The following is a 65,213-nucleotide window of genomic DNA, read 5'->3' as shown; positions in this document are numbered from 1 at the left end:
CTACAGATCTTTACCCAGGTAGTTTCCTCTGCCTAGAATCCCCTGTGCCCCATACAAGTCTCCTACTCTTCCTTCCAAAACCAACTCAGACAGAATCCCTTCTTTCTGTTAGACACTTTCCTCACCAACTTCCTCAAACATATGTAACCACCTCCTCCTCTGGGCAACTTCTATTCCCCCCCACACAACTGTTATTAGCCTCTCTTCACTCTAGCACACATTTCCTGTACCACATCGTGAGATTCTCGAGGGAACAGTCTGAGGACCATTCACCATAATCTCCCTAGTCTCCAGCAGAGTAATTTCCACAGAGAGGGCTTGCTGCTGGTTGCTTGAGCTGAGTTGGGTGAGATTGCTGGGTTCTTGCGTGTCATTTTCCTGTGACTGTTTGTGACCACTCCATCTTCCTGTATTATTATACAGCAAGAAGGCTTGGCTGGGCCTCATCTGCCATCGCTGCAAGTTCACAGTGATCTACCAAGATTCTGTTGGCATCAGGGCCCCTCAAAGAGCCACACAACATGCAAGATATGGAGCTGATGGCTGCAGCAACCAGTACAGATTCATGCTGCTTCCTGAACAGTCCCTGAGATGGTCCTGCAGTAGACAGCAATTTAGACAGATTCTTAACAAAAGAATAGCTCCTTCTCTCTGGAAAGACTGCATGTCAAAGAACTGTGGGTGAAAAGAGAAAGAAGGGGACAGTGGCAGCCTGGATGGCCAGATGGATCGGAACCACCTTAGCCACCAATGACGAAGCAGATGTCACTACAGGCAGCACACACAGCACCCATAGCTCCAAAAAGATGATTCGAGCTTTCTCTTTGGGGCCGTGGAGATCAGAGCAGATGGCTTCCTGCTTTACACTGAGTGGGGGATTTTCTAATGGGTGGAGAACCGGCCCCAGGAACCATAAGGAGGAGGACTGTAACAGCAGCCACTGTCACCTGTAAGCCCCCGCTGCACTCCTGATGGCAGAGATCCCATGGCTGAGCATTTGGAAATCACACAGGCTCATTATCACCACTCTGACCCATGTTCCATATAAGCTTGGCCTGAGGAATCATGGATTAATGACAAACAATACCTCAAAGTTCTTAAAACTCAACAGAAAGAGAAGTTTAAGCTGTTCTTGTGTACTTCCTTTTATTGTTATCCTTTCCCACTTTCAGCCCTTCTGCAGAAGCTGACACCCATACCTCACCAACTCTTCCCATCTGTCTTGCTTGTAAGTGCCCAAGGCTGCCCAACACTAGCCTGAGTAGGTGGACACCTCATTGGTAAAATGTATTAAGTCACAACTATCTCACCTGCCTCCCTTTCTTTCCTTGGGAGCTTGTCAAGCAGACTGAAATGTCTACCATCATAATTTGTAACCGTTGTTTTGAGGATTTCTCCTCCAAGCACTGAGTAAAATCCCTCGCTCCTGGCAAGTGTAATGCAACAATACATCTATTCATTCGTGCACTGATTCAAGCCAAGTGGGTGAACATCACATGTAGGTATTGTGCCAGGTGTGGGCTAGAAGCCACAATCTCCCCTTCCTCAGGAACAGCCTCCCAGTGGAGTGACAGACAGAAGCACACAGGAAAGGAAGTGTGCATGTGGAATACTCTGGATTCTCTGGGATAGCAGAGCCCAACAGAGAGGCAATTACAGAAAAAGTGACAGCAAGCTAGAATATCAGCAAAGAACAGACATGGGGAGGTGGGAGACAATCCTCAGGAAAAGTAGGACTGAAAACCCAGGGAATTCTGCCTCCTTCCAATGGCTCCACTGGACACTATTAAATAGGGTCATGCTCCTATTCCTGGTTTACAAATGTAGAAACTGAACTTAGAGACTGCAAGTGTCTTTGCAACAGCTATTGATCACAACAAAATATTTTATATAGCTAATGTGGAGATTGAAAATTCCTCTGCTGCTCTGGCACACCTATCATTCCTGATAAGGGTCACTATGGAAAATAGTGAGACCCAAGACTGCAAAACAAATTGGTTTAGATGCTAGTCGCTATCTCCATAGTTACTCAAATATCTCCCCAATGGATCTTCCAGAGCAAAGGACTCCATCTCATCTCACCACAGACAAAAAAAGTGCAAGGCATGACCATACTAAGGGTAATGTTGTGAAAGATCTCCCTCTCTATGTTCCCAACCTGAGAAGTACACAGAATACATTCAAACAAGGAAGTATAAGACTGTCATCTATTAACTATCAACAATTTAATTAGCTCACCTAAACCCAAGGCCTTATTTGTACTACTTGGAAACAAAACTCCTGTGAAAACTGCATTTTTATCATCCTCCAAAACACATATTTGTCTAAGTTCATGCTATAGTTTAAATGTCTGTCCCCTCTGAAACTCATGCTGACACTTAATCACCATTGGAACATATAAGGAAATATCTAAAAAGGAAGGTGAGAAATCTACCTTTGGTTTTTGAAATTTGAATCATTTAACAGGTGATGTGGTCATGAGAGCTCTGCCCTGATGGATGAATTAACACATTCATGGATCAAAGAAACAATGGTTTAATGTATTAATGGGCGATCAAGAGAGTGGGACTGGTGGCTTTATAAGAAGAGAAGGAGAGACCTGAGTTTGCACATACTAGCCCCCTCACCATGTGATACCTTGCACCATCTTGGGACTCAGCCAAGAGTCCTCACCAGCAAGAAGAGCCTCGCCAAATGAGACCCTCCAACATTGAAATTCCCAACCTCCAGAACTGTGAGAAATAATTGTCTTCTTCATAAATTACCCAGTTTCAGGCATTCTGCTATAAGCAACAAAAAATGGACTAAGACATTTTATAACTAATTCTAATATGACCATCCACCTGCTTTACCTACCTCAGGATCTGATCCAGCTGGTTGCGATCTATATCAACATTAATACGCTGGTCATTGGCTGGGACTGAAATGTAGCCAGCACCACGTACTAAACAAAGCAAGTAGCCTTGCTCTGCAAGGGGAAATAATAGAAGTCATGTTCTTTGTGCCACTTAATTCTACAGAACGTAACACCTACTAAGAGACTTACCTACTAAGAATTGTGCTGAATGTGTGAAGGAAGACACTATGTATTGGAAAAATATGCTGACCACCCCATGTCTCTCATCTACTCACTTGTGTATTAAAGCACTCATCATGTACTTTTAAAGCTATGCTCCAAGAGCTTAGGGTACAAAGATGACTAAGGCCCAGACATTATTCTGGTTGAAGATAGACACAAATATACAGATAATTAAAGCAAAGACAAGTAAAGGTAATTATACAGGTATGAGAGACATAGTGTCCTTATTAACATTGAATGACTTATCTTCTTTCTCGGTCTCCTTAGCAATGGGTGGAAATGATATTATAAATAACCTTCTGAGAAGCATAAGACTGAGTTATCAGCATAGATGGGGAGGTTGTCCAGAGACTCGGTGATACAAAGAGCACCATCAGTCCGATATTTCCGTCCTTTTTTGTTAGCCCAAGTGGTACTTCTTCTGGGAAGCTTGTTGTGACTTCCATGGGCCAAGTGAATTGCTCATGGTATGGGGAGGCAGCATTGTTCCAGAATGATTACTGTTTTAGATTCAAATTTCACAGGTTAAAATTTTTAAATACAAAAAAAAAAAAAAAAAAAGCAAAATTATTTTTCCGTAACTCAGTTCTCAAGTCCTTATTCTTCTCAGTAGGGTGAAACTTGATCTTGCCTGTTGGGGGTAACGAGGTGGTATCTAAGTTTTGGTGGCTGGAGGTGGAGAGTAGCCTCTGGGCCTCATGGTTGGGGGAGGTGGTAGTGAAGAGAGTGGCAGGTCCGTGGACATTCTCTTTCGGCATTGGAGAGGTGGCTGCCTCACCTCAACAGCATTGTATGTTGGTTGTGCTGTATGTCTGATGTGTTCAGACCACGTGGCAAGTGCTAAATATAATAGAATTAGCTCCTTATCCTCATGAAGTTTACACTCTAACAAGGAAAGAGACTCTAAACAAATAATCACACAAATTAATATTGAATTATGAATTGAGATAAATGCGATGAAATACAAGAACCCTTTACTTAAGCTCCCAGCAGTATTTAACACAGTTGACTCTTCTATCTTTCCTGAAATTCTCTCCTCCTTTGAAAGATATAAAGACAACAGAATCAAAAGGACTTCATGGATGGCAGGGTGAGACCTTGGGCAAGCCCAGGCCTGTTTCCTCATCTGTCTGTGAGGGAAATTGACCAGAATTGACCTAAGAAGACCAAGATCATCCTCCTCCCAATCACGGGACCCCTGCAGGACTGCCTACCTTGCTCGGCTTCTGTGTCCCTCTAGGATTTTCTAAGATATCCCTCTCCTTCATTTTCCTTCTCTTTTATATCACTTAGGATCCCCCAGGTCCTCCATCTCCATCAGGAACCAAGACATCCTATGGGCAAGATAAAGAGCAAAGATGGAATAGGATGAACCTGGGAAAAGAAAACAGCCCATGTAGGCCCTGAGCTTTAAATTCTAGAATGACTTGTCTCCCAGGACTGCAGAGAAATGGACACACACACACACACACACACCTACCTTACTTCAGGCAACAACACCTAATGTTTATCATTCTCAGTACTTTACCTGCTTTAACTGATTCAATCTGTCCAACAACCCTATGACACAGGTATTGTTATGATCCCTACTTTACAAATGAGCAAACTGACCCACAAAAGATTAACCGACCCATCAAGGTTACATCACCAATTGCCAGCACAGCCAGGATTCAAATTTAGATTGTCTAGCTTTAGAAGAAAGGTCCTAATCTTTTAACACAGCCTCGGCTTTTCCCAAGGCCAGACAGAATTCATGGGAGAACTAGCAGTACAACCCAGGCCTCCTGAATGGATAGTGACCAGACAGAGGAACACGGTGAGAACCCCTAGCAAGCCTGTTAATGACAGCTAGAATGGGGGTGGCAGGGGGAACATCCTTGCTGCTCCCTTGCCCTAAAGCATAAGCACTTCTGTAGACCTTACAGCAAAAGGAGGAAGAAATCAAGGACTTAATAATGGCTGCTCACATTCTACTCCATCCAAGAGTGTCTTTTTCCTGATAAACTAACCACTAACATCTCTGTGGTACTTTACAGTTTATAAAGTTTTTTCCCATCTCTCTTGATTGATCCTCACAACTCTGTAAGATAACTAGTGCTGGGAAGACGGTAAATCCCACTTTGCAGATGTGGATAAAGACAGAAGGGCAAGAGACTTTCTCAAATGATTATACCATGAAACCAGGGCATGGACACAGGCTTCCAAATTTTGCCAGTGTAATACGTGCTTGGATTCCAAGGGGCCTCCTGAAATAACTCGACAGGGTGTGTCGGCCTCAAATGGGATAAACGTTTCATCCACACTTCCCAGTACACTGCCAGTGTGGCTACAAAATGCTACAGAACTGGTTGTGAATACAAAAACAAAGATCACAAGCACACCCTCTATCCAATACCAAATTGAGTGTTCACTGAACTCGGGGCATCAGCTGGAAGATGGATGTTGCAGCTAGTTCTGACATGTCACAATCAGAATCATATGTGTTGCCAGGAAAGCAGAAAGTAAAAGGTGATTAAACCAATGAGCAAGAGAAATCAGAATGTTAAGCAAAATTCAGAACACATAGAAGGAAATTAATGAAACAAAAAATTAATGAATAAAAAGATAAGCATCATGGGGTGTTTTGCAAAAGAACTTCAAAGCCTGAGCTGTCTCTCATAATTGTTGCAGTTCCATCCTAACATGTTTTGCCTGGCCCCAGGCTGGCCTTATCAAGGGAATCCCCCCTACTCAGCCACCAGAGAGAACCTCATAAAACACAAATCTTATAACATTTCTCCTTTGCTTTAATTGCTCCAATTGCTCCCATCATCACAGTATAAAAGCTAATTGCCTCCAGGTAGCAATGCAAGACTCTTCTTCATCTGGCCTCAGCTGGCTTCCTCAGTCTTGTCGCAGACCATTTCTCCATATGGATGAGATGTTTTAAACAAATTGTATGATTTGCCACTCCCCAAACTCACCAAATTTGACATGTCCACATCTCCTTGTGTCTGCACAGGCTGTTCTTCAGACTGGAGTAGGCCAAACCCATTTTCCATCTGGTAAATTCCTGACCATCCTTCAGGAGTCAACTTAGGCCATCGTCTTCCCCAACAAGGCTCTACTACTGCCTCAGCAGGCAGGTGGTGGGGAGGGTCCCACTACTGCATGCTCCCAGTTCCTACGGAGGAACACACAGTGGCTGTCAACCCAGGATGCACGTTACACTCCAAGTGCACAGCGAGCTTTTAAAAAGTACAGATCACTGGACCCATCAGAACATCAGAAAGGAGAGAGGATTGCACAGGGGCTTAACTACTAGGAGGCATGGACCATTGACAGCCATCTAGAGCTGAAGCTGAGAGAACCCAAAGTGTCAAATCAATGTATAGAACTGAAAATCAGAGCATCATCCCTAACTCATTCTATGAAAGCAAGTCACACCAAAAAACAGGACAACAAAGGAATTATATCCAGTCTCACTCATGAGCAGCAACATAAAAATGTTCAACAAAATAGTAGCAAACCAAATCCAGCAGTGATCAAAAGATGATACACCGTGACCAAGTTGAATTTCACTCTGGAATTCAAGGGTGGTTAGGAGAAAAAATATATAGATACCAATGATCATATCAATAGATTAAAGGAGAAAAGTCGTATTTTCTCGATACCTTCAGAAAAATAATTTGATAATATCCAACTCCCATTTATGATATAAAAAAGTCTTTAATAACTAATATCAAAGAATTCCCTTAATCTCTTAAAAGTGTCTATCAAAAAAGACATCATTCTTAATAATATAAAAATATTATCCTCTTCTACCATTTTAATGCTTTACCACGTGCACACATAAACTTTCAAAAACAATAACATTTTTTAAAACAAAGGAAATCCCACTAATTAACTTACTATTTGCTATAAATGGTAAGGACTTTTTACGTGTTTTTCGTTGTTGTTGTTGTTGTTGTTCTCTGTTTTGCGGAATCCAGCTTGGGGATCCCAGGGTGAAAAGAATGCAAAGTTTGAAAATCACGGAAAATATTTAATATTTTTCTGTTTCATGAGGTAGCTTGTACTGACCCGATTTCATGGGCAGCTAGGGGTAAATGGAAAGGAGAAAGCCAGTGAGTTCATTCAGCTGAGGTCACCTCAGTTCACAAGCTGGAGTTCTCGACCTTTAGTTGGAACATGGGTTCCTTTGATAATCGGATCAAAGTAATGAAGCCTCTCCCCAGAAAATTAGCAAGCACTTCTCATGTCTGCATGCAGTTCTGTGTCCGTGGTAGTGCAAGCAGAGTGTCACTCCTCTGGGAAGCACCCCGCCTGGGATGGCTCCAGATTCCTTTATCTCTGCCTCCCCTAAGCTCCAGAGTCTTTGCAGTCATCTCCGTACAGTGGATTACCCCACCTAGGGTCTTTGGGTATGGCTCCCTTTGTGAGGGTCTTGTTCACACTTTGTCTTATGGTCTGTCCCTCCTTGGTGCATTATATCACTGGGCACAGTGAAGACCCAATTCGGACTGGTACAGAAGGCCCCATGGCCCTGGGGATAACCATGCAACCAATCAGAATCAGGCATCTTCTGCTGGAGGTCAGAGGTGGGCTGAACTTGGCTAGGGACGGCTCGTGGAAAGTCACTGGGCTTGACAGGCACCATAGTCATATGCCTCATACTTGTTAGCACATATTTCTGAGATTTTGGAAAACGTACAGAGGTAAAATTCAAACAACATAAAATTCACCATTTTAAAGTGAACAAATAAGTGGGATTTAGCACATTCACAGTGTTGTGTAACCACAACCTTTCTAGTTCCAAAACATTCCCATCACTCCAAACTACAATCCTGTAACCATTAAGCAGTTTCTCCCTACTCTTCCCTTTCCCCAGCCCCTGGCAACCACCATTGTGCATTCTGTCTCTACGGGTTTACCCATTCTGAATATTTCATGGAAACAGGATCATATAATATGTGGCCTTTTTGACTGACTTCTGTCACTTAGCATGATGTTTTCAAGTATCACCTATGTTGTAGCATGTGTCAGTACTTCATTACTTTTATGGCCAAATATCTCATTGTATGGATATGCCACATTTTTGGCCATTCATCTATTTATCGAAGTTTGAGTCGTTTCCACCTTTTGGCTATTTTGAATTGTGCTGTTATGAATGTATTTGTTTAAGTAACTATTTTCAGTTATCTTAGATATATAACTACAAGTGGAATTGCTGGGTCATATGGTAATTCCCTGTTTGACTTCTTGAGGAACGCCAAACTGTTTCCCATAGCAGCTGCACCACTTTACATTCTCTCCACGAGTGTGAGAGGGTTCCAATTTCTCCACACCCTTGCCAGCACATTTTCCTTTTATTTTTAATGGCCATCCTAGCGGAGGTGAAGTGGTAAAATTTCTGGGATTTTGACTTTGTGCAACCACAAATGGTTAAGAATCTATGAGAATATGCCAGAGACAGATGGGACATGAAAAGGGTGTGGTTGGGAACCCAGCCCAGGTGGTCCCTGGGCTTTCTATGGACTCCTAAAACTCCTATTCTCTCTATTCTGCAGACAGCTAGCTATGCAGGGATCCTCAGAATGCAGCTGATGCACAGGCCCCATATGAATTATTTAAACTTCCTCAGCCTCAGTTGCCTACCCTATAAAATGGGTGTTAATTATTACATCTTTCCCTCCCAAAGAACCCCAGACCAGGCCAGACCCTGTCCTGTGACCAGAAGTGGGCTTGGGGCCTAGATCTGCAAGTCTGGCTCATTCTGGCTTTGATCAGAGAGAACAGGGGACATTGCACAGCCTGGTACCTGACCCTTGGCAGTCCAGCCATAAAATGTTTGCTCAATATTTTAAAAATTCAGCTGGTGGCTGAGAGAGAACAGGAGTTATAGAGTAACCCCAAAGTGCACAATGTATTTTCTTCCATCAAGAAAAGGAGTCATGAGTTCAAATTTTATTTGAAAAAATATAATTAAAAGGCTGGGTGTTTGCTGTGTGTGGACTGTGGACCTTTTTCCTTTATCACTTGTTTCTGAAGAGCTTTTATTGCTGCCTGCTGTGTGAGAAGTCACTGATGTCATATATGTTTGGGAACTTAATTCCCAAGACTCTAATTGGGGCTGGTGGTATCTGCCCAGCTGTGTGAGCACAGGTTCCTGGGTGGGACCACCACTCCCCACCTTTCCCCACCTGCTCAGGGTCTTGAAGTATCCCCTACTCTCCCCCACCCCTTGCCGTGGCTGAAACTCCTCCCACCCACCTCTCCCTCAGCTGGGGCAGAACTTCTCTCTATACATTTCCTAAAGTTAAGCAATCTGTAGGCAGGGAAATGATAAATCCCAAAGTGGCCAAAGGAAGGAGTAGGAGGAGTTCATTCCTTCCTCACCCACACAGTATATTTATAAAATTCAGTCTGGACTTCCCCATGACACAGTGACACAATCCACATGAGCACAAAGTTGTCAAAAATCTCAGTAACCAAGATAAATCATACCGTAATGTGATATCTTTAAAAATCAATATTAACGCAATAAAACTATGATAAACAAAATCTCAAAATTTTTAAAAAACACAGGATCAGAAGGTTACCTTTACTTTACAGGGCTCATCTAGTTAATGACATGCATGCTGTAGTGTTTACGGGTAAAGCGTCCTCATGCTGCAACTTATCCTGAAATGCAGCCAAAAATAAAGCAGATTGTTGGATGGAGGGGTGTATAGACAGGTGATAAAGCAAATAAAGGAAAATGCTAACTACTGAACCTAGCTCATGTGCACATGGATGTTTAAAATTTTTCCATTTTTTTGTTCAAATTTTCTGTACTTGAAAAATCTCACAGCTTTTCCCCTCCCCCACCGTGGCCCAAGCCACCTCGGAGAGGTTAGACCAGCAGACCCATGTGGCACCAGTGACCCCTTCCCATTCCTTGGACCTGGAGGGGAGCACCAGCCCCCACCACCTTGCTGCTTTGCTTCACACCAATTTGTCATCTCTCTTCCCCCGGGTGACAGAGCCCCAAAAGGATTACTCAAAGCCTATTTCTTCTGAGCAGTGAGAGACTCCAAAGGGGTTAATTTCCTGGAACCTTCAAGAGAGAGGCATTCCTTCCTTTGGAAATTAACCACGAACTGGGGTTCTCTTCCCGTATTTATTTTCCAGACCAGGAAGTTATGGGAAGAGAACATAGGCGGGGTTAGAGTTTAACAATATAGGCTTGTAACATCAGTGAAACAAGCAAAGTGACATTCCATAATGAAATTTGCAAAAGGTTAAGTCGATCCACCAACAAAAGCTTGATCTTAGCAAACCCTGTTTTTCCCCACAGCAATTTCCCAAGTGTTTTACATATCAATCAAGTAACTTGTCTGTCCTTGAGCCAGAAACTTTGCTGTGTTACAAAGACTTTAGCCTGAGGAAAGTTTCCTGTCTTTTGCAAAGTTAACATTTCTATATGTAATTCCAAAAGATTAGGCTAAACCTGAGACTACAAGGCTTTGGAAAATAGGCCCTGTGGAATACATTTGCTCCACAAATGCTGGTATACTCCACAGCCATACAGTTGCTTCCTTTGATTATCAACATAGTTGTGTGGTTTTCTCCAACCAGGTTCCACTGTGCAATTGTAGTCATGGAGAGGACTGAAATTTGAATTTAACGAGGTTTTATTGTTTATCCAAGCACAGTAAAGTAAGAGAAAGGCAAGGGAATTCAGAGTATATGCAAGGGAATGGTTTTATCATTTAACCATTAAATACTTTTTACCATGATTTTATCACTTGACCATGTATAATTTAATCTGGTATATTAGTTATCTAGAGCTGCTGTAACAAAATACCACAAACTAGATAGCTAAAAACAACAGAAAATTATTGTCTCACAGTTCTGGAGCCTAGAAGTCTGAAACCAAGGTGTTGGCAGTGCTGTGTTCCCTCTGAAGCTTCTAGGGGAGGATCCTTCATTGCCTCTTCCATTTTCTGGTAGCCAAGGTGTTCCTTGACTTGTGGTAGCATAATTCTAATCCCTACCTCTGTCTTAACATGACTGTCTTCCCTCTGTGTGGGTGTGTCTGTATCCAAATTTCCCTTTTATAGGGACAACAGTCATATTGGATTAGGGTCCACCCTAATGACCTCATCTTAATTTGATTTAATCTGCAAAGCTTGTATATTCAAATAAGATCACATTCACAGGTACCAGGAGTTAAGATTTCGACATATCTTTTGGGGGGACACAATTCAACTCATAACACCTGAGTAGTGAGAGAAGGACAAAAGGGGGATAAAGACAATGAAATGTTCATGATATCAATGGATTGTAGATTCCAATGGTGTTGAAGAATGTTGAATAGTGTTGGAGTTGAGATTCTAGACATGAGGTCAAGACTAGAAGATGGGATGTTTGAAATCCCAGAGCTAAAATCTTCAGGGACCAAGGAGGAGTAAATTGTGGGGTGGGGAATGGAGGATAACTTCAACAAGAATGTGTAGTGGGTGCTATAGTCTAATGGTGCAAAATACTAAGATGACTGTTAAAGTGTGAGAAAGATATCTACACCACATGCAGGTCTTGTGATATGAAGGCTGTGGGAGGAATGCTGCCACTACCTGAGAGGGCTACTGGAGAAGCACAGCCCTTAGGAGAGAGACAGGATTCAGTTAGATAAAGTAGATAAAAGAAAAATTTAAGTAAGACATTAAGGAAATTGTGGATTTGCTGATCACTGATCTTGAGTTCCAGAGGGCTCAGTGGAAAGATTTTGGGTGCTGAAAGATGAGACTAAGAAAGGTGGTGTACAGATCAGTATAGAGATCAATTGTTGGTGAATGAGGGATATGTTAGGTAACTATGACTTTTCACTGAGATCAATGACATAAATGGGGATCAAGGGTTGGATGATATTCATTCTTTTGTTCCCAGAGATGAAGGTACTGGAAAGGCCATGAGTTTTTTATGGAAGGAGAAGTGGGGTCTTGCCAGGGTCACATATGATTTGGAAACTCTCACTTGACTTTTGCTGATGGATAATACTTCGAGGCTTGTAGAGGATAATCTTAATCCAAGCTCATGGATTCTCTCTTCAGTTCTCTATAACAATTATCAATATTCAAAATGATCTTGTATATTTATTAACTTTTTTACATGTTGTCTTCTTTCCATATTAAAGCATACAATCGTTGGGGCTGGCTTTACTGGCTGCCTTCTTCATTTATATAGCACTGGTGCCTAAAACTGGTGCACATAGCCCTCAATAACTGTTTGTAGACTGATGCATACATCGAGATTCCATTCTTTCAAATCCCCTGATAGGTTTAAAGCCTTGTGAAGACATTTCCTTCTTAATCTCTCTCATATCTACAACCACTCACTGTCCATTAGATCATTTAAAAGAAAAATCAGCAAACATATAGTACTAGTATTTCCCATCTTTAAAAAAAAAAAAAAAAAACTTCCCTTTAGCCTTCATCTCTATCCAGGTACTGCTCTAGTCTTCTGCATGGCCAGACTTCTCAGAAGAGTTTTCTAATACATGGTGTTTTAGCAAACACTTCTTCACATTCTCTTCATTTTCAATTTCACCTCAACCTGAGGTTCTGCCCCTGCCACCACCACACAACTGAAATGGCTTTTGTTACATCAACCTCCATGTCGCCAAATCTAATGAAAACTTCCATATCATAGCCTCTTAGCATTTTGCAATTTTTGATATATTCTCATCTTGCTCTTGGCTTTCATGACTCTAACACTCTATTGGTTTGCCTCCTAATTCATGCCTTTTCTTTTTCCATCACCTTTATTTTCTTTTTCTCTGGCCAACCTTTAAATGCCAGGATTTATTTTCTTTTTCTTTCCTGAGGTAATCTCAACCATTTCCTGTAGTTTTAAGTATCAACTATATGCCAAAACTTTCAAAAATTTATCTCCAGTTCAAACTACTATTCTGAATTCCAGCTACCTACTTAACATCTTCACTTGGATGTCTCACATGTGCCTCATATTTAAAATGTTCAAAATAAAGCACTTGGTCCCCCTTCTCCAATCTCCTCTCCCTGGCTGCAACCAATTAATCCTTTGGTCCTTACCATTTTACTAAATGGCACTATGACCCACACAGCCAAAAGTCTGGATTCATGATTCTACAGTCTCCCTCAATTCATCTTCATATACGTGGAGTCCTTCACTTTTCCTATTGAGTCTCTCTACACATATTTCTAAATGTGGAACCAGCTGCTAATTGGCAGAGAAGCGGTGAAGCTTTCAGTACACATATTTTCCCATAATTAGGTTTAGCTGCACTGAGGGCATCTGCTGTTAGAGCAAGCAGCACCTGACCCGCTGAGGTGAGCCAGCTGGGGGCTCATTCTGTGTCCACAGATTCTGGAACAGCACCCAAGATAATTTAACATAACCCATAACCATCACCACACCTACTGTCAAGCAAAGACAATTCACCACCACAGTAGCAGCCAGGGCCACTCCACAGCCAACCTCCCTTTAATAGAAGAAGAAAACCCTCTACCAAATGACCAAATGTCAATGAAAAAATACTAGAACTACATATAAACAAGAAGAAATGACAGCACCAAAAGAATAAAGTAATGCTCCAATGTCAGACTCCATGGAACAGGGAATCCTTGAAATGTCTGAAAAAAAATTCCAAGAAATGATCTTAAGAAAACTTGAAGAAATAAAGGAAGACTCAATTAGAGAACACAATGAAACAAGAAAAATATCCAGAATATGAAGGAGGAAATCTACAAAGAGATTAATACCTTTAAAAAAAGTGTAGCAGAACTTCTAGAAATGAAAGATTCACTCAATGAAATAAAAAGCACAATGGAGAGCTTGAGCAGCAGGGTAGAGCAAACAGAAGAAAGAATTTCAGATCTTGAAGATGGTCTTTTCAAAATAAATCGGGCAGACAAAAAAGGAAAAAAGAATTAAAGGGCTGGCCGTATGGCTCACTAGGGACAGTGCAACACTGGTAGCGCTGAGGCCGTGGGTTCGGATCCTATATAGGGATGGCCCATGTGCTCACTGGCTGAGCGTGGTGCGGACAACACCGTGCAGAGGGCTGCGATCCCCTTACCAGTCAAAAAAAAAAAAAAGAATTAAAAATAACAAGGAAAATCTAAGAGAGATAGCAGACAACCTCAACCACTCTAGCATCCCAATTTTTGGTATTCCAGAAGGGGAGAAGAATGGAAAAGGTATTGAAAATCTATTCAAGGAATAGTAACAGAAAACTTCCCACGTATAGGCAAAATACAGACCTTCTGACCCAGGAAGCTCAAAGGTCCCCAAATAGATTCAATCCAAAAAGATCCTCCCCAAGATACATTATAGTTAAATTTGCAAAGCTCAAAGACTAAGAGAGAAGTCTGAAAGCAACAAGAGAAAAGCATCAGGTCACTTATGGGGTACCCCATCAGACTAACAGCCAGCTTCTCAACTGAAACCCTACAGGCCAGAAGAAAGTGGAATGATATATTCAAGATACTAAAAGAAAAAAATTGCCAGCCAAGAATCCTTTACCCCACAAGGCTCTCCTTCAGAAATGAGGGGGAAATAATGTATTTCCCAGAGAAACAAAAGTTGTGGAAGTTGACCACCACCCGACCAGCCCTGCAAGAAATACTCAAGGGAGTCATTGAACTGGAATGTGAATAATGGTGACTACTATCACAAATACACAAGAAAGAGCAAAACCCACCATTAAAACAAAAATGCCAGCAAGAAAGAAAAAGAAGGTAAATCATCCCACCTTAAATCTAAACTAACATTGAGGAAGAGAAATAAAAGGGGAAATGATGACCAAAAGATATTTAGGCTGGGCACACACACCTTGGGGCACCGGCACCAGAGCAGGTAGGTGCCACTGCATGGCTCCCAGGCAAGACCACCATGCACCACCCATAGAGGCCCCCACAGAGGCCCAAGAGCTGCCGGGCCAATGCAACTTGAGGCACCCATGCCAGAGCAGGTAGGCACTGCTGCAGGACTCCAAGCCCAGGCCAGTGCCTGCCACCCAGAGAGGCTCTAAAGTCACCAGGCCCACAGGGCCCCAAGCCACCTGCACCAGAACAGGTAGGTGCCACTGTGGGACTCCCAGCCCAGGCCAGTCCCCATGGCCCAGAGAAGTCCAAGCCTCCCACCCACTGGCACCAAGGCAGCCATGACAAAATGGCAGTCCCTGCAGGATCCTGCCCAGACATTAGGGTCGAACGAGTGGACCATGAAATTCCCTGCCACAATGACTAAACACCAAAGCAAAGATACTAGAAATATGAAAAATCAACAAAGTACACCATCACCAAAGGGTATTAATAACTCTCAAGCAGTGGATCCCATAGAACAGGATGTCCTTGAAATGACTGACAAGGAATTTCAAGCAACAGTTCCAATGATACTAAATGACACACAAGAAAACTCAGACAACACAGTGAAATGAGAAAAAGTACACAGGACCTGAAAGAAGAAATGAAAAAAAAATCAATGCCCTGTTCACTACCACATGGCCACATTACAAGAAATTCTCAAGGGAGTACTGGGTTTGGTACCTGAAAAATAAGTAACACTGCCATAAAAACTCAAGAAAAATCAAAACCCATTAGTAAAATAAAAATGCCAACAATGAAGAGAAAAACAAAAAGTTTACCTACAACTCAAGAAACCAACACATACAGAAGACAAACACTAAATCAGAAATAAAGGAACAAAAGACACCTAAGACATCCAAACAAAAATCAATAAAATAATAGGAGTAAATCAACACTTTTCAATAACAACTCTCAGTGTAAAAGGATTAAATTCTCCAATCAAAAGACACAGGCTTGCTGACTGGATTAAAAAAGGAGGACCCAACTATATGCTGCCTTCAAGAGACCCACATCACCTATAAAGACTCACACAGACTAAGAGTAAAAGGATAGGAAAATATTTACCATGCAAACAGAAAGGAAAAATGAGCTGGAGTAGCTATCCTTATATCTCATAAAACAGACTTTAAACTAAAAACCATAAAAAGAGATAATGAGGGCCACTACATAATGATTAAAGAATTCATCCATCAAGAAGACATAACAATCATAAACATATACGCACCCAATGTCAGAGCAGCCAGATTTATAAAGCAAACTCTGTTATACCTAAAGAAGGAAATAGACACTAATACCATAATAGCAGGGGACCAGAACACCCCACTATCAATATTGGACAGATCATCTAGGCAAAGAATCAGTAGAGAAACACAAGATCTAAACAAAATACTAGACCAATTGGACTTGGCAGATATCTACAGAACATTCCATCCAATAACCTCAGAATATTCATTCTTCTCATCAGCACATGGATCATTCTCCAGGATAGATCACATGTTAGGTCACAAATCAAGTCTCAACAAATTCAAAAAAATTGGAATTATCCTATGTATTTTTTCAGACCACAATGGATTAAAATTAGAAATCAATAACAAACAAAATTCTGGAAACCATACAAACACATGGAAATTAAACAGCATATGACTTAGTGACATATGGATCCAAAAAGAAATCGAAGAGGAAATCAAAAAATTTATTGAAACTAATGAAAATAATAATACATCATACCAAAACCTGTGGAATACTGCAAAAGCAGTACTACAGGGGAAATTTATCACATTAAATGCTTACTTCAGAAAAATGGAAAGAGGGCAAGTGAACAACCTGATACTTCACCTTAAAGAACTAGAAAAACAAGAACAATCCAAACCCAAAGTTAGCAGACAGAAAGAAATCGTTAAGGTCAGAGCAGAACTTAATGAAATTGAAACACAAAACATGGTACAAAAGATCAGTGAATCAAACAGTTGGTTTTTTGAAAAGAAATAAAATTGACAAACCATTAGCATGGCTAACTAAAAAAGGAAGAGAGAAGTCCCAAATAACAAAAACTAGAAATGAAAAAGGTAATATTACAACTGATACATCTGAAATAAAAGGAATCACAAGAGACTACTATAAACAACTATATGCCAACAAGTTTGAAAAACTGGAAGAAATGGATAAAATTCTGGACATGTACAAACTACCAAAACTGCCTCAAGATGATGTAGAAAATCTGAACAGATCAATAACAATAAAAGAGATTGAAGTTTTTATCAGAAGGCTCCCAACCAAAAAAAGCCCAGGACCAGATGGATTCACAGCAGAATTCTACCAAATATTCAAAGAGAAATTGACACCAACTCTTTACAAACTATTCCAAAAGATTGAAACAGAGGCAGTTCTCCCAAACTCATTCTATGAAGCAAACATCATCCTGATACCAAAACCAGGTAAAGATACAACTAAAAAAGGAAACTGCAGGCCAATATCCTTGATGTAAATGGATGAAAAAATCCTCAATAAAATACTAGCTAACAGAATGAAGCAACACATACACAAAATTATACACCATAAACAAGTGGGATTCATCCCAGGGATGCAAGGTTGGCTCAACATATGCAAATCAATAAATGTGAAACACCATATCAATAAAATCAAAGACAAGGACCATAGGATCATCTCTATAGATGCTGGAAAAGCATTTGATAAATTTCAACACTCATTCATAATAAAGACTCCTACAAGTTATGAACAGATGGAAAGTATCTCAACATAATTAAATCCATATATGATAAACCCACTGCCAATATCATCCTGAATGGGGAAAAGCTGAAAGCTTTTCTTTTAAGAACAGGAACTAGACAACGATACCCACTCTCACCACTCTCACCACTCCTATTCAACATAGGGTTGGAAGTACCAGCGAGAGCAATCAGAGAAGAGAGGGAAATAAATGGCATTCAGATTGGAAAAGATGAAGTCAAGCTGTCCCTGTTTGCAGATGACATGATCCTATATATTAAATAGCCTAAAGCCTCTACAAAACAATCATTTTGATAAATGATTTCAGGAAAACTGCAGGATAAAAAATCAACACAATAAAATCAGTAGCAGTTTTTATTCTCCGATAGTGAACGTGCAGAAAGAGAAATCAAGAAAGCTTGCCCATTTACAATAGCCACCAAAAAAATAAAATTCTTAGTAATAGAGTTACCCATGGATGTGAAAAATCTCTATAATGAGAACTACAAACCACGCTGAGAGAAATTAAAGAGGACACAAGAAGATGGAAAGATATCCCATGCTCTTGGATTGGAAGAATCAACACTATGAAAATGTCCATACTACCCAAAGAAATCTACAGATTCAATGCAATCGCCATCAAAATTCCAGTGATACTTTTCTCCGAAATGGAAAAAACTATCCAGACATTTATATGGAATAACAAAAGACCATGCATATCCAAAGCAATTCTGAGCAAAAAAATTAAAGCTGGAGACATAACACTACCTGACTTTAAACTATACTACAAAGCTATAATAACCAAAACAGCAAGGTACTGGCATAAAAACAGACACACCAAAAAATGTAATAGAATAGAGAATCCAGAAATCAACCCATACAACTACAGCCATCTGATCTTTGACAAAGGCACCAAGTCTACACACAGGGGAAGACACGGCATCTTCAGCAAATGGTGTGGAGAAAACGGGATATCCATATGCAGGAGAATGAAACTAGAACCATACCTCTCACCATATACCAAAATCAACTTAAAATGAAGAATTAAATATACACCCTGAAACAATAAAACTCCTTAAAGGGGTTTTAAGGAGAAACACTACAAGAAGTAGGAGTGGGTACAGATATCATGAAAAGGAACCCCAAAGCAAAGGCAACCGAAGAAAAAATTAAAAAATGGAGTTACATCAAACTTAAAGGCTTCTGCACAGCAAAAGAAACAATCAACAGAGTTAAAAGACAACCAACAGAGTGGGAGAAAATATTTGCAAAATATACAGCTGATAAAGGATTAATATTCAGAATATACAAGGAACTCGAACAACTTTACAGTAAAAAAACAAGTAACCCAATTTAAAAATGAGCAAAGGAGCTGAATAGGCATTTCTCAAAGGAAGACATATGAATGGCCAACAGACACATGAAAAAATGCTCAACATTGCTCAGCATTTGGGAAATACAAATCAAAACCACGCTGAGATGCCATCTCACTCCAGTTAGGATGGCTAATATTCATAAGACTGAGAATGATAAATGCTGGCAAAGTTGCAGAGAAAAAGGAACCCTCCTATACTGTTGGTGGGACTGCAAAATGCTACAGCTTTTACAGAAAATGATTTGGAGGCTCCTCAAACAACTACAGATAGATCTACCATATGACCCAGCTATTCCAATGCTGGAAATATTCCCAGAAGAATGGAAATCATCATGTCAAAGGGATACCTGTACTACGAGGTTTACTGCAGCACTATTTACAATAGCCAAGAGTTGGAACCAGCCCAAATGTCCATCATCAGATGAGCGGATATGGAAAATGTGGTATACCTACAGAATGGAATTCTACTCTGCCATAAAAAAGAATGAAATACTACCATTTGCAGCAACATGGATGGACTTAGAAAAAATTATATTAAGTGAAATAAGTCAGGCACAGAAAGAGAAGGGGTTCTCTTTTATTCGTGGGAGCTATAAATAAATAAATAAGTACATGAACAAATGGGGGAACAGGGAAGAAGATTTGACCATCACAATTCCTTGAACTTGTTATGAGATGTGAACAGATATGATGTTGATGGGTGAGGGGGGGAGAAAGATTGGGGAGGGAGAAATCGGTAAAGGGACACAAAAATCAACTACATTGTATATTGATGAAATAAAAATAAATTAATTAATTAGTTAATTTTTTTAAACATACTTAAAAAATCAAGAAGAAATTAAATGATAGGAATTAAGCAACACTTGTCAATAACTACCCTAAATGTGAATGGATGAAACTCCCCGTTCAAAAGACACAGACTGACTGATTGGATTAAAAAGCTAGACCCAAGTATATGCTGTCTTCAAGAGATCCACCTCACCTGTAGAGACACACATAGACTAAAAGTGAAGGGATGGAAAAAAATATACCATGCATATGCAAACCAAAAACGATCAGGAGTAGCTATTCTTATATTGGGCAAAATAGACTTTAAACCAAAAAACATAAAAAGAGTCAAAGAAGGACACTATATACTGATAAAGGAATCTATCCAGCTAGGAGGCATAACACTCATAAACATGTATGCACCCAATACTGCAGTACCTAGATATATAAAGCAAACACTCTTAGACCTAAGGAAAGAAATAGGCCCTAATATATTAATACTGGGTAATCTGAACACCCCTCTCTCAGAATGGGACAGATCTTCTGGGCAACAAGTCAACAAAGAGACACAGGATTTAATCTACACCTTACACCAACTGGACCAGACAGATATATATAAAACATTTCACACAAAAACTAAATAATATACTTTATCCTCATCAGCTCATGCTACATTCTCCAGGATAGACCACATATTAGGTCACAGATCTAGTCTCAGCAAATTTTTAAAAATTGAAATCATTCCAAGTATCTTTTCTGACCACAATGTACTAAAATTGGAAATAAACAATAAGCAAAACTCTGCAAGCTATACAAATAAAAGGAAACTAAATAATAGGCTCCTGAATGACCTATGGGTCCAAAACAAATTTTAAAAGAAATCAAAATTTTCTAGAAACTAATGAAAATAAACATGCATCATACCACAACCTGTGGGATACCGAAAAAGCAGTACTAGGAGGCAAATTTATTGCAATAAATGCTTATATCAAAACAATGGAAAGACTTAAAATAAAAGACCTAACACTACACCTCAAAGAACTTGAAAAACAACAATCTAAACCTAAAGGTAGTAGATGGAAAGAAATAATTAAGATCAGAGCAGAACTAAATGAAATAGAGACCCAAAAAACAATAGAAAAGATCAACAAAACAGTTGGTTTTTTGAGAAGAAAAATAAAATAGACAAAACATTAGCTAGATTAACAAAAAAAAAGAAGAGAGAAGACCCAAATAACAAAAATCAGAAATGAAAAGGGGGACATTACAACTGATACAACAGAAATACAAAGAATCATTAGAGACTGTTATAAACAACTGTATGACAACAAATATGAAAGTCTGGAAGATATGGATAAGTTTCTCGACACATACAAACTACCAAGACTGAACCAAGAAGAGATAGAAAACCTGAACACACCAATAACAAGCAAGGAGATTGAATCAGTAATTAGCAATCTTCAAACAAAGAAAAGTCCGGGTCCGAAAGGTTTTTCAGCTGAATTCTATCAGACTTTTAAAGAGGAGTTAATACCAATTCTCCTCAAACTGTTCAAAACAATTGAAACAGATGCTACTCTCCCAAACTCATTCTGAGGCCAACATAATTCTGATTCTAAAACCAGATAAAGAAGCAACAAAAAAAAGAAAATTATAGGCCAATATCCTTGATGAACCCAGATGCTGAAATCCTCAACAAAATATTAGCAATCAGAATACAGCAGCATATTTTTTAAATTATACACTATGATCAAGTGGGATTCATCCCAGGGATGCGAGGATGGTTCAACATATGAAAGTGAATAAATGTGATATATCACATCAAAAAACTCAAGGAAAGAACATATCATTATCTCAATAGATGCTGAAAAGCATTTGACAAAATTCCACATCCTTTCATGATAAAGACTCTCAACAAATTAGGCAGAGAAGGAAAATATCTCAACACATCAAAAGCCATTTATGACAAGCCTACTGCCAATATCATTCTGAATGGGGGAAAACTGAAGGCCTTTCCCTTAAGAACAGGAACAAGACAAGGATGCCCATTCTCAACACATCTATTTAACATAGTACTGGAGGTGCTAGCCAGAGCAATCAGGCAAGAGAAAGAAGTAAAGGGAATCCAGATTGGAAAAGATGAAGTCAAACTTCCTCTACTTGCCGATTACATGATAGTATACATAGGAAAACCTAAAGACTCTATCAAAAAATTTCTAGAGCTGGTTAATAACTTCAGTAACATTGCAGGATATGAAATAAATGCCTCAAATCAGTAGCATTTATATACTCAAGTAATGAATTAACAGATAGAGAAATAAAGAAAGTAAGAACATTTACAATTGTCACAAAAAAATAAGATATGAAGGGATCAATATAACCAAAGACGTGAAAGACCTCTACAATGAGAACTACAAACCACCTCTGAAAGAAATTAAAGAAGACACAAAAAGATGGAAAGATATTCCACACTCTTGGATTGGAAGAATGAACGCTGTGAAAATGTCTATCCTACCCAAAGCGATCTACAGATTCAATGCAATCCCCATCAAAAAACCAAAGACATTCTTCACAGAAATGGAAAAAACAATCTGACCTTTCATATGGAAAAACAAAAGACCTCGAATAGCCAAAGCAATCCTGAGTTTAAAAAAAAAAAAGCCAGAGGCATAACACTACCTGACTTCAAACTATACTACAAAGCTACTGTAACCAAAAGAGCATGGTACTGATATAAAAACAGACATTCAGACCAGTGGAGTAGTACTGAGAATCGAAAAATAAACCATCAGGCTTATAACCATCTGATATTGGACAAAGGCAACAAAAATCTACATTGGGGAAAAGACTGTCTCTTCAACAAGTGGTGCTGGGAAAACTGGATATCCATATGCAGAAGAATGAAACTAGATATGCATCTCTCACCATACACTAAAATCAACTCAAAATGGATTAAAGACTTAAGTATAAGACCTGAAACTGTAAAATTACTAAGGGAAAATATAGGTGAAACACTTCAGCAATTAGGACTGGGCACAGGCTTTATGAATATGAGCCCGAAAGCACAAACAACAAAAGAAAAAATGAACAAATGGGACTATATCAAACTAAAAAGCTTCCACACAGCAAAGGAAACAATCAACAGAGTGAAATGACGACTTACAGAGTGGGAGAAAATTTTTGCTAACTATGCATCTGACAAGGGATTAATATCTAGAATGTACATAGAACTCAAGCAATTATACAGTAAAAAAAAAACAAATAACCCAATTAAAAAATAGGCAAAGATGATGAATAAAAAATGCTGGATAGGGTGCGGAGAGAAGGGAACACTCCTACACTGTTGGTGGGACTGTAAATTCGTACAACCACTATGGAAAACAGTATGGAGGTTTCTCAAACAACAACAGATAGATCTTCCATACAATCCAGCAAGCCCTGTTCTGGGTATATACACATAGGAATGGAAATCATCATGTCGAAGGGATACCTGCACTCCCATGTTCATCACAGCTCTGTTTACAATAGCCAAGATAAGGAACCAAAATAACTGTCCATCAATGGATGATTGGATAAGGAAACTGTGGTATATTTACACCATGGAATACTACTCTGCCATAAAAAAGAATGAAATAATCTCATTTGCAAAAACAGGGATGAACCTGGAGAAATTTATGTTGAATGAAATAAGCAAAGCACAGAGGGATAAAGACTGCATGTGCTCACTCATACGTGGGAGCAAAGGGAGAAAGAATGAAGGAAAGAAAGACCACAGTAGTGCGTTGGTCTTACAGAGGGAGGGAACATTCCTAGGGTTACAAAGTGCAGTTGGGGGGAAAGAGGCAGGAGGCAGAGGTTGGAGGATAGCTGGGTGGGGGACACAAGATACAAAAGTAATTTCTGGTAATGGGTATGCTGCCAGTATGAACCTGGCCCTCACATCATGGGCACGAGGGGTGACAATTAGCTTTGTATCTCATGAATATTCATTTAAGAACCTAATAATAATAATAAAAAATTCTCATTCTAAAATTTTGGAAACAATAATCAGCAATAGATTTTAAGAGTTTAAATGTCTTTCTAATGTCATCTTAGCCTCTTCTCATTCCCAGTACCCCTGCCTGTCAGACCCTTGATATCACCACTGCCATCACCCTGGCCCAAGCAACCACCTTTCACCTAAATGAGCTACGATGGCTCCCAACATACCTCCCACTTTCACTCTGGCCCCTACCCCCAAGCCAGTCCAAAGACCTTCCAATAGGTTCCCCTCCCACACTCATTTCCTTTTACTACCTCACCCCACTCTGCATCTTCCAGCCCCATGGGTCCTCTGTCATTAGTCAAACAAACCCAAGCCCCTTCATGCCTCAGGGTCTTTGCACTTGCTGTTTCCACCACCTATAATGCTCTTCCCATGGCTGTTCATGGTGTGGATGCCTGACTTTTCATGTCTCAGCTTGAAATCCCTGCTCCTCAAAGAGGACTTCCCTGACCCTTTGGGCTAACAGGATCCACCCACCCTATTACTTTCACCCTCAGCCCCAGGTTCATTTCCTTCTTGGCACTTGAGCAATATGTAATTACTGAATTTCTTTGCTTTCTTGTTTGCTGTCTCTCTCCCCACTAGGATGTGAGCCCCACGAAGGCAGGAACCCCCGTTGTCCAGTTTACTTCCACATCCTCAACATGGAAACAGTGCCTGGGAAGCAATAGGACTTTGACAGATATTGATTGGATAAAGAAAAGTTCTGGAATGCTATAGAACTTAGGCAAGATACTCCAGCTGGCTCCACTCTCCTTTCACAGAATCTAATGCTTGTAAGAGTGACTGATCCCTAACACTGCCAGTTCAGCAAGCTTTTCTCAGGTGCCTGCTCTTGCCTAACCCTGCCTTGAGAAATTTCAGGAGGAACTATCATAGGGAAAATAGTCTTCCCTTATTCTGGTTAGGAAATATGAGTCAATTAACTTGATTGATGGTAGTTTAGAGCTAGAAAAGATATTAGAAATCAGTTCATTGTCCAGATTCCTTCACTCATCAAAAAGTTTGTATTAAATGCTTATTCTTTGCTATTCTCTTCTTGGCACTTCAAATATAACACAGACAACAGTCTCTACTCTCAAAAACCTTACATTCTAGAGGGAGAAGGTAGGTGATAAACTGAAAAATATACGGTGGTCAGAAGAGCAGTGATGAAGATAAACCAAGGGAAAGTGATGGAGAGTAGTTCAGGTTGGCTGGTTGGCTAAGGTCTTTCTGAGGAGGCCACGTTTGTGCTGAGATGTGAATGACAGGAAAGAGCCACAAGAGTGCACAGCAAAGGGTTCATGCAGCAGGCCTGGGCTGTCCAGACTATGCACATTCTGAAGAAAGGACTGACCCTGACCAGGACATAATCTTTAAGCCATTGGAATATGCTGCCTAATAGGAATATCTTGGTTTATCTGGAGGGTGTGAGGCATGCCAGGTAGTTTTTTCTAACAATATGATTTAAGGTGCAGGTCTCAGGCCATGCTTTATCAGTTTGACCTCTGAATAGGCTAGAGACTAAATAAGAAAGACCAGATACACAGGTGCTCAATGCATGCATAGCTGATAGTGAATAAAAATCCTGGAAACCAAGATTCAGATGACCATCTCTAGTTGGTAATTTTACCAAATTAGGCTCTTGGGTCTCAAAGACATAGAAACAAACAATGCACCAAGCAGTAAAGCAAGCAATGCTTTATTGAAAGAGGAGATAGACTTATTTATAAAGAAAGGAGCTACTGGGAAGTTAACTCCCCAAGGGGAGCTGTCCAGACCACATGTCCAGTCAGCTTTTCCCTCCTAGCCACCCACCTCCCCGACTGTATTTCTCTTGAGAGCTCTGTCTCAAGAAAACATGTGCACCAGAATCCCCATCTCAAGCTCTGCTTTAGGAAACCTGACCTAAGACAGTGGCTAAGCCAGAGCTAATCTGTGCACACTGGCATTCAGCTGAGGGCCTTCTAGGCGCTGAAATTCAATTCAAACTCTGCAGGCCAAACTATGCAAAGGAGGTGCCTTTTTCTCATTTGCCCAAAGCCACTGGTTGGTCTTGACTTAGCCCTAGATTGAGCTGGGATTCAACACCCAGGAACTCCAGCTTCAGAGATCATGCCCTGAAGTGCTGTGTGGTGCTGCTTCCGTCTATTACCTGAAGAACGCCAGCAAGACTGAAGTGAGAGAGCAGGGAAGGCTGTATGAGCAGAAGGTGCCTGTGTGCCCTTTCTCCTCAAACAATCACAAACTTACAGAAAAGTTTGTTGAAAGAATTATATTCCAGAGGTTTTGGTGATGGGGAGCAATAATCAGCCAAAATGTATATCGACAAAATAAAATTTAAAAAAAAAAAAAGAAAAAAAGAAAGAATTATATTCCTGAGAGTAAATGGTTAATCTGATATTTTATAATCCTTTCCTGCAAATAGAGGAGAATATTCCCCTCTGTTACCACAATAGGACCATCATGATCAGTAGGCTACACTGATGCATTTCAGCCATCTGATCCTCAGACCCCATTCGCATTCCCCCTGCTGTCACAATAACGTCTTTAATAGCAGAAGGATCCAGTCCAACTGTGTGTTTAGGCATCTTGTCTCTTCAGTCTCCTTCAGTCTGCAACACTTCTCAGTCTGTCTTTGGTTAGACATTGATTCTTTTCAAGATTACGTGCCATGAACAGGGCAGGAGTACAATATTCCTCAGTCTGGATTTGTCTTGATGTTTTTTCATGATCTTCTTCAGGTTTGCCTCCTTGATGGGAATATCACAGTGGTGACACTCTGTTCTTCTCACTGTGTCCTATCAGGTGGCCCAAGATCGATGTGCCCCACTCCTGATGATATCCACCCGGATCACTTGATTCAGGAGGCATCTGCCATGTTTCTCCACTGTAAAGTTACTCTTTTCCCTTTGTAGTTCATGGGTATTTTTGCAGTAATACTTTGAAACTGTGCAATATCAAAATTTCAATTTATTCATTTGTATATACCTGTCGGTACTCATGTTTTTCTATCTTATTTCATGGACTATAATCTCTGAATATCATTATTTATGAAGACCAAGTTGTCCCTGATTTGGTCAGTGGAAGTGCCTCAAGCTGCTTCTGTGTCCTTTCAATACGTCCCCATCATTTTTGAGCATTTTCTTGCCTTCTGGCACAGCAAGCGGTTTCAGGCTCATCTGCTACTTCCCTGTCACTAACCCTGGAATAAGCCATTTGTCTAAGCGGAGCTGGTTCCTTTCAGTGGAAATTAGTATTCATAAGCCAAGATCTAGGTACTAGGTGTGCTCATTGCTATTAAAATGTCTCTTTCAGCCTTATCAGCAAAGAGAAGTAGGGAATACATTTCTATACACACACATACGTGCACATGCACTTACATCTATCATCCATCTGTGCATCTAGAAAAGCATCAATTTACACTGATACATTCCATTCCAATCTGACTCCACAGGGTTCACTCTGAATCAGTGACTCCCTCCTCAAACAGGGAGAACTCTGGCTTCCATTATCCTTAGTATGTTTACTTATTTGATCAATCCCGCTTTATGTAGCCAACCCCCATCCATCCCTTCCCGCTCTCAGAGGCCCTCCTTACCTCACCTGGGTTCTGCACATCCTATGTGGGCTCTGGCTGCTGTTTCAGGGCCACCCCTCTTGTGCACCCCTTCTCATCTTGCCCACGCATCCAAAGCCATACAAGCTGCCCCTCCCATGGTTGCCTTCCTCACCCTCTGACTTGGAACCACCATGACTCCCTCTTTTGCCCCAGTGTGAGCCTGCCACCTCCTGTGCCTCACCAGGTTGCCTTAGAACTGGATTGTTCAGAAAGGGAAGGAAAGGGCAAGAGCAGAAAAGGAAAAAGAACCGTGTGAAGCTTCTGGTACCACCTAAAACTGACGAGTGTCTTGCTGCCCAAGCAATGGAACAATCAACCGTTCCTTATTCAATGTTCATTATGTTAAGACAGCTGGGAGTTGAAGATGGAATACAAAGCGGTATAGTAAAACATGTCTCCTTCATAAATATCAGGGGAGATGAGGTAAATACATCAAATCAAAACTCATTGTATAATAATCAGTGCCTCGGTTAAGTGTTAGAAAAAGTATGTGCTTCAAAAACAGGCAGAATTCAGCTATGAACACACTTTCTAAGAAATGGGCAGAGACACAACAGATTAACTCTACCTTAATAATCAAATTGAAGTACTGAAAAAGGTCCCTGGTGACCAGTCATTAAAATAATCAAAACTATTTAGTTGCTGGTTCTCACTGATTCAGTTCTATAGATTCCCCCCTGAAGGGCATAAAGGCATTGGATATTACTTTTGCACAGAGGTGTTTATTGACTTGCTCAATTTAATAGGAGAGGTCTTCAAAAAGTTCACAGCAGAATTCGTATTATCTTTCAATTCCATTTTTCTATAAACTTTCTGAAGTACCCTCATACTTACAGAATATAACAAACAAAACGTGGTGTAAATGTTACGACTAGAGTCACCACAATAATTCACATTTTCATTAAACACTGCTGATAAAATTGTTGTGAAATGTTTATTCTCTGATCAGAGAACCAGAAAAGCCAAGTCTACATATCTGGCACTGATTTAGTCACTTCCTTTATATTACACACTGTTCAATACTCTACACAGAAAGCTGAGTGAGTGCACAGAATCCCTAATCATTCATCAACTGCAGTAGGTGAAGCCCATCTCCATTTCTGGGTTTTATTCAAAAAGTGAATTGAGACCTCTGGTGCTCTGGGGTACAGCTTCCTTGAAGAACAAAGCCGAAGTCCTTAGGGAAAGTCAGGCTCCACTTACGCTCTCAATTCTCGATTCAACCGCAAGAACAATGGGTTTTGACGGTTGAATAAGTCCTTGGTTGCTTAATTTCACTGGGATCTGCAGCAATTAAACAAGCAGATTCAGAACCAATAAATGAAATACCACCAACAACAGAAGCAAAGTAGAAAACATACATTAGAAACACTAATACTTTACAACCATATAACTACTTTAAGCATTATATATCTGCATTCTTTATGCTTATTCTATAAGCTGTGTCAAGATTGGACAGGGAATGAATTCATCCAATAAAATATTTAATGTGTACCTATTCAGTATCAGGCCAGAGACAAAGGCACAATGGCTTATGTTATTTGATTTAAATTTGAAATAAAAAGGATGAGTTTAGAAATTTAAGCCAGGTTCTTAGGGATTATGGCAAACTATTTTTGAAAAGCCAATAAAGTTAATCTTATGTATATTGAAACTTGCAAGGTAATCTGGAGTAGGTACTGCACATTTGAATTTTATGGGCAGTCTTTGACTTCCAAAGAATCCAGTAACTCCCCCTCCCCCAACTGAACTATTCAGTTTAAAGATAAAGAGGCCTGTAGGAAACATTAGGCTTCTGTTTTCTAACATCTCATCTCATCTTCCAAGGGTAGTGCAAATAGAGAACTTCTGAAGTCCTACAGGGTTTGACCAGTACTTTTAGCCCATTCTCCCTGAGTCGCTCCTTCAATACTGGGGGAGCCATCAACAGAGTAACTTTCGAACCTCAGTTGAGTGAAGGGCAGGTAAGTTGTCATGGAGATTGAGAAGGACTGGCCTGTAGATGACTGGGAGCTTGCCTGGGAGTCCCTGCCCTATCCCAGATATGCCTGAGGTCCACTTTCTCTCAGTACTGAGCTCCCTGTCTCTACAGACGTATAGAAGGGCTACATGGCTGCCCTAAAGACACAAAAGAGATGAAAACCATCTCCACCCTTCTCCTCTCTCAGGCAGGAATCCTGCCTAAGAGCAGGAGCTGCATATCAAATGCAAAAGTACTAGCAACAAGCATTCTAGGGCCTTCCTTGATAGGAATCAATCATAACTATTATTTAAGTCTTCAGAGGGGAGATTCCTAAATTTTGTACAAGTGTAACACCTTACGATTTTAAAATGTCAAATGGCACATACGTATTTTCCCTGCGGACACGGAGATAGACACACACACATGCATATACACAAATGTCATATGTTAAATTTTAAAGTTAACATAGCTTAAAAGTTGTAACAAGAACCCAAAGTCAACTGCAAATCACCTCTTAACAATTTACTGAATGTTCACAAGGAATAAACTCCCTTGGAGTCTGTAAAAGAAGTAAAAAGAAGTGAAAAGGTAAGGTGAGGGGGAGACATTCTTACATACAAAAAACACACAGAGAGCCAAACTAAATGGTTTAACTGCAAAGTTTTAAGCTAGGTGATGATAACAGGCTGCGGTAACCAGTAAGAGAGAAGAGGAGTGGATAGGCACTGCACTGGGTGGGGAAGGGTCCTTGGAGGGTTGTGAAGAATGAAATAACGTGGGAAGGACAAGAGCACAGTGAGGAGGAGAGAAGGAAGAACATTCATAGAGATGCTCTTGGGATGTAGAAGAGCTCAGCTGTCTGGAGCAGGGCTCCCGCAAGATGAGGTCAAAATGAGTCCTGATGGCCCCGCACTGCAGGAGTCCTTCATATCTGACAGAAATGTCTTAAATCAGTGATTCTCAACCAAGGCTACACATGAAAACTAATGGCAGAGCCTTTAGAGCCACATTCTGGGTGAATTACTTTACAATTTCAAAGTTGACCCAAAGATCATGATATTTGAAAGCTCCGCGGTGATTCCGATGTACAGCCAGTGGTTAAGAACCACTCTCACAAGAGACCTTCCATACCTTCTGATGGAGATCACCGTTCAAAAATCATGATGAGGTAATCATTGCACTTCATGCTTGTGCACAACTTTCCCATCTCCCGTTGACTTGAACCTGAATTTACAACTCTGCTAAAGTTCAAAGACACTGCACATAATCATGTCATGCTAATCTGCATTGACTCATGATCTTTATACTTTGGTCTTTATAAAGCCCTGGATTTAGAACTCCAGAACTGAAGGACCCTTAAAGCTCATAGATGGCTCCGAATAGATTCAATTACCCAAGGAACACATTCTTAAAAATGAACAAGCATGTTCTTTTTTGTACATAGTTCCCTAAGGTTTTGGGGTTTTTTTTAACTCCCCCCAAAAAACACGATTTATGCAGAATGTTTACTTGTCTGACCTGAGTTTCTTTGCAAGGTTTGAAGGAGAAGTTCTGCAGAACTCTGATGAGAGCGAGTTTTATGTTCATGAGCGCAAACCTCATGCCAATGCAGTTCCGGGGTCCACTTCCAAAGGGCATGTATATGTAAGGATCTATGCTGTCCTTGTTCTTCTTACTGAACCTGGTTCCACAACAGCAAATGAAAACAAATGAGTGAAACACAGAAACCACAACAGCTGCATGTGTGAGGCTCTCACTTAGACCCCTCAACCAGTAGTATCCTGGATACGTTCATGGGCTGGTCACTGAAGTCCTGCTGTGGTTATTTCGCTATGAGAATTGTGAGCTAAAGGCCCTATCCATTCCCCTTATTCTACAAAAGCTTTCAGTCTTGTTGAGATGAGACGAACGCTGTTTAAAGGAAAATTTATCTTTAGACACCAAAATTACATTCCAGGTGGTCATGTGTTCACACTCTGAAAGGCACATAGGAAATGAGAATGATTAAAAGAAAGGTAGGTTCCTGCCTCAACTCACGTGTGCTCACTGAGGAAGGAGCAGGAGAAAATGTTTCTCCGATATTTCAATTGTTTTCCCTTTCCTTCTCTCCTCTTTCTTTCTCTCCTTTCTTTTCCTTTCCCTCCTTACCTCCTCCTCCTTCTTCTTTTCTCTCCATCTCTCTTTCCCTTTCTCTCTCTCCCCTGCATCCATTGAAGAGTTTAAGTCAGACCATTTACATGGGCATATGAGGCTACTCTGCTATGACATCATCTCTGATTTCCTTGTCTATTGGCTGCATGAAGATGTCAATTCCTTGAAGGTCAGACCCATGTTTTACTCAAATTTGATTCTTTAATATTTCATTATATTAAGAAAAAATGTTGATTTGGGGAAAGTGATAATGGGTTTGTGACTGTCTGTTTTTCGAAGAGTCCTCTATTTTGGAGAACATTTAGAAATATTTACAGGTGATGTGCTTTATAGTAACGTAAGAGTTGGGGGAGGGCGATGGTGTGCGGATGGGGTGGCTGACATGGTTGATGGTTGCGGGGGCAGGTGCTGGGCACTCGGAGGTGCATTAAAAGTATTTTCCAGACTGTGTCTAGAGAATATACTTGCAGAACTGTCAAACATTCTCCATAATCGGCATTTGTTTAACATTTGAATTTCTCACTGCCTGGCCCTGGTCCCTGGCCCGTACAAGCACACATACTAACACTTTCATGCCAGAATCAATCAAAGAGAACTACAGCGTGAGTGGTGATTTTATGTTCACGACGCTGCAAGAGGTGGGAGTGCCGAGCTTACAGAAGTCTCCAGGTCCGGAAAATGGAAGACCCGGTCAACTCTGATTTACACTAACAAGTACTACGTGTAGCCCCTATGCTAATGCTAGGGACACCACAGCCAAAACGCAAGGTCCCTGCCACCAGGGACCTTATAATTAGGGGCTGAGAAAACACTAGGTCCCAGGCTTCCTGACGCTCCAGCCAGTACCCTAAAAACTTGACAATAAATTTTGTTTACCAATAAAATAATTGGAAACATCAACTATTTCCAGAGTACACACTGTGCCCAAAGCCTGATATTTGGCTCTTAATTCCCAGAATAGCATTATCAAGACACCTCTCAGGAGGAATGCCTCATAGGTCTAGAGCGTAGATGGCTTTGCTTTGGATTGTCACCAACTGCTGGGAGCTCGCACAGGGATACAGCCACTGACACAATCAAGAGGACCTGCACTCTCCCCTGTCCTCACTGTGGCTGCCTAAACCATCAGGAGGAGGCCTCAGCCTGCACTTTTATAATTATGCAAGTGGAAACAGCAACCAATGTTTTAAAAAATAGAAGGTAAAAACGTTTCCTAAAATTGATTGCAAATTCAGAGAACTAAGGGAACAGCACAGAAAAACAGGAAGGAATAAAAAGCCGATACACTTAAATAGTACTTAAGTAAATTATGGCACATGCATACAATTTCCAAATGTATATATCTCATCTATACATATATGTCATACATATATATACTAGTTAGGAGAGTTTGTAGTTTACTGTTAAACAAAGTAAGCAGCATTCAAAACCAGATAAAATGTGATGTCATTCTAATTGTTAAAAATCTGTATATGCATAGAAAAACATAAGGACATACATCACATTAATGAAGTTTATCTTTAGGTATTGGGACAGTGGATGGCTATAGTTTTCTTTTTTCTATTCTACATTTTGCAAAGTTGTGACAGTCATCAATATGTAATAAAAAAAATTCTAAAAATAAAAAGACTTACTAATAATTGCACAATAACATGTTTGTGATCTGCTCTAAGATAGGTCAGAATGTGCTAGACCCAGCCTAGTGTGGGGAAGTTGCCATTTCCAGGGACTCAGTACCTTTCAGGACGGAACTCCTCAGGCTCTGTCCAGTACTTTGGGTCTCGGTGAAGAGCAAAGATTGGTATCATGACCATTACCCCTTTGGGAATGAACACCCCATTGACTTCAACATCTTTCTTACAGACCCTCATAAGTCTGCCAGCAATTGGGAATAATCTGAGAGATTCATTCACCACCATATCAAGATATTCCATCCGTACCAGGGTGTCATAGGTGACAGGTGCCTGGGAAGAAAGAAACAGATATTAATAAGTTGAAGTATGGAATTAACTCTCAAATCATTTTATGTAGTACTACTGAAGGGTTAGGCGCTCTAAAGAATAACTCATATTGGTAAAGGACATCAGCATGTATAAGGCATTTTAATAACTGTCATGCCCTTTGACATGCTCAATGGCCCATTGAGATGTATGGAGTAGTTATGAATGTTGGAAACCTTTCAACAGTATCCTACCCAGGGCCTGAAATCCTTAGCACTAGAACGTACTGCTTTTTGTTTCTTAGGTAAACAAATATGACCAATAGATTATGACCATCACTCTCAAGTAGATTATGCCAAAGTCACTGTCCTCTTTCAAAAGAGAATCACCATGTCTATACCAAAGAAAGAGAACATGAGAAACAGAGAAAGTTTCCTATTTCACATATGACTTTTTAGTTGAAACATCCTCCTTGCTTAATCTTTTGATATTTTATATATGTATAAATATTAAAATTTTGGAAAGAAACACTATATTATATAAAAACTCTACAAATAATTTAGGGAGAAACTAGTTCCTTTCCTCCCAAATTTAACAAAAGAAGGTTAGAATTGGATGCTCCTAGGACACACAATTTCAGTTCTAGTAAAATGAAAGAAAAAGAGGATAGGAACCCTCCACTCAGCCCTACCCTCCTTTGCTGGAACAGCCTCCCAGTTGTTGCTTCAGGGCTTGATTGTAAGCTCTGAGGAGAATCCCTTTGTGTTCACCTCAAGCCAAACCAGCCAAGCCAACAGGCTGGGTCTCTTCACAGCCCAAAGGATCTCAGTTAGAGCAGAGATCTGAAAGCAGTATGGGCAATGCATGGCTACCAGTTGGTGTTATATTGGAGGCAACATCGTAGAGGTTATGAGCTTGGCTTAGGAGCCAGACAACCTGATCCGTTTCTTGGCTTCTTCATCACCAATTATATGACTGGACTATGAGAGATGTGTGGAGCAGAGCTGAGTCTGCCTGCCTATCTCAGCCAAGGCCAGCCTCAATCAGACAACAGGAGACCAGGGCAACAAGTCCAGGCAACACCAACAGAGCTAACTATCCAGACACTTGAGCAATAAATGCTTCTTGTTAGATGCCCCTGCAGTTTTGAGGATCTTTTTTACTTGGTATTTTTATGGTAACAGATGTGGAGTGCCATTCCCTGCTCCCAGGAAAAATTTAAATTATTCTAGCTAAAATATACTTTGAGAAACTGGTACACCAGGACCAGCACTGTTTTACAGAGATCTTATAGTTCTGTGAGTAGCATCCATTACTTACATTTCTCCCTTTGTTTTTCTCTTCACGTCCTTCCTAAATAGTGCCAGTGAAAGAATCAATGCTTACACTTTTTGCAAAAATTCTCCTAGGATGTGATGAACAGGCACTATTGTTAAGGCTTCACCTCATCCTTCCTTCTCCAAGTATCATCCACTCACCTTGTTGGGCAACGTTGCATCAATCTCCTCCTGCAATTTCTGCTGGATGTCAGGGTGAGTGGCCAATAAATACATAATGAAGGAAAGAGTGTTGCTAGTGGTCTCATAGCCACCAAAAATGAAAACAATTGATTGGGCCACAAGCTCCAGATCAGACAAAACTAATAGGAGAGGAAAAGATATTTTAGGTAAAGCAGGTCAATGTAAAACATTGCAGTTTAGATGAAGAGAAATCAAAATGAAGCTCCCCAATCCCTTGGGGAAAAATGGAAAAGCAATTTAGAGTCACACCAGGAGTGGTTTTCCCTCAGATGTCTATCTTACAGAGCCAGAAAAAGGCAAAATTGCTTTAATTCAGTTTTCCCCAAGGTATATACAATTCTTGCCCATCTGCTCCTCAAGATGCTAGCCTCACAACCACCACAGCTGAGTAATTTCAAGAGATAGCATTTCTTTCTAAAATATACAGTGTTACTACTATGCCCCTTGGAAAATCATAAGACTATTTTAGACACAAGTAAAATATGCAGTAGTATCCCACCCCAGGAAAAATTTAAATTATTCTAACTAAAATACAGCTTGAAAAACTTTGAGAGAGTATGAAATACTAAGGCTTAAATGTAAGGAACATTAAAGGATCTTTCATCTGAACATGTTTGCAGGAAATTAAGGGAACAATATTGGGCTACAGATAGAATCTTGCTACTCAAAGTATGGCCCATGCACAAGCAGCATCAGCAGCATTAGGCAGCTTAATACAAATGTAGAATCTCAAAATCCACCCTAGAATTACAAAAGCAAATTCTGAACTTTCACAAGATATGGTGATTTGTGTACACAACCTAGCATGAGAAGCATGGATAACACCTTTGAGAGTCATTGGGTAATAGAATGTCTGAAATGCAAATCTTCAAAATGCATGATCTCAGGATGACAGAAATTCTGTATACAGAATAGACAAAACTCAAGAAGAATGATGAATTCTAGTCTAATGAGTGGCATTAAAACTACAAAAGAAAGAATAAGTCTATAGAAGGGCATTGGCCAGCATGAAATACAGAAAATAGCATCCAGTGAGTAGAATTTGCAATGCTTGAATGTCATAGCCTGAATGTCATGGCACTTAGTACATGCCCCCACTCTTTGCCCTACTTTATGCTCACAAAACAGCCCTATGAGTATAAGTTGGCCTCCCTCTTGATTTTTTTCCTGAGGAAAGCTAACCATGGCAAGGCACAGTCTCTTTGATTGGGACTGAATTAGGACTTTTAGATACCTAGAACACTGAATAAATATACTGCCCATCGAACCGTGTAATTCATAACTAAAAACAATCTGAAATGAGTGTGAGAAAGGTCTGCTGGGTTCTGATCTACCAGTGATGAGTACTGTCATACTGTTCTGGGCAAATTCAACTATCAAATTCTTTCTCCCACTTAGCATGAACCCCATGATACTGAATTAAAACTGAACTATGAACTGAAAGTTTAGAACTCTGCTGTTAAATACAGTAGTCACTAGCCACATGTGGCTATTTAAATCTAAATTTAAATTAGGTAAAATTAAATACAATTTAAAATTCAGTCCTTCAGTGGTACTAGCCACATGCCAAGTGCTCAATATCTTCATGTGTCTACTGGTTACTGTATTGAGCAGTAAAATTATTGACTATTTTCTTCATTGCAGAAAGTTGTATTGTACTAGATAGAGACAGATACATAGATAGGACACTGCTTCAAAAAATAAGGAAAAATAGAATTAAAAGATAATATGAATCTTTTTGTGAACTTTTTGAAGACTCCTTGCAGGTAGAAGTAGATGTACACATAGACATATTTATACTGATGTGCTGGAACCACCCCATCCCTGCTCTTAAGAAGCAATTGTTAAATACGAGGGAATTTTGTGACATGGTTGGCAAACCACTGGTAGCTTGAAATTGACCATATATTTATGTATTTATTTATTTACTTATGAGTATTTATGTATGTCACAGAAATAGGCCATAAGTGGGGAAATTATATTTTGAGAGAGAGAGCTAGAGAGCCTGTTTATATTACTGGAAATGGATAGATCTAGAAATATTTCTAATTCTCAGTTCTGTATAAAAATATTTCATTTTCTTAGCTTTGTTCACTTAGAGGATCTAGAAGCAAAGAATCCCCAGGAGCTATGATCACACCTGGCTCCCAGATTTTGGTGTCTAAATACCATTTCCCACTAAAAGGAACCAGGGTTCCTTGGAGAAATGGCTGGTTTCAAAACTAGTCAGGATAAATAGAAGAGAAAGATGGAATATCTTGCACCAGAAAGCAAGAAAGTGCCCCGAATGTCATAGGGGAAAAGGATAAGGATATTTTGTATGTGTTGTTTTAGATTTGTCAAAACCTGTTGAACGCACAACACCTTTGAGAGGCATCAAGTAATAGAACATGGAAACACAAGTCTTGAAAATGCATGATCTCAGGATGACAGAAACTACAGAGAGAGGCAAAAATTGAGAAGAACAATGATTGACTCTAGTCTAAGACTCTAGTCTAAGAAATGACACTCAAATAGCAGAAAAAAGAATGACTCTATAGATGGTCATTGGCCCTTCTCTAATGAGAACTCTAATGTAAACTGTGGACTTGGGGTATTAATGATGTGTTAAGTAAGTTCACTGAGTGTAAACAATGTACCACTGTGGTGGGGAATGTTCACAGGGAGGCAAAGCATATTAGGAGGAGGGAATATATGGCAAATCTCTATACCTTTACCTCAATTTTGCTATAAACCTAAAACGGCTCTAAAATGGTACCATTTACTTTAAAAATAAAAAATAAAAGAAGAAGAAAGACTCAGGACCTTACTTGAAAGGGCTTCTTGTGGACAAACCTGTGAGAATTTGGGCATCATAATAAATAGTGATTATAAGAGAGTAAACTGGTAATATTCAAGATCACAGTGATATCAACCAGTCAATCAATCAATAGGGAAGAATGAAATGTTCTCTTACAATGATATGCCAACTCATAATTGTAGAAGAAATTGGAATTAGAAAATTATCATTTTGCAATGATCATAATGGTTTCACTCAAATATCATCCATGAAAGATAAAACTCATAGGTAAAACTTGGAAGAGGAACAGGATGTTTACACAGTCTCAAAGGTTTCTCCCGCAAGGTACTTATTAATTACAATGGGAAAAACAGAAGTTTACAGTAAATTAAGCTAGTAAACACACTTTCACCAAGCATCCTTAGTTAATATCACCACTACTGGGAAGAGTGTGCCTCCTGATTTGATGTCTAGCTGCAAGTGTCCAAGCAGAGGTTCTGGTTCAGTGGGTCTGGATGAGGCTGAGAATCAGCATTTGTTCTCATGTAAGGCAGATATGCTCACCACTATAAGACCAACGCCACCGGTAGCATTTGTTCTCATGTAGGTAACACAGACCACTGGCTGACTTCCAGCCATGAAGTGCTTGTTTACAGTTGCCTTTCAACCTCTGAACATAGTTATTCCTGACTACTCCTACCAAATGCCTCTGGCTACCACTAATAACATCCCAATGTGCGTCTTTCTGTAATTTGGCAGAAATTCCCATCTACCTGGAAAACTTCCAGCACATTTTTCACAACAACCCTCTAGCTCGAGCTTCCCTATCAGCAGCTCCCTGAAGCACTCCTTGGTTACCTTTATGGGACTGAGTTTCTCCAGAATTCTGGGAGTCAATCATCAGCTGAAGAAGATCTACTCGATGCTGGAAGCAGAAAGAGAAGTTTCAATGACAGTCACGTGTAAAGTCCGAAGTGAATCAGGAGCACAGTCCTTCACCTTCCTTCTGAAAACATTGTCACTTGAAGTGCAGAAGTCTAACTGGTGTTGCCTGAGTCACCAGTGAACAAAAACATCCATCTACAAATCTCGGAGACTAGGATGTTTCCCTGAGAGAATCCATCTATTGTGCTTAACAGCTTTTTGGTCTTTGCTCTCCCTGATCCTCAGCTTCTCTGGCTTTTGAACACAGCTTCCAGGCCAAACAGTTGCCTGCGCCTCCTCCTGTCACACCTGCTTCCTCAGGAAGAAGTCCCACACTTCAACCCTGTTTGTTCACGGCCTTAAATCTTAACCAATGGCCACATGGATCAATCTCCTGACATTTCCAGAGCTCATGGGCAGCATTTGTGCAAGCATCTTCAAACACTTTACCCTCCCAGGACCCTATACAATCTTCAGTGACACCTGGGGTGCCCAATCCTGCCTCCCTGACCTGCAGACATCCTTGTGCTGGCCTCCAAGCCTCATGAAGGCAAAGCTGGGATAGCCAGCTTGCAGGCTCAATGCCCACAGAAGACCCGTGCCCACTCCAGGCCATAAGTGTATCAAATTTAACACAGACTGTACTCCACCTGGGGAGCTGTCTCAACAGGCCTTCCACGAGACAATGTGTAAAAGAAGAGACTTGAAATGGAAATGATTCTTTACCAATCTATGATCAGAGGAAATTATAATATCAGTAAAATAATTTTTAAACAGTAAGTTTTATCCTATGATAATTTTTTGAAGGAAAGGGAAGTAGTCAAGTTCTTCTCTCAGTAGTATTTATGCCAGGACATACCAATCATCATGCCTATTACTACATTTTAAATGCTGTTTCTCTGTCTCATTCTCATATTTCCTTCCCCAACCTCCACCTCTTCATTGCCCCTCAAATGTAAAAATGCTCCTGCTCTAAATCTAGAGTGTTCTATCTCCCTTTTACTTTTTAGAGTTCTCTATCTAACTTTTGTGTAAAGAGAAGTACACAGTTCATAGGTATACGTCCCAATAAACTATCAAAAAAGAGCATCTTGATGTAACTGCCACTAGATTTTACCTTTTCTTTATCTTTGAGGCGACTTTCTTTCATCCTTTTTACAGAATCCTTAAAAAATTGTGTAACATCTCTTGGAAACCTAGAGATATTTAATACTTCAAAAATTGGAGTAAGGAATGGAAAGAGTTCTGTAGGGAAAAGAAAAGAAAAAAAGGTAATTATAGTGAAAAGGCAAAATTTACCTAGAGCAATTATAATCTTCTCTACGAATGGAAAAACTAAAAGACACCAGGGAGCTCAACCAGAAGCCATTCCCTCTATGACCTTTGTTCAGGCTCCCAGGCCAATGGCTGGGCAAGGCCATGTTCACACATAGCGGCCCCCACTGTAGCAATGAGATCAGGGTCCCTGTCTACATCTTTGGAGTGATCATGGCACAAGATTAAATTCCTTGACCTCTTAGCCTTTTATCTATGGGACTAGTGTATCTCTGCATAAACCAGACCATAGTCTGCTGCTTTAATTAATTTTGCTGTTCAAGAAATAGTAGTCAGGATAAATATAATACAGCATATGTTCTTCAACTGGCATGGAATGAAACTAGAAATAAACAATCAAAAGAAAATTGGGAAACTCATAAATATGTGGAAATTATATACACTCTTAAGTAACCAATACGTCAAAGGAGAAATCAAAACAGCAATCAGTAATTGTACTGAGATGAAAAAAAAAATGAAGACACGATTTGCCAAAACTTATGAAATGTCAGAAAAGCAATGCTCAGAGGGAAATTTATAGGTACAAAGGCCTAAGTTTTTCTTTTTTTAAAAAAAAGATTTCAAATCAGTTAACTTTCCACCATAACATACTAAAAAAAAAGAAGAGCAAAGTAAACCAAAATCAAGCAGTAGGAATAAACTACTAAAGCCTAAAGTAGAAATTAATGAAATAGATAATAAAAAACAACACCAAAAAAGTCAATGAAATCAAAAGCTGGTTCTTTAAAAGTACCATCAAAATTAGCAAAACTTTAGTTAGATTGACCAAGTAAAAAAAGAGATGACTCAGATTACTAGCATCAGAAAAACAAGAGGGAAAATTAATACTGATATTTTAAAAATAAAAAGGATTAGAAAGGAATTCTATTAACAATTGTATTCTTAGAGCAATTGTATAAATTAGATAACTCAGATAAAATAGACAAATTCCTCAAAAGACACAAACTACAGAAACTGACTCAAAAAAAAAAAAATAGACAATCTAAATATACCTACAACATCTAAAGAGATCAAGCTAGTAATCAAAAACTACCAACAAAGAAATGCTCGGGCCCACATGGTTTCAATGGTGCATTCTTTCAAATATAAGGGCACTTCAAAACGTTCATGGGATGATTCTTATTATCTTTTAATTCTATTTTCCGAAAAGCTTCTTGAAATATGCTCATATTTAAAGAAGAACTAATACTAACTCTTTACAAACACTTAGAAAATGGTAGAAGAGGAAAAACACTTCAAAATATTCTATAAGGCAAATGTTATCCTGATACTAAAACCAGGCAAAGATATCACAGAAAAAGAAAACTAGAGATTAATATGTATTATAAATATGGGTACACAAATTCTCAACAAAATACTCACAAAGTGAATCCAGCAACATATAAAAAGAATTATATACATAACCCTGTGAGGTTGATCCTAAAAATGCAAGATTATGTAATACACCATATTAATAAAATAAAAAGCAAATACCACACAATCATCTCAATAGAAGCACAAAAAGCATTTGACAAAATCTAACACCATTTAGTGGTTAAAAAAAAACAAAACAACCAACAAACTAGTAATAGAAGGGAGTTCCTCAACCTAATAAAGGACATTTATTAAAAACCTGAAGTTAACACCATAGTTAAGAGCGTAATAGCTTTCCCCTAAGATCAGAAACAAGGCAATGATTCCTCTCACCACTTTTATTCACCTATTAGAACAAATAAATGAGTTCAGCAACATTTCAGGACCAAGATCAATACACAAAAATATTTTGTATTTCTATACACTGCAATAAACAATGCAAAAGTGAAATTTAAAAAATAATTCCATTTACAATAGCATCAAAAATAATAAAATACTTTGAAATTAATTTTCAAAAGTGCAAAACCTATACTCTGAAAACTATTGTTGAAATAAATTTAAAAGGATCTAAATAAATGGAAAAAGCATCCCATGTTCCTGGATCAAAAAAATTAAAGTTGTTAAAAAGGCAATACTCCTTAAATTGATCTTCAGGTTTAATGTATTCCCTACCAGAATCCTAGTTGGCTTCATTGAAGAAAGTGACAAGTTGATCTTAAAATTCATATGGCATTTCAAGGAATCCAGAATAGGCAAAAAAAATCTTCAAAAGACTCTATACTTTCCAATTTCAATACTTATCACAAAACTCTAATAAAGTCAATGTGCTACTGGCATAAAAATAGGCAAAAAGATCAATAGAGTATAAATGACAGTCTAGAAATAAGCCCATGTGTCTATGACTCACTGAATTTTGAGAAGATGTCAGGATCATTGATTGGGAAAAATATAGTCTTTTCATCAAATACTGAAATATGTTCTGGGACAACTTGATAGCCACATGCAAAACAATAAAGCTGGACTCTTACCTCACATTGCATACAAAATCTAACTCAAAATGGATCAAAGACCTAAACATAAACACTAGAACAATACAGCCATTAAAAGTAAACCAAGGGTATAAATCTTCATGACCTCAGATTTGATTTTTAGATTTGATGCCCAAAGAACAAGCAATAAAAAGAAAATACATAAATTGTATACATCAAAATTTAAAATTTTGTGCTTCAAAGGACACTATCAAAGGGAAAAGGCACCGATGGAATAAGAAAAAATTTTTGCAGATCATACGTCTGATAAGGGACTTGTTTCAAAAATATATAAAGAACTCTTACAACTCAATAACAAAAAGACAAACAATTCAGCTATACATAGGCAAAGGACATCAACAGACATATATCTAAAAACGTTATAAAAATGGCCAACATTGCTCAATATCACTAGCTTTTAGGGAAGTACAAATCAAAACCACAATGAGATACCACTTCACACCCACTAGAATGCTATAATCAAAAAGACGATAAAAAGCATTGGCAAAGATGTGGAGAAACTGGAACTCTAATACACTCCTGGTGGAAATATAAAATGGCACAGCTATTGTAGAAAACAGTTTGGCAGTTTGTTAATAAGTTAAATGTCGAATTACTATATAACAAAGCAATTCCACTCCTGAGCATACCCAAAAGAATTGAAAACAGGTGTTTAAGCAAACTTCTACATGAAGGTTTAGAGCAGCACTATTCACAATAGCCAAAAGGTGGAAACAACCAAAATGTCTCTCAACTGATGAATAGATAGGTGAAATGTGGTGTGTCAATACAATGGAATATTATTTGGCCGTAAATAGAAATGAAATACTGATACATGCTTCAGCATGAATGAACCTTGAAGACATAATGATAAATGGAAGAAGCCAGTCAGAAAAGACAATATATTTTATGATTTCATTTATGTAAAGGTTCCAGAATGGGCAAATCTGTACAGAGAGAGAGTAGATTAGTGGTTGCTTAGGGTGAGGAGGGTTGCGGGAAGGGATAGTTAAAAGGTACATGGCTTCTAAGTTGACAGAAATATTCTAAAATAGGCAATTGGGATGGTTGCACAAATCTTTGAATGTACTATAAACCATTGAATGGTAAGTTTTAAAAGTAGGTGAATTATATGATATGTGAATTATATCTCAATAAACCTTTTTTTTTTTTTAAGTGAGAGAGAGAAATAGTAGTACACATACGTATTGAGAAAAGCAATGGATCAAAGTAACTAAATCTTAAAAGCTTCTTGGCATTTTCAACAAAGGGATTGTGTGGGTTGTTGAGGGAATCAACGTTTATCCCAAATGACGTGCCAGTGATCACATCCATGCTGTAGGCCCCGAAGATGCTGAGGAGAGAAGACATGGAAAATTAAAATCACCACCTCTTTTTCATCCTTCTACTGCATATGCAGCAAGAAGTATGTGGAAATTTATATGCCGGGCAAGACAGGCAAAGTGCTATACACTTTCAGGAGTTTCTGCTGGATCATGTGAAGAGTCTATGCTCTGGTCACACTCACTCATTAGGCATTTTTGGGGGGCCAGTGAAATAGCTGGCCCTGTACTAGGGGTGACAGGAACAATAAGATGAGCTGGACTCACCTCTGAGCTCAAGGAGCTTAGTCTCAGAGCGAAACAGACCCATAATCAGACAAATTACAGTAGTGTGTGTTGAGTGGGAATGACGATACATGTGTAAGCACCAAAGCACCACACTACAGCAAGACAAGAGTAGAATAATGAACTCTTCCTAGGGGACTCAAGAAAGGTGACATCGGCTGGGTCTTACCTCACCACCGTCTAGGCCCAGAACTGATTTCTCTTCAGCACGTTACAGAACAGCATCATTCTGATCTGAGTGACCAGAAACACAATCCCTCCTTCTCTACACTTCCTGTTAAAGCTACTGAAAGACCCATTCTTCCCCAACCACAGGCATCTGAGGATGCCCTGAGGGCAGAATCATTTCTGTAAAATGTAAGAACTAAGAATATTCCTGGTTTTGAAAAAAGTTTTAAATCACTCCAAAATGGATTTGGGGAATCCCATAGCTAAGAGACCACATGTCCCCAGTTACAGCTGTAGTTCCTGCATAGTTCAAAAATATCTTAACTTAGACAATAAGTGATATGGTTGCTCTACCCATAGCCTTTAAAGAGCCTTCTCTCTTTTGAGCATGGAGGAAGGAAGTGGTGGGAAGATTTAATATTCAGTATTTTGCTGGTATCCTCAGCAAAGCCATGAAGGGATTTAAGTTGTTCCAAGTTCCACACTGTCACTTTCCTGCCCCACCCACTGCCTGCCAATATACCAAGTGCCGTCCCCGCCCACCATTCCATACCCTCAACACTCCAAACTTTAGTATGGTCGTGTTTCTTCTTTCTAAACTATGTATTTCCTCTTCCAGAATATAGGAGCTAACAAAGAAGTCCTGGCTCCTCTATACAGAGGAGAAGTCCCTTTCTCCCCCTGGCTGCCCTGCCTTCTCTTGTGAGCCATCCCTTCTAGGGTGGCCCATTGGAGTTGTAACACCACACACCTGCTTTTGTCTGTTCACTGAAGAAATTCCACAGTGGGGATTTCAGCTCTGTGGAAGGGAGCTGGAGGGTTTCGTGGCACAGTTCAGAAGCCCAGAAGCTGCACTCCTACTTACTCTTTCATGGTGACAGGCTTGCCTTTCTCTGCTTCCCGTCTCAGGTTTTTCACCAACACATCTCCATATTGGCCAATGATGGGAAACATCTAAGCACAAAACATAACCCATAGTTAACATAAACCTAACCCATACCACCCAAAGTTAAATGCTGACACTCAAGTACCAAATGGCCATGTCTGTCCCAAGCATGGAGCAGTTAGTGACATTTTACACTGAATTTTATAATGTTCCTTCTAAGATGTAAGATAAAAGATGATTTTTAGGAAGCTCAAACTCAGTGGACTACCCCTCGGTAATGGACAATGAATTTACTTTCTACCTATCCACAGTTATTCCGTATGTTTCTAACGAAAAGTCCTCTCATTTCATTACCTCCTTGAGTTTCCCACTGGTGAAGGCTGGAGACAGCAACGTTCGTATTCTCTTCCATTCTTCATCCTTAGATATGGAGATGGCACTTTTCATAAATCCCACTGGACCAAACGGCTAAAGTCCAAAGCAAAAGATATTTTTCCCTACATGAGTCTGGGCGATCTCCACAGATGTAGAAAATTTGTCAAATGCTTATTTAACAGATATTTAGTGACTGGCTACTAGCTGGCAGGTCCTGTGCTGAATGCTCAATAAAGATTTTTCCCAAATGCCTAGGCTCCTGTGAGGTTAGAGGAGAAACCTGGCTACCTGGTGTGGTTTCCAGCCTTTATACTGCAGTCTCCTTTTAAGTGCAAATGTATCATGTGGTAGGAAAGCTGTTCTTCCAGGGGAATAGACAGGAAAAAGATTTAGTACATCCTCCAGGTCTGCACAGCATAGAGAGGGACTGCTGACAGCCTGATAGCCTGATGGCCTTGGCAAGGGTATTTCACCTCAGACCAGTTCTATTTTCACATATGTCTACAACATGAGCAGCTTGAAAAAAGGAATGCCTTGATATGGTTATTTTCTGAAATACTAGCTAATACTCAGAAGATTCTGAAAAAAATAATGCGATCACATGGAAGTCCTTTTCCCTAATTTTTTTTCCACAGCTACAGAAGGAAAAACAAAGAGATAATTATATTTCCAACTTTGGAACTGGCCTATCAAGTCAACTTGCTTGAAACTTTCTTTCATCCTCTAAAAAAATATATATATTTATATTTAAATATATACTTCCAATGCTCATTCATGATAAAAACTTCACAAACTAAGAAAAGAGGCAAATTTCTTCAACTTGATAAAGACAATGTGCTAAGAAAACCTTCAGCTTATAACACACTTAGTGGTGAAAGACTGAATGCTTTCCCCCTAAGGCCAGGAGCAATTGAAAAACGTCTGCTGTCACCACTCTTATTCAACATCGTACTAGAAGTCCTAGCTAGTGCAATAAGACAAGAAAAAGATACGAAACGCATGCATATTGTATTAATCCTTTTTGTGTTGCTATAACAGAAATACCTGAGACTGGGTGATTTATAAAGGAAAACAAAATTTAATGCTTACAGTTTCTGAGGTGGGGAAGTCCAAAGTCCATCTGCTGGTGGTGACAGTGACCCAGGGGTATCACTTTCCAATATGGTGAAAGCAGAGAGAGCAAGGGAGACATTCTCTCTTCTTTTAAAGCCCTCAGAACCATGCCCCAGATCACCATTTCTAATCCATTCACTACTGCAGGGTCCTACAACCCAATCACCTCTTCAAGGCTCCACCTTTCAATTACCATAATAAGGTCTCACACCCTCTTAACAATCACAGTGGGGACTAAGTTTCTAATACACAAAACTTGGGGAGGGCCAGCCCCTGGCTCACTTGGGAGAGTGTGGTGCTGATAACACCAAGGCCAAGTGTTCGGATCCCTGTGTAGGGATGGACATTTAGTTCACTTGGAAGAGCATGGTGCTGACAACACCAAATGAAGGGTTAAGATCCCCTTACCGGTCATCTAAAAAAAACTTGGGTAAACAACTCAAGTTTCAGGGAGTTTGGGGGGGACACAATTCAATCCACTATAAATAATGGATATGAAAAACTATAAGTGCTCCTATTTTCAGGTGATACAAATGTTGGTGTGGAAAAGCTCAAGGGATATATAAAAAAAAAAAACTCTAGAAATCATAAGTGAATTCATCAATGTTGTAAGATACTAGATTAACACACAAATATCAGCCACATTTCTATGTAACAACAATAAATATGTGAAAACAGAAAAAAACACAATACAAAAAAACTGAACCTTTAACTAAACCTCATACCTCACACAAAAATGAACACAAAATGGAACATAGACTTAAATGCATAAAACTATATAGCTTTTAGGGGAAAACAACAGCAGCAACATAGGAGGGCTAGAAGAAAAGTTTTAAGATTGACAATCTATAAAAGCACAATCCGTAAAGGGAAAATTGATAAGGTGGCCTCCTGAAAATAAAAACAAGCTTTTTTCTGATAAAGAGCCTGTTAAGAGGACAAGACAAGCTACACATCATGACTATAAGAGGCAAGAGGGAGCCTCATGGTGATGGAATAGTTCTGTATCTTGATTGTGCTGGTAGTTCCACAAATCTACATGTGATAAGTCTGCATACAGCTACACACCCATACACACACACACACACACATGAAAGAAGGCATATAAAACTGACCAAATCTGAATAATCTCTGTGGATGGTATCAAGGTCAATTTCCTGTGATTATAACAACAGGAATATACTTTATAGTGATGCAAGACGTTATGCAAGATGTTACCATCAGGGAAACAGGAAAAAGTGTGCAGGAAAACTCGCTGTACATCTTTTTGGCAACTTCCTGTGAGTCTGTAAGTGTTTCCATACAAAAAATAAATAAATTTTTAAATTTTAAAAATGGATGCCTACCCGCCGATTTGTGAAGACAGAATAACATTCTTTCACTAGCACTGTTTTGATCATGTCTGTATCCGTGATAGCCAACATAGGCCATCGACCATCATATAACCTGTGTTGGGAAAACAGAGCTGATTAAACCTCACAAGCAAGATTCTGCAGCTGGAGCCACGCCCAGGAATGTAGACTTTGACCCTGACATATTAACACAATCTATACCCTGAGCTATATTAGGGTATCTATACCCTTAGCTACATAGCAAAGGTAGCTCCTAGTTCAAGTTAGGGTATAACACACAGCCAGATTCTGTCCACAAAAGCCACTTGAGCTTTCATAAAATGAAAGGTAGTGCAGCTCAAACAGGGAAGAGACAATTAAAGAGAAAATAGCTCTTCAAAGAAAAAATAGTTCTTCAAAAATTAGAACCTTTGTGAAATGTAGGTGGTTCATACATGGGCATTTCCTATACCATTCTCCATAGTATTTTCTATGTTTAAAATATTTCATTATCAAAAAGGATATTAGGTCAGTGAAAAATCAAAAGCAAGTATATTATCAAGTGCTCACAAGAAGTGTGATTGTTGCAAGGGGCAGTTGGAGTTGGGCCAGTGGAGATCCAGAGCTGTGCACTGATTGTACTCGGTCACGTTGCCTTTGTGGGCTGTGCCAACTCAGCAGAACTCTGTGGCCAGCCCGATGGCTTCAGAGGACTTGATGAGAGAAGGTGAAGAGGTAGAAGGGGCAAAGTCTTCTCCACTTGCTTTCAGCATAACAAACATGACTACCCCTCTTCCGTTGCTCTCACTAAACCAAACCTCCAGCAGCTCTGAAGGGGAGAAGCTATAACCAGCCAAGCCCACCCTACAAAATCATAAAGTCCATCAGGACACTAGGGAGCACAGGGGTTTAAAAATATTCTACGTCTCTTCTTCGAAGTCACTATAACACAGTAAACAAATAAATACTTGTGTACACTTCTACTGAAAAGTCTTGGCTTGAGATTTTAAAAAGAAACAAAAAACTCCACATTCACAGAGAAAGTAGAAATGCTGAGAATACATGACTTCCCAACCTATTTCCCTACAGCCCCCGGCTCTTCTTCCAAAAGTGCATATTAAATCCAAAATTTAAATGAAGGACTTTGGCCTTTAAGTGAAAGTGACCTATCTGAGGAGATAATGCCATGCATTTATGAGCACACATGAAAAGGGTCTGAAATAAAATATTTTTATGCATTTGAATGGGACCTGAGGAAGGAAAAATGGAGAAGAGGGGAATAGCCAGACACCGGGCAGGAAGTGAGGCTGGGATTCCGGGCCCATCAAAGCCTGGAGGAAAGGGATGGCCTGCAACATTCTCGGGCTGATTCAGACTGTAGACCCCGACAGCAGATGACGTAGGGGATCCTTGGTAGGACAAGCCTCCAAAAGCTTTACGCTGGACAGCTGCATCCCAAGAGACTCTGGGCAGAGACAGTCCTCCATGCAGTGGGTGCCTCATCGCAACAAGTGTAGGCAATGGAAGTTTCCACAATACTCACCCCCACATAGGTCCATACTTTTTATAACATTTTATGTCAAAATCTCCAAAACTCTGGTAAGGGAAACAGAATAAAATTTGATTATTATTCTAAAGGAACTGAACCCTACCTGTAATTGGGGCAAAAATGACCCAAATTGAATGAAATCAGTATTACTATCGTTCACTAGCAGTGGGAGGGAAGCTCTTATTCACAGACGTCTTAGGGGAAATGAGATAAAATAGAGATATTCGAGATGGAAGATTTAATGTCACTCTTGAATTTTCTCTGAATATTGTTGACCCTGAACGACTTACCCTTGCCTGTGAATACTAAGTAACTCCCTGTCTTTCTGATGTGTTTTTGCTTGTGCGAGGGTTGAATCTAACATCTTGCAACCCTCTCAGTTATCTCCTCCGTGGGCACGTGAGGAACTGAAGCAGAGGGAAAGTGGGCGAGGGTCTCAAGGGTGTGCGCCTCTTATCTCCTCCTTCCGCATCTTTTCATTCATCTCATCAGCTCGGTCTGGAATTCTAGCGGGATGAGGAAGCTGAAGACACAAGTGTCTTCGTTCAGTCCAGCGGTTTTATAAAAGTCTAAGTAAGACACGTTGCTGAGTGAGCGTGAATGAGTGAGTGAGGGACGACATTTTCCTGCTCAGCTCAGAAAACGTGGGGAACTATCACCTCTACACGTAGGACACAGCATTTTAAACTACTTGCTCTGAGTGTTCACTTTTGAAACTTAAAAACAAAATTTCTCCATTACTAAGTTTCAGTTGTCATGTTTTAACTATGCAGAAGAAAGTCCCAGACATGCAGATCTTGGGTTACATCTATTAAGGAGTTGACCTGTGAAAAATAAAATATTGCTTTTTCAGAGGAAAAAAAAAGTATGAAATTCTTCGGTGGTAATCAGACAGTAAAGGCCTCAGTTGGGAGAAGCAGAATCTGAGAAACAAGCCTCACTTCTGTGGGAATGGAAATCTGAGCCCGAGAGCAGCCTGCACACAGCTTTGCCACTGGCCTCCCACATGAGCTCGTGACATTCCATCCAGGGACCAGGCTGGGGGGGAAGCCTTAGACCGGGTGAGCCACGAAAGCTCAGCCAAGATTCTGTCTGTGTGGCACATATTACATTCTGTTCAGTTAAATTAAATTTTTAATAATGTTTTCAAATCATCTACTTTCTACTGATTTTGTATAAATCATTCTGCCTTTGTTTAAAACACAAAACTCATTAGTGGTTAAATATCTGGAGTTGATAGACAACCACTATCTTGCCTCAGTTATACAAACTCTCTGCTCAGACTCACCCGTAGGGTGCCTCCTCTCAAGGAAAAGAAATGTAGCAGAACACTTTGCTCTGTCTCAAATCCCCAAAGATATCATGGGAAACAAAAGCCGGGGTAGAGCCACGGAAATAACCGCAGGGGACTTAGCAGTTCTTGAGAGAACTCGAGTAAATGCAGATTCCCCAATGGTGAATACTTAGGCTGCCTAATAAACTGAAGTTTCAAAACTATCCAAGAAGAAGGCAAAAAAGGGTGACCCAGAACTCATGCTATGACCAGAAAAGTTAGAATCTGGGGTACACAGCTTAATGAGCCGCTACTGGACCCCTCCTTCTTGCTTTTCTCCTGATGTCTCTCCCTTCCTAGGAATCTGCACTGGGCAGAAAGAAAATCCTCTTTACGATGCTCACACAGTCTGAACATGAAGTTCTGAACATCAAGTGCTGAATCTGCAGTGTTTGGAGCGGTTTGATGGAGGCAAACCTGAGGCTCCGAACTGCTGACAACAGATTCCTGGGATAACCATGGCCATGCCCTGGGTGGGGCCTACACAAGGCTTCTGAAAGTGTGAAACCTCTGAACTTCCTCCCAAGGAGGGGCACTCTACTGATGGAACTAACCTGGTATTTGTGACCATAAGGAACAAAAGAAGCTCAAACAACACTCACCTTGAGGTTGCCCAAAATAGTTCCCAAAAAAGGCAGAGGTGTTGGCCCAGGAATTCCTATCTTCTTAAATAGTCCATGTCTATGGGTTCCATATCTATGAAGTGAAAGAGAAAGCCTGGTCACAGGGACTGTGACTTTGTAGATACAGGGGCTGGCTAGTCACTGACTCAAAAACTGTAACAATCAAGTGAGGGAGGTAACCTGTAGGCGATAAATAATAACAGCAACTCCTACAGCAAAAATTACATTACTTCCTAATCTCCTTTCCTGCCTCCACTGTGAGACCCTCCAAAAGGCACAATGATTAGCTAAAAGCAGCGGAAGTCTTCATGGTCCCTATCTTAGAGTTAATGCTTGATACACATCCCCAAACTCGAGCACTCCTGAAAGAGTCAGGCTGGAATTCTTCTAGGGCATTTCATTTACCTATGTCTACTTAGTAAGTTGACAACTCTACCATGATTAGGTATTTTCTCATTCTAGGTAAAAAGGCAGAAAAATTTTTTTCTGCTACAATGATGAGATTTTACATAACTGTACCCACTCAATCACAGAGCGCCACTGAGAACATATGGTGACACTGTTCTTACAGTTTGCTCAGAGGCTTTTGTGCTTTTCATTCTCTCTAAGCCAAGATCCTGTTTTAAAATCTGGTCCTTTTCAAACCGGTCTTCACAGAGACACCTTGGAGCAGTCACAAGTTCTTATTTCTATAGAACAAGAACTGTGTTTGAGGCTTTCATTGGCCTCGTAGAAATGTGAGCACTTTTCAGCAACATCCGAGCCTTCATTGTCAGGCAATCTGGTTGATTTGAGCTACAGGGAATGATGATATTGACCCATGTGCTTCCTGAATGACACCGTGCAGAGGAACTAACCACTAAAGACTATTTCCAAGCCATTCCTCCCTCACAGAATCTGGCCTCAAACTGGCTGTACTCACCTGATAAGCACTGCTAGGCACACTCATTTTTTTCAAGATGCTCAATCACAAAACAGTTAGTTTACCACCTCTGTACATCAACATTCTCCATACAAAGACCTATTAAGGCTGGAGCTCCCTATGGCAGGCCTGCCTGCAACTCATCTTTGATGTGTTGTATAGGGACTTCCACAACCGGGGCTCTGGTTCCTTGGAGACCCTCCCACACTGGTGTTACTGAGAGATGGCAAACTGGAGGAAGGAGAGAGGCTGAGGGAAGAGGCTGCCAGCAACCATTTTAACCATGAAGTTGCTAGTCCTACTAGGTCGGCCACATAGAGGCAAATTAGGAAAACATGACTGTAAAGTGTGCTATGTATAAATGGTTCCATGTGCCCCACAATGGCTTTCAACAAGAGACATGGGGCCTTCCGAAGTTCAGCCAAAGATGATAACAAAAAATAAGTTACTGTAAAATGTTCCAGACAGTTGAATTAAGACCCTGTTTCCTCTTTTTCAGAAGTTAGTCTTTGAGACAGTGTAGGTTTCAAATATTCTGTACAAATCCAGAAAATCCAGATAAAATAAAACCAAAAGTTGCATGAAAGAATGTGTGTTTGAAAGAGCCAGCAGAGGCATCTCAACCAGACCCAGCTGGGCATTTGGGTCCTTTGCCCAGAACAGTCCATGGAAGTGTGTGCACCAACTGCTAAAACCAGGATGGCCTTGGTTAGTCCCACTCAAGTTCCTTCCCTTGCTATTGCAACCATGGCAAATCAATTAGACTAATTTCTGCTTCTGAACTTTCAGTATGTTACATGAACTGTCAAGTGAGGCCAAGCAACTGAATTAATGTGCCAGTAACACTTGTCCCCAAGGAAAGATCTAATCTCTTGTCTAAACTCGCAGGCACTATATAAATGCAGACAGTTGTCTGGGTGAATTCCTTGGTTTCTTTCCAGCTCCCCTCTTTTTAGTAGAGACATGCTGCTTTTGGTACAAATGAAGAGGCTAACAGAAAAGCCAATCATTTTTATTGCATTTACATTGTGTTGGCAGAATGAGAGCATTGTCTACATTACAGCTTATGACCCCTGGGCTGCACCAGTGTCTTCTAAGTCTGCAGAGTTGTTTTCTCAGCTCCCACATTCTCTAGTGACAGCCCTACTACAAAACAGACCACACACAGAGTGACTGAGACAGTATCCCTGTCTCCAGGCTTCAAGCTGCTGAGATGCTAATCCGTCTGCCCATCATGTGTCCTCTATAGTGGGGGCCAAGAACCATGAATGCCTCTGGGAATTCTTTCTGGATAGGTGAGGAATATTCTCCCACTTCATCCTGACTCCTATCCACATACCTTTTATATCATCATTGGCACAGGGTCTTGCTTACGTATCTGTACTGAGATTAAAATAACCTGCTAGGCAGGTATATTTAAAACTAAGGGATTAAAATACCTTGTTGGGCAGGTATATTTCAAAACACATGTGGGACCTATCTCATAAAAGGTTCATATTTCTGCATTAGACTCATATTCTTGACATTATTCTAGCAAAGTGAGGTTATATTACAGCTTCTGTTATCACAGCACTGAACCAACAACCCTCTTTTATCTTTCGTAAGAAACATGCTGGAAAGGTTCTTACCTCAGTTTTTAGAAATCTGATATTAAATAGAATGAAATTAAACCATGTCAATCAATTTTAAAATGTCATTGGATGGAAAATATGTTGCCACAATACCCTAAATTTTTAAATTTTCTTTCAAAGAATTAAAACCAAGTTGATATTTTCTGTTTTCACATCATCACGATTCTCCACGCTTGAAGAGAGATGGAGACAGAAGTCAAATCTGGCATGGGGGGAGCCTGTCCCACCCATAAATGGAAAATAACATTTCCCTCCACCTGCTCCGAATCCTACCACTGAAATGAATTCCTCTACCAAGTAGATTTCCTTTAACCTTCTGCACCAAAATGTAGAGGGAAAAAAATATTTAAAATCCAGATTGGCTTTTGGGGATCTTGCTTTCTCAGGCTACTAGTAGATTTCATATCACAGAAGAAATAAATCTCTATACTGAGGCTTAACTCACAGAGACTGGAAGAAAAATGTAAAAGAATATAACTTCAAGAGTTCTGCCTGGTCTCCTTTGCTCTAAAGATTCCTCATTTAGAGGTAAATAGCTCTGCATATCACAGGCTGGAGGAACTGAGTTTCAGGAGGGAGGGAATTCCAGGGGAGGGACACAGAAAAGAGGGAAGAGACAAGTCTGAGTATCCCGTGAAGTCTTCAGTGCTCCGTGGTGTTTGCTTAATGATCCTGGGGGGTGGAAGGGAGGGGAGCAGGACCCACCCACGTCCACAGGGGACAATCCTTCTACACATCTCTTGCAGCAGACACGAAGCTCAGAAGGTGAAGTTTATGAGACAGAAACCAAACCAAACCCTCTTATGCCCAGAATCCCCAGAGCATGAAAAGGGGATGAGGATCCCACTGCACATGGAGGCCAGTTATTTGTATTCTGCCGCTGCTGAATTCTGCTTGCTTAGTTAGGTCCAAACTGACAGTCAATCAGAAGATTATCCCCAGGATCAAACGAGGTCACTAAACCCTCCTAGTCACAGAGGTGGGAGATGGATGGCAGGGGCAGAGGGGAAGGCGATTGCTTCTTCACTCCTTCAATGGATCAGCATAAGATTAATAATAATCCCTTATGTGTTTGTAGCATCCAAAGCTTAAGTAACCTCCCCTCCATTCTCTCTCTTGAACTTCAAAACAGATAAGGAAAAGAGAGGACTGGTTAACACTTCAAGTCCAAGATCACAGAGCAGACAAGCCTGGACAGTTACTCACAGATAGATGAGCACCAGGCTTGTAGCCAGGAGAACCCAGCTAGCCAGGGAAAAGTCTGGGATCAGGTCCATCGCCATTTTCCTTCCCCAATTCTCTTCTCTGGGTTTTCCTTTTGGCTCTGTGTGCGGCTCCTTGCCGAGCTGTGCAGACACAGCTTTCCTGCCCTGCCCAGCACTGATTCACTGGGGCTGCCTGGAGTATTTATGTGCTGAGGAGAGAGGTGGGGCCAGAGCAGCAGCCAGTAGAAGGGCCACCTGTGCTCCTCCGGCAGCTGGAGGAATTCGGGTGCCCTCTGCGCCCTGGCGGTTGGCAAAGGATCATGGACACCACTACTTTGACCTCCTTTGAATTCATATTCTGTGGTCAATCAATAAACAACTCAGTCAATATTATCAACAAGCTCAAAGGTCATGGGTTCTTGTCAGAAACTGAAGTGAAGCCATTGGCATTAAATCTCTATCCTGCTCTGGTCTCCATGCTGCCATCATTCCAAAATACTTGAAATCCATCCAATCGTGCTATACCTACAGATCTTTGCCCAGGTAGTTTCCTCTGCCTAGAATCCCCTGTGCCCATACAAGTCTCCTACTCTTCCTTCAAAACCCAACTCAGACGGAATCCCTTCTTTCTGTTAGACACTTTCCTCACCAACTTCCTCAAACATATGTAACCACCTCCTCCTCTGGGCAACTTCTATTCTCCCCACACAACTGTTATTGCCCTCTCTACACTCTAGCACATGTTTTCTTTTTTTTTTTTTTAATGGGGAAACTAATATTTATTTAGCACTTACTGTTTAGTAGGAACTATTATTACTGCTACTGAAACTGTAATAACAACATCTACTTTCTTTTTTTCTTTTTTTTGTCTTTTTTGTGACCAGCCGCACCTCGCTCACTGGGGCGCCCTGGCCATCCCTATATAGGATCCGAACCCGCGGCGGGAGCGCTGCTGCGCTCCCAGCGCCGCACTCTCCCGAGTGCGCCATGGGGTCGGCCCTCTAGCACATGTTTTCTATACCAGATCATGAGATTCTCAAGGGTGTAGTCCGAGGACCATTCACCATAATCTCCCTCGTCTCCAGCAGAGTGCTTTCCACGGAGTGGGCTTGCAGCTGGTTGGCTGAGCTGAGTTAGGTGACATTGCTGGGTTCTTGCATGTCATTTTCCTGTGACTGTTTGTGACCACTCCATCTTCCTGTATTACTATACAGCAACAAAGCTTGGCTGGGCCTCAGATGCCATCACTGAAAGTTCACAGTGTTCTACGAAGATTCTGTTGGCATCAGGGCCCCTCAAAGAGCCACACAACATGCAAGATATGGAGCTGATGGCTGCAGCAACCAGTAGAGATTCATGCTGCTTCCTGAACAGTCCCTGAGATGGTCCTGCAGTAGACAGCAATTTAGACAGATTCTTAACAAAAGAATAGCCTCCTCTCTCTGGAGAGACTGCATGTCCAAGAACTGTGGGTGTAAAGGGAGAAAAGGGGAGAGCGGCAGCCTGGATGGCCAGATGGATCCCAACCACCTTAGCCACTAATGACGTGGCAGATGTCACTACAGGCTGCACACACAGCACCCAGAGCTCCAAAAAGATGATTCGAGCTTTTTCTTCAGGGCAGTGGGGATCAGAGCAGATGGCTTCCTGCTTTGCAATGAGCGGGGGATCTTCTAATGGGTGGAGAACAGGCCCCAGGAGCCCATAAGGAGAAAGACTGTAACAGCGGTCACTGTCACCTGTGAGCCCCCGCTACACTCCTGATGGCAGAAATCCCATGGCTGAGCATTTGGGAATCACACTGGCTCATTATCATCACTCTGACCCATGTTCCATATATGCTGTTCCATATATTGTTCCATATATTGGCCTGAAGAATCATAGATTACATGACAAACAAAACCTCGAAGTTCTTAAAACTCAACAGAAATAGAACAAGTTTAAGCTGTTCTTGTGTACTTCCTTTTATTGTTATCCTTTCCCACTTTCAGCTCTTCTGCAGAAGCTGACACCCGTACCTCACCAACCCTTCCCATCTGTCTTGCTTGTAAGTGCCCAGGCCTGCCCGACACTGGCCTGAGTAGGTGCACACCTCATTGGTAAAATGTATTAAGTCACAACTATGTCTTCTGCCTCCTTTTCCTTACTTGGGAGCTTGTCAAGCAGAATGAAATGTCTACCATCATAGTTTGTAACCTTTGGGTTAAGGATTTCGCCTGGAGGCACTAAAAAAATCCATCACTCTTCCTGGCAAGTGTAATGCAACAATACATCTATTCATTTGTGCCTTCTTTCAAGCCTAGTGGGTGAATGTCATGTGTAGGTATTGTGCCAGGTGTGGGCTGGAAGCCACATGTCCCCTTCCTCAGGAACAGCCTCCCAGTGGAGTAACAGACAGAAGTATGCTTGAATGGAGGTGTGCATATGGAATACTCTGGAATCTCTGGGACAGCAGAGCCCAACAGAGAGGCAATTACAGAAAGAAGTGACAGAAAACTTGAATATCAGCAAAGAAAAGACATGGGGAGGTGGGAGACAATCCTCAGGAAACGTAGGACTGAAAGTCCGGGGAATTCTGCCTCCTTCCAATGGCTCCACTGGACACTATTAAATAGGGTCATGCTCCTATTCCTGGTTTACAAATGTAGAAACTGAACTTAGAGACTGCAAGTGTCTTTGCAACAGCTATTGATCACAACAAAATATTTTACATAAGCTAATGTGGAGATTGAAAAGTCCTCTGCTGCTCTGGTACACTATTGTTTAGCACCTATCATTCCTGATAAGGGTCACTATGGAAAAGAGTGAGACCCCAACAAATTGGTTTAGATGCTAGTCCCTATCTCCTTGGTTACTCAAACAGCTCCCCAATGGATCTTCCAGAGCAAAGGACTCCATCTCATCTCACCACAGACAAAAAAGTGCAGGTCACAACCATACTAAGGGTACTGTTGTGAAAGATCTCCCTCTCTATGTTCCCAACCTGAGAAGTACACAGAATACATTCAAGCAAGGAATGATAAGAGTGTCATCTGTTAATTATCCACAACTTAATTAGCTCACCTGAACCCAAAACCTTTTTTATACTTCTAGAAAACAAAACCCCTGTGAAAACTCCATTTTTATCTTCCTCCAAAACACATACTTTTCTAAATTGATGCTATAGTTTAAATGTCTGTCCCCTCTGAAACTCATGTTGTAACTTAATCCCCATTGCAACATATAAGGAAATATCTAATAAGGAAGGTGAGAAATCTACCTATGGCATTTGAAATGTGGGTCCTTTAACAGGTGACGGGATCATGAGGTCTCTGCCCTGATGGATAAATTAACCCATTCTTGGATCAATGAAATAATGGGTTAATGGATTAATGGGTGATAAAGAGAGTGGGACTGGTGGCTTTATAAGAAGAGGAAGAGAGACTTGAGTTTACACATACTAGCCCCCTCACCACATGTGATACCTTGCATCACCTTGGGACCCTGCAGAGAGTCCTCACCAGCAAGAAGACCCTTGCCAAATGGGACCCCTCAACCTTGAACTTCCCAACCTCTAGAACTGTAAGAAATAATTTTCTTCTTTATAAATTACCCAGTTTCAGGCATTCTGTTATAAGCAACAAAAAATGGACTAAGACAGATGATTTTATAACTAATTCTAATATGACCATCCACCTGCTCTACCTTTCAGGACTTGGTCCAACTGGTTGGAATCTATATCAACAGTAATAGGCTGGTCATTGACTGGGACTAAAATGTAGCCAGCACCATGTACTAACCAATGCAAATAGTCTTGCTCTGCAAGGAGAAATACTAGAAGGCATGTTCTTTGTGCCACTTAATTCCACAGAAGGTAACGCCTACTAAGAGACTTACCTACTAAGAATTATGCTGAACGTGTGAAGAAAAAAACTATGTATTGGAAGAACATCCCGACCACCCCATGTCTCTCATCTACTCACTTGTGTTTTAAAGCATTCCTCTGTACTTTTAAAGCTATGCTCTAAGAGCTTAGGGTACAAAGATGACTAAGGCCCAGACATTATTCTGGTTGAAGATAAACACAAATATACAGATAATTAAAGCAAAGACAAGTGAAAATACTTATACAGGTACGAGAGATATAGTGTCCTTATTAACATTAAATGGCTTATCTTCTTTCTCGGTCTCCTTAGCAATGGGTGAAAGATATCATAAATAACATTCTCAGAAGCATAAGGCTGAGTTATCAGCATAGATGGGGAGGTTGTCCAGAGACTCAGTGATACAAAGAGCACCATCAGGTAGTCTGTTCCTGGTGTCGCTCTCTCCCACACAGCGACCAATTTGCAGCTTTTGAGAAGCAGCGACAGAGGACCGAAATCTGTGCTAGAACGGACAGGAGCCGCCCGCCACGGGACCCCAGTATAGGTTGCTCCCCATTTCCTAAAGAGACTTTAGAGCTTTAGAGCTTTTGGGCCCAGACGCCCTGAGCCTGCCGGCCAGAGAAGGCATTCGGGGTCGGAGCGGGACTTCTGGCGCAGGCCATCGATCTCCATGAGCGACCTGGGAGGCACGGGTTCCCAAGCCCCGAGCTGGACAAGCCAGTGAAGGCTGACGGTGCGGGACTTTCAGCCCAGGCCGCCCGCATCTCTGTGAGCAACCTGAGACGCTCTGGGTTCCCAAGCCCTGAGCCAGATGAGCTGGTGAACACAGCTAGGGCGGGGCTCCCCGCACAGTCTGTCTCCGTGAGCGACCCCAGAGGCTCGGGTTTCCAAGACCCGAGCCTGACAAGCGGGTGAACGCAGGTGGGGTGGGACTTCCGGTCCAGGCTAGTTTCTCCTGTCCAGAAGCAGCGGACCCTTCAGGATTCAAGACATACATCAGGGTGATAATAGTGAACTGTGATACCCCCGGCCACAATGACAAAACACCAAAGGAAAGAAACCAGAAATATGAAAAATCAAGAAAGTACATCGCCACCAAAGGAAATTAATAACTTACAAGTACTAGATCCTATGGAACAGGAAGTCTTTGAAATGACAGACAAGGAATTTAGAGTAACTATTCTAAGGAAACTAAATGAGATACAAGAAAACTCAGTGAAACAACACAATGACATGAGAAAGAACATACAGGATCTGAAAAAAGAAATGTACGAAGAAATCAATGCCTTGAAAAAGACTGTAGCTGAGCTTGTGGAGCTGAAGGATTAATTCAATGAAATAAAAAATACAACAAAGAGTTTAAACAGCAGACTTGAACAAGCAGAAGAGAGAATTTCTGACCTTGAAGACAGGCTGTATGAATTTTTTTCACAGGCAGACCAGAAAAAAGAATCAAAAAAATTGAAGAAAATTTAAGAGAGACAACTGACAACCTTAAGCGCTCAAATGTCTGAGTCATGGGTATTCCAGAAGGGGAGGAAAAAGGAAATGGCATTCAAATCATATCAATGAAATAATAGCAGAAAACGTCCCAGGTATAGGGAAAGTCACAGATCCTCAGATTCAGGAAGCCCAAAGATCACCAAACACATTCAACCCAAAAAGGTTCTCTCCAAGACACGTGATAATCAAACTGACAAAAATCAAAGACAAAGAGAGAATCTTAAAAGCTGCAAGAGAGAAGCGGCAAGTCACTTATAAGGGAGCCCTAATCAGAATAACATCAGACTTTTCATCAGAAACTCTAAAAGCCAGAAAAGAATGGGATGATATATTCAAAACACTGAAGGACAAAAATTGCCAGCCAAGAATACTTTACCCAGCAAGGCTATCCTTCTGAAATGAAGGACAAATAGTATATTTCTCAGACAAGCAAAAACTGCAGGAGTTCACTACCGCACAAACTGCCATACAAGAAATTTTCAAGGAAGTACTGGATTTGATACCACAAAAACAACCATCACTACCATGAATACACAAAAAAGAACAATACCTACCAGCAAAACAAAAATGCTAACAAAAGAGAGAAAAAATAGTTTATCTATCACCCCAAGAAACCAACAAATACAGAAGACAAACAGAAAATTTGAAAGAAAGCAACAAAAGATACTTAAGACATCGAAACAAATATCAGTATAATGCTACAAGTAAATCAATACCAATTCTGAATGTAAAGGGACTAAAGTCCCCATTCAAAAGATACAGACTGGATTAAAAAGATGGACCCGACAATATGCTGTCTTTGAGAGACTCGCTTGACCTGTAAAGACACACATAGATTAAGAGCGAAAGGATGGAAAAGATATATCATGCAAGCAGAAATGAAAAACAAGCTAGAGTAGCTATTCTTATATCAGATAAAATAGACTTTAAAACAAAAACTATTAAAAGAGATAAAAAGTGGCCAATATACAATGATAAAAGGATCTATCCATTAAGAAGACATGACAATCATAAATATATATGCACCTAATGTCAGAGCAGCCAGAATTACAAAGCAAACACTATTAGATCTAAAGAAAGACATAGACACTAACACCATAATAGTGGGGGACCTGAACAACCCACTCTCATCATTGGACAGATCATCTAGGCAAAAAATCAACAGAGAAACACAAGATCTAAACAATACTTCAGTCCAATTGGATTTGGCCGATATACACAGAACATTCCACCCAACAACCTCAGAATATTCTTTCTTCTCATCAGCACATGAAACATTCTCCAGGATAGACCACATGTTAGGTCACAAAGCAAGTCTTAACAAATTTAAAAAATTAGAATTATTCCATGTATTTTTTCTGATCACAATGGATTAAAATTAGAAATCAATAATAAACGAAACTATGAAAACTATACAAGCTCATGGAAATTAAACAATATTCTATTTAATGACATGTGGGCCCAAGAAGAAATTAAACATGAAATCAAAAAATTTCTTGAAAATAATAGAAATAATGACACATCATATCAAAACCTGTGGGATACTGCAAAAGCAGTTTTAAGGTGGAAATTTATTGCATTAAATGCTTACTTCAGAAGAATGGAAAGATGGCAAATAAATAACCTAACACTTCACCTTAAAGATCTAGAAAAATAAGAACAATCCAAACCTAAAGTTAGTAGATGGAAAGAAATAATTAAGATCAAAGCAGAACTAAATGAAATAGAAACGTGAAAAATATACAAAAGATCAATGAAACAAAAAGATGTTTCTTTGAAAAGATTAATAAAATCGACAAACCTTTAGCAAGGCTAACTAAGAAAAGAAAAGAAAAGACCCAAATAACAAAAATTAGAAATAAAAAAGGTGAAATTACAACTGACACCTCAGAAATATGAGAAATCATAGAGACTACGATACACAACCATATGCCAACAAATTCGAAAATCTGGAGAAAATGGATAAATTTCTCAATGCATACAAGCTACTAAAACTGAGGCAAGATGAGATAGAAAATCTGAACAGACCAATAACAATAAAAGAGATTGCAGCTGTTATCAGACGGCTCCCAACAAAGAAAAGCCCAGGACCAGATGGGTTCACTGCAGAGTTCTACCAAATGTTCAAAGAGGAACTGATACCAATTCTCTACAAACTGTTCCAAAAGATTGTAACATAGGCTATTCTGCCAAACACATTCTATGAAGCAAATATCACCCTGATTCCAAAACCAGACAAAGATGCATCAAAAGTAGAAAACTACAGCCCCTGCAGGACTGCCTATACCTCTCTCAGCCTCTGTGTCCCTCTAGGATTTTCTAAGACATCCCTCTCCTTCATTTTCCTTCGCTTTTATATCATTTTGGATCCCCCAGGTCCTCCTTCTCCATCAGGAACCAAGATATCCTATGGGCAAGATGAAGAGCAAAGATGGAATAGGATGAACCTGGGAAAAGAAAACAGCCCATTTAGGCCCTGAGCTTTAAATTCTAGAATGATTTGACTACCAGGACAGAGAAATGGACACACACACACACACACACACACCCCTACCTTACTTCAGGCAACAACACCTAATGTTTATCATTCTAAGTACTTTGCCTTCTTTAACTGATTCAATCTGTCCAACAACCCTATGACACAGGTATTGTTATGATCCTTACTTTACAAATGAGCCACAGAAAGATTAACCGACCCATCAAGTTTACATCACCAATTACCAGCACAGCCAGGATTCAAATTTAGATTGTCTAGCTTTAGAAGAAAGGTCCTAATCTTTTAAAACAGCCTCAGCTTTTCCCAAGGCCAGACAGAATTAGTGGGAGAACTAGCAGTACAACCCAGGCCTCCTGAATGGATAGTGACCAGACAGAGGAACACGGTGAGAACCCCTAGCAAGCCTGTTAATGACAGCTAGAATGGGGGTGGCTGGGGGAACGTCCTTTCTGCTCCCTTGCCTTAAAGCATAAGCACTTCTGTAGACCTTACAGCAAAAGGAGGAAGAGGTCAAGGACTTATTCATGGCTGCTCACATTCTACTCCATCCAAGAGTGTCTTTTTCCTGATAAACTAACCACTAACATCTCTGTGGTACTTTACAGTTTATAAAGTTTTTTCCCATCTCTCTTGATTGATCCTCACAACTCTGTAAGATAACTAGTGCTGGGAAGACGGTAAACCCACTTTGCAGATGTGGATAAAGACAGAAGGGCAAGAGACTTTCTCAAATGATTATACCATGAAGCCAGGGCATGGACACAGGCTTCCAAATTTTGCCAGTGTAATACGTGCTTGGATTCCAAGGGGCCTCCTGAAATAACTCGGCAGGGTGTGTCAGCCTCACACGGGACAAATATTTTATCCACACTTACCAGTACACTGCCAACGTGGCTACAAAATGCTACAGAACTGGTTGTGAATACAAAAACAAAGATCACAAGCATACCCTTCTACCCATTACCAAACTGAGTGTTCACTGAACTCGGGGCATCAGCCAGAAGCTGGATGTTGCAACTAGTTCTGACATGTCACAATCAGAATCATATGTGTTGCCAGGAAAGCAGAAAGTAAAAGGTGATTAAACCAAAGAACAAGAGAAATCAAGACATTAAGCAAACTTTACAAGAACACGTGCAATGAAATTAATGAAACAGAAAATTAATGAATAAAAAGATAAGCATCATGGGATGTGTTGCAAAAGAACTTCAAAGCCTGAGCTGTCTCTCATAATTGTTGCAGTTCCGTCCTAACATGTTTTGCCTGGCCCCAGGCTGGCCTTATCAAGGGAATCCCCCCTACTCAGCCACCAGAGAGAAACCTCATAAAACACAAATCTTATAACTTTTCTCCTTTGCTTTAATTGCTCCAACTGCTCCTGTTATCACAGTATAAAAGCTAAATGCCTCCAGGTAGCAATGCAAGACTCTTCTTCATCTGGCCTCAGCTGGCTTCCTCAGTCTTGTCGCAGACCATTTCTCCATATGGATGAGATGTTTTAAACAAAAAGTATGATTTGCCACTCCCCAAACTCCCCAAATGTGACATGTCCACATCTCCTTGTGTCTGCACAGGCTGTTCTTCAGACTGGAGTAGGCCAAACCCATTTTCCATCTGGTAAATTCCTGACCATCCTTCAGGAGTCAACTTAGGCCATCGTCTTCCCCAACAAGGCTCTTCTACTGCCTCAGCAGGCAGGTGGTGGGGAGGGTCCCACTACTGCATGCTCCCAGTTCCTACGGAGGAACACACAGTGGCTGTCAACCCAGGATGCACGTTACACTCCAAGTGCACAGCGAGCTTTTAAAAAGTACAGATCACTGGACCCATCAGAACATCAGAAAGGAGAGAGGATTGCACAGGGGCTTAACTACTAGGAGGCATGGACCATTGACAGCCATCTAGAGCTGAAGCTGAGAGAACCCAAAGTGTCAAATCAATGTATAGAACTGAAAATCAGAGCATCATCCCTAACTCATTCTATGAAAGCAAGTCACACCAAAAAACAGGACAACAAAGGAATTATATCCGGTCTCACTCATGAGCAGCAACATAAAAATGTTCAACAAAATAGTAGCAAACCAAATCCAGCAGTGATCAAAAGATGATACACCGTGACCAA

At 40.4% G+C, this 65,213-nt stretch overlaps 1 protein-coding gene across 2 annotated transcripts; it reads right to left on the bottom strand.

Moving 5' to 3' along the window:
• Positions 1–28,535: 28,535 nt before the first annotated feature.
• LOC134371546 (cytochrome P450 3A4-like) lies at positions 28,536–55,302 on the bottom strand. 2 transcript variants are annotated; one of them, XM_063088368.1, is made up of 13 exons: positions 55,227–55,302; positions 51,441–51,540; positions 49,506–49,558; positions 47,978–48,077; positions 45,498–45,611; positions 45,123–45,211; positions 43,667–43,815; positions 39,863–39,990; positions 38,680–38,746; positions 35,001–35,161; positions 33,320–33,546; positions 30,950–31,112; positions 28,536–28,752 (listed from the first exon to the last, which is right to left on the bottom strand). In XM_063088368.1, exons 1-13 carry the CDS (start codon positions 55,295–55,297, stop codon positions 28,657–28,659), a joined length of 1,518 nt encoding a protein of 505 aa, XP_062944438.1. In that variant the 5' UTR covers positions 55,298–55,302; the 3' UTR covers positions 28,536–28,656. The 2 variants fall into 2 exon arrangements, with proteins under 2 accessions (XP_062944438.1, XP_062944439.1); XM_063088369.1 differs by having other exon boundaries at positions 51,447–51,540.
• Positions 55,303–65,213: the final 9,911 nt, after the last annotated feature.

This window comes from Cynocephalus volans, chromosome 3 (assembly GCF_027409185.1).
Source record: "Cynocephalus volans isolate mCynVol1 chromosome 3, mCynVol1.pri, whole genome shotgun sequence".
NCBI lineage: Eukaryota > Metazoa > Chordata > Mammalia > Dermoptera > Cynocephalidae > Cynocephalus > Cynocephalus volans.
The sequence above is the reverse complement of the archived record's forward strand: the minus strand, read 5'-3'. Positions and strand labels throughout refer to the sequence as shown.

What these genes read in the sequence shown, in the direction of transcription:
- LOC134371546 (XM_063088368.1), bottom strand. Translation starts at nt 55,297, where the DNA reads ATGGACCTGATCCCAGACTTTTCCCTGGCTAGCTGGGTTCTCCTGGCT. An exon ending in TGGGCAACCTCAAGGTGAGT is followed by an intron (nt 49,559 to 51,440) that starts GTTGTTTGAGCT and finishes TTCCCTTACCAG; the next exon opens with AGTTTTGGAGATTTTGACAT. An exon ending in CTGTCTTCACAAATCGGCGG is followed by an intron (nt 45,612 to 47,977) that starts GTAGGCATCCAT and finishes TTTGGACTTTAG; the next exon opens with CCGTTTGGTCCAGTGGGATT.